General features: G+C 43.9%; 1 protein-coding gene across 1 annotated transcript; it reads right to left on the bottom strand.

The window, feature by feature from the left end:
* Nucleotides 1–19,302: 19,302 nt before the first annotated feature.
* Nucleotides 19,303–69,277, bottom strand: DUSP10 (dual specificity phosphatase 10). The gene is made up of 4 exons (XM_066611694.1): nucleotides 69,183–69,277; nucleotides 65,023–65,864; nucleotides 27,462–27,842; nucleotides 19,303–20,579 (listed from the first exon to the last, which is right to left on the bottom strand). Exons 2-4 carry the CDS (start codon nucleotides 65,819–65,821, stop codon nucleotides 20,314–20,316), a joined length of 1,446 nt encoding a protein of 481 aa, XP_066467791.1. The 5' UTR covers nucleotides 65,822–65,864; nucleotides 69,183–69,277; the 3' UTR covers nucleotides 19,303–20,313.
* Nucleotides 69,278–72,089: the final 2,812 nt, after the last annotated feature.

Below are 72,089 nucleotides of genomic sequence, written 5' to 3'. Positions count from 1 at the left end.
TGTTTAGCATATAGAATATAATGGTAGCCATTTTGCCACCACTGTTCCTCTGGGCACCAGGAAGCATAGGATTGGGCTATAACAGCGTCCAGTGCTTTCTTTTCTTCAGTGAATGAATACTTTGAACTGCAGAAAGACTGGCTCCATATTTTTTCCCAGCATTGGGGACAAGGAATGTGGAATGTGAGATTTTTCCAGCACTTACAGCTAGTAGGGAAGTGGATGGAGTGGGTGCAGCCTGTGACCAGGTAGGTGTGGAAGAGAAGGATGGTTAAGATGGAAGGGGGATATGAGATGATTTTGGATACTAAGCAGCAACATGGGAGGAATAAAAGGACTTCATTGAGGAGCTCAAGTGGGAAGAACTTAAATCAGAATAGTGGTGGGTGCTGATGGAGGGACTTTGGCCTGCAAAAGTGGAAATAGACCATAACTTAGTAGTAAAGTACATCCATTGCAGATAGAAGGTCCCAGAGCCAAACACTGCTGTCAGGGATTCAGTCCTAGCCAGGTAAAGTTGAAAAAAGACCTTCTCTGAAAAAGCATTGGAGAGCTACTGCTAGTCAATACAGACATGATTGACCTAAATGGACCAACAGTCTGACTTGGTACAAGCCCCCCTAGTATGGTCATGTGGAAAGGTAGCACTTTGGGATTAAATGGCAAGTGGATAACTCACTGGTTCCCCCCTCCATTTAAAAAGAAAAGCTGAAAATGCTCAGTTTTTGGCATGATCTCATGCATTGACTGGCAAAGGAGTTTGTCTCTACGATACAAAGCCAGACTACACAAGATAATTAACATTGTGCTTCATTCATTTTTTTAATAGCAGGTGCAAAGGGAAAAGATCTGGACACTTTAAACTTCACATGTAATTTGACTCATAAATGATGAGACAAAATGTATCCATACTGGAGGAATAGCCAAAGTGAATATTTATTTAAATTGGTCTGTTCACCTGTTAAAAGGCAGGGGATAAACCAACAAAGCATTTGCCATGCCTGCTTCCTTTGGCTGTATGCACCCCATTTTCCAGTCACTTCCTTAGTTTCTTCATGTGTATCCTTTTCTCTCAAGTTCCAGGAACTTTCTAGTTGTGCCACTTATCACCATAGCTGCTAATTCTTTGACCGTATCTCTGCTGTGCGCTGAAAGGTCAACAAACAGTCTCCCATTATAAGTGATAAAGACCTCTGGGTCACAAAGTCCCCTAATAGTGACAGTAAAGAGAAACTAATTTGTCCTGAAAAGGCATGATTGCTTTTAAGCACACTGTAAAAGCATAAATGGCATGCGCTGCCTTGATTATGTCCTCTAGTGGGCTCTTGTGCTTCACTTCTGACACCTGTGCGGTCGAGATGCAAATAGTCTTTCACAGCCACGTCAGAAATCATACTGTGCATTTGTGCCACTGCTCTTGTGCCCACCCTCATGTGCGTAGGTCTCTTAAAAAGGCTGAAAGTCTTCTGTTTAATGGCATGCATTCATTAATTACATACAGCAGTATAGTCTTACAGAATGCAAAAGAAGTAAAATATGATCGCAAAACAGGGCTGCAAGCATAACCCTTTCTTGCAGGCTGTTTCTGCCAACCGTTCCACAGCAAACAGAAATGAGACAACACACATCTTCCAGCAGGGAGCTTTCACACCAGTAGAAGACTGCCAAATACCTGCAGAAGACACAGAAAGAAGGAGACAACCCCAGGTTTTCACCAGATCACCCAACTGCTAAAATAATGTTGGGGTTTGGCCTCCCTTTGTCACCAGAAAGCCTCATGAACATGGCCAATGGACATGTTACTCTTGCACACTGCATGAAATATATTTTTATAAAATGACCAATATTAATATGCCATTGTACAAATTGATGGTAAGGCCACATTTGGGGAATTGTGTCCTGTTATGGTCATCATATCTCAAAAAGGATCTAGTGGAACTGGAAAAGGTGCAGAATAGACTAAAATGATTAGGGGCTTGGGATTCCTCCCTTATGAGGAAGGGGTACAGCATCTGGAGCTCATCAGTCTAGAACAGGGGTGTCCAAAGTTTTTGGCAGGAGGGCCACATCATCTCTCTGACAATGTGTCGGGGGCTGGAGAAAAAAAGAATTAATTTACTTTTAAAATTTGAAAAAATTTGCATAGGTTTACATAAATGAATATATTAAAGATGAACTTGTATGAATGAATGAAGGTCTTGCAATAGCTCAAGGCCTATAAAAGGCCTTGCACAAAGCAAGATTGGCCTTTCCTTTGCTGCTGCTACTGCATCACAGACGTGAAACAACAAGCAGTGGAGGGAGCCATCATCCCACAGCTCACACAAGAGGTCAAACAGTCGCCCTCATGCTGAGAGCAGTTGCGTTGGGCCAGTGTGAGCTCCAACAAATCTCCAGAGGCTCATTGGAGACTGGGGGCTCCCTGAGGGCAGCATTGAGAGGCCTCGAGGGCTGCAAGTGGCCCCAAGGCTGGGGTTTGGCCACCCCTGGTCTAGAACAGGGCTGCCCAAACCCTGGCCCCTGGGCCATTTGCAGCCCCCCAGGAAGCTCCCCATCTCCAGTGGGCACTCGGCCCACTGGAGCCCTGGCTGGCCTGATGTGATTGCTGCTCACAGTGGCTGCGAGGGGATTGCTGGCTGCAGAGCTCTCCTGCTCTTGCAGGAGAGTTCTGTAGAAGCCCCAACCATCCAGTACACGTACCGGGTGTTGGGGAGGCCAGGGCTGAGGCCGCACACAGAGTGGGTGAGTAATCAGGCCGCTTGAATGTGCTGCTTTCTCTCCGTTGCTTGTGAGGTCCTTATTCTGGGTTAACTTCTGTGTCCTGCTGTATTTGGGTAAGTGTGTGCCTTCTGCAGTCCACAAATGGTGGAACTCTGTTGGTTCTGAGATACTTAGTTCTGTGCATTTTTGTAAAGTGCTGGGGAGGGCTGGTGAAAAACTTTTTCTCATGTGTTTCTACCTTGCTGGGATGAGTTTCTGCCTAGAGATATTTTTCCTCATGTGTCCCTGTCTTGCTAAGTCGTGTCTCTGCCTAGAAATATTTGTATTATAAATAAGCTAAGTAGAATTCATTCTTTCATACAAGTTCATCTTTAATGTATTCATTTATGTAAATTTATGTAAATATAGTCAAATTTGAAATATAAATGGATTTTTTTTCCCTGGCCCCATACACATACACAGTATCAGAGAGATGACGTGGCCCTCCTGCCAAAAAGTTTGGACACCTCTGGTCTAGAAAAAAGTTGCCTGGGGGGAGGGGAAAACGTTTGAAAAATATAAAATTATGCATGGGATGGATTGAGGGAAGTTCTTTTTCCTTGCTCAGAACACTAGAACCAGGGGGCATCCACTAAAATTGTCAGGAGACTTAGGGCAAAAGAAGTTTCTCTTTACCTGCCAAGTTAGTCTGTGGAACCCCTTGCCAAAGGATGTTGTCATGGCACCTGAAGACCTGGATGCCTTTCAAAGGGGACTGAACAGATTCATGGAGAAAAAGTGCATCACAGCTTACAAACCGTGATGACTCTATGCAATCTCTGGGTTTTAGGAGTATCTTATCTCTGAATCACTCAGATGCAAGGGAGTGGCAACAGCATAAGGCAGCGGTTTCCAAACTCTCCCAGAGAGTTTGGGCAGCTGTTGTAGGGGAGAAGTGAAGGCAGCAATGTGATCGGCATGATTGCGCCACTGCCAGGGACAAAAGGGTTTTATTTACTTACCCCTGGCAGTGCCGGCCCTCCAGAAACCAGAAGTGAGTCACGATAGCGTGTTTTAGCTGTTCTGAGGCTTGGGGAGTGCTGCAGAAGGGTCCACAGGCCCTCCCACACCCTCTGGAAGGGTATTGCTGCCAGGGGTAAGTGAAAAAGAACCCATGCTTTTGTACCCAGCAGCAGCATGATTGTGGCAATCACACTGCTGCCTTCACCATCACCCCACCCGCTAGAGACCAGAGACATGGTTTCCCTACCACGCCCCAGTTTGGGAACCTCTGGCATACAGGCTTTTTGTTGTCTTGTGTATGCCCTGATGCACCTGTAGGCCACTGTGAGATACAGGAAGCTGAACTAGATGGGCCTTTGGCCTGATCCATCAGGGCCCTTCTTAGTTTCTTATCTATTGTTGTTGGCAACCTTCAGTCTCGAAAGACTATGGTATCGCACTCTGAATGGTGGTTCTGGAACAGCGTCTAGTGTGGCTGAAAAGGCCAATTCGGGAGTGACAATCCCTTCCACACCGGGAGCAAGTGCAGTCTGTCCCTGGTCTGTCTTCCTGGCTATGGGCCTTCCTTCTTTGCCTCTTTGCCTCAGACTGTTGGCCAAGTGTCTCTTCAAACTGGGAAAGGCCATGCTGCACAGCCTGCCTCCAAGGGGGACGCTCAGAGGTCAGGGTTTCACACCTGTTGAGGTCCACTCCTAAGGCCTTCAGATCCCTCTTGCAGATGTCCTTGTAGCGCAGCTGTGGTCTACCTGTAGGGTGCTTTCCTTGCACGAGTTCTCCATAGAGGAGATCCTTTGGGATCCGGCCATCATCCATTCTCACGACATGACCGAGCCAACGCAGGCGTCTCTGTTTCAGCAGTGCATACATGCTAGGGATTCCAGCTCGTTCCAGGACTGTGTTGTTTGGAACTTTGTCCTGCCAGGTGATGCCGAGGATGCATCGGAGGCAGCGCATGTGGAAAGCGTTCAGTTTCCTCTCCTGTTGTGAGCTAAGAATCCATGACTCTTATCTATAATCTTATCTATATCTTATCTTATCTATAGTGCTTATCTATAGTGCAGAACATATTACCCTTTCCCCATGGGAGCATGTGTGTGGTTCCTGAATGCTAGACATCTAAACTGTGGAACAGATGTAGTAAACGACATTCAAATTCTACATTCAGAATAAATAAGAGTCAAACCACATGTTACATTGGTAGAATGTTTGGCTTTGGAATCCTTGGTTTTTCATTGGTAATTAGCAGCTATGGCAGGGCCAAAATCAGAATCATGGCATAGGGAAAAGTGCCTTTAAACTTCATACATACCATGACCCAACCTGGTTCATTCCCTGGTTGTCATTTGCTTTGGGAGGAAAATTGACCGTGGTACTGTGATGGCCAAAGGGAGAGGGACCTGCATTTAGCACCCTCCCTTCCTCCACCGCACTCTTATTCCAGAGTAAAACAGTAGTAATTGCTACCACCACAAAAGCTAAAGTTGGGCAGAGGGAGACCACCTTGGAGATCCTCCATCTCAGCTGCATGACCCCAGATTCTCAGGAGGGTCCCCAAAAAAGAAGGCAGTAGCACTGAACTAGTGGTCACAGGGACAAGGTTCTCCATACAGTCAACCAGGTCAGGGAGCTTAAAGATCCAAATCAGAGAGACATTTATTGGAACAGAGGGGGGTAGACAAAAAGAAGTAAAAGCAAGCTACAAGCAGGCAGAAACAAAACAGACTTAGGTGATGGAGGGTCGAGGCGCAATTATGCTAACAAATACTGTCAAAAATGTTTCTCAAGTTATAGGTTGGAACCCACTTGAACTTTCATCAAATGCTCCTCACTTTTCCCCCCAAGCCTTTTCTGCACTCAAAGGTGCCAAACTTAGAGTCTCAGTGATGCCACATGCCAAACCAAGGTCTGCAGTATTTCAGCCCTTCAGTGCCCTCCACTTTGTCTTTTCCATAAAGGTACTCCACAGATTTCCACCCTCTAACTTGGTTCCATCTCATTGGTGATTTCTTTGCCACGTTCCTACCTCATCTTACTCTCTACCTTTTTCCTGATGCCTTCTGCATTAGCTTTCAGTGTCCCTGTGCTCTGCCCTTCAACATTCCCTTTGCTGAATTCTCTTCATAGGGCTGCTGCTTTCACCTCAGTGCTGTCTGGGATGTAGGATATGTGCTTGCCTGATTAGGGCACTGAGCCCAGGAAGTTATTACCCAGTCTTCTGGTAGCCCCAATGAAGCAGCCAACACTCTAGCTTTCTGACAAAATGCTCCCTAATTCCATGCCAGACCCCAGGCTCCCATGTTTTCATGGTCATCCCATTGCGTGCATGGAATGTGCACAGCCTTGAGCTACAGCCACCCTTACGCTTCAGATGAGCGGCATGTGATTTATTTATTAGCAACAATGGATTCCTTTTATAATTCAAGCATGCTCTGAATTATTCATTTCTCCTCCAAATAGGAAATGGCTCTTCAATATTTGATGTCACCGCAGCAGTACCTCCCTATTATTTAACATGACTTCTCTTGCTCCTGGTAAGTTCCATGATCAGGATCTTGTGAACTGCAATTCATATTCCATCAGATGAGCAGGTAAACAAATATGGGCTGCAACCCAGCTCCATTAGGCATCAATAGAAGTGTGGCTATTGACTTAAGAGACAGACCTGCAGCCCATCTCTCCAATTTGCACTTCACGTCATCACTACTCGACATTTCCAGTGAAGGTCACCTACAAAACTAAGTAACCTCCTACTTACTCTTGCTTAGCCTCCCTGTCACCATGCATTTTGTTGTTGTTGGCAACCTTCAGTCTCGAAAGACTATGGTATCGCGCTCTGAATGGTGGTTCTCGCACAGCATCTAGTGTGACTGAAAAGGCCGATTCAGGAGTGACAATCCCACACTGGGAGCAAGTGTAGTGTGTCCCTGGTCTGTCTTCCTGGCTGTGGGCCTTCCTTCTTTGCCTCTTTGCCTCAGTCTGTTGGCAAAGTGTCTCTTCAAACTGGGAAAGGCCATGCTGTACAGCCTGCCTCCAAGCAGAACGCTCAAAGGCCAAGGTTTTCCATCTGTTGAGGTTCATTCCTAAGGCTTTCAGATCCTTCTTGCATAGCATGGAGGATTATTATGCTTAAATTGCACCAGACAGCTATGGTCTGTACTTTCACTGTTCTGTAGCAACAGCATGAGACATTAATGGTGCCAGTCCTGCTTCTCCACTATGCCATTAACGAACTGGAAAGAAATTCAGCTGGTGGTCTCACGAGAAAACTACAGTGTACCAAAGACAGGAAGGAAAATCAGTAGGGAAGCAACAGAAAAATCAACAGCGGTGTCTTAGACTATGAGTCAGATCAGATGAAACTTTGAGGGCATTATTGACATAGGAAAGACTAGCATGTACGTACCTCACCACTATCCTTTTCACAAACATGCTAAAGCTCTGTTCTACAAACTCTGTTAAAGCACCTTCCAATGAAACTCAGAGGTAGGACATATGCATGGAGGAAAGCCCATGTTGTTCTTGATATCTCCTCTGAAAGATCTTAAGTAGTAGGGCTACAGAGACCTTTTTCTAATACATTGGAGAACTGATCCCAGTCAATATAGATAATATTGACCTTGGCAGGCCAATAGAGTCTGTGCAATGCTGCTTAATATATAATATAGTTATCACTGACCTCATACCAATTCTTCAAACAGAAGCAGCAAGCTGTGGTACATTTTAAAATCTAACTTTTATTCACTGTATGATTTTTTTAGAAATCCTTTTTAAAATTTAAATCAGACTTTTTTAGAACGTGCGTTAAAGTATCACATTTTAAAAAAGTAATTTGGTTTCAAATGAAATCTTAATAGTATCTATTAAGTACATAATCTTATATACTATAATCTATATAGTATATAAAAACTAATGTCCTGACAACTCATCAACACCCAGCTCAAACCCCTGAATCTAGAAACATGAAATTTGGGGAGTATATTCCTTCCATGACATAAGGACCCACTAAGAAGGGATTTTTAGAAATTAAACCCCTAAGGGGCAAAACCCTGGGGGCTGGGGGCTAAGAATAGGCCCTCAGTTTGGCTGTACTTGTCGTAAGAGGCGACTAAACAGCCACCGGGTAGATGGGACTCGTCAGCCTAGGAAGGCAGCTCATCTAAGAGAAGGAAACTCTGATCTCAAACCTCCACTGCCTTGTGGCTACATCCAGTTCTGGAAAAGGCTTCAGGAGTCAACCTCGAGGCAAAATCAGGAGCCGGAGTCCCTTAGGCAGTTCATGGCTGAACACAGTCACGTTCTGGCAACTCCTGCGACGCCGCTGGAACCAACCGTATTGGCTTCTGCCTTTCCATTGGACCATTCCAGCGACGTGGAGAGGGGGGATTTGCTGCATGGGTAACAGCCTATCCTCCATACCTTCTTTACCCAGGCTTCGCGCACTGGAGAGGACACTCCAACTTCGCCATACGGCGTCGGCACAACACGGGAAGCAGCAGTTTACCGGTTATAAGTCTTTGCTCGATTGGCGTAGAGCATGACGCCAGGGGCTGCTTCCGACGGTGGGAGAGATCATTGCATCTCATTGGGCAGCTACCGCCCGCCTTAAGCTGGGCAGTCCCCAGTCAGTAAGGTGTTGCCTCACCACGGTCCGTTAACCTCATGGGGTGCGTGGGGTTTAGGGTGAAAACCGACAAGCGGATCGACAACTCTGCACCATGCAACAGAAAACAGAAAACTACTGCCCTAAAGCTGGGCACCTGGAACGTTAGGACAATGACACCTGGCTTCTCTGATGACCTGCAAGAAATAGACGACGCACGCAAAACAGCTGTCATCGACATGGAGCTGAGCAGACTGCAGATGGACATCGTCGCCCTTCAAGAGACTAGGCTGCCAGATTCCGGATCTGTCAAGGAGAGAAATTTCTCATTTTTCTGGCAGGGAAAACCACCAAATGAAACCAGGGAACATGGCGTTGGCTTTGCGGTCAGAAATACCCTGCTGAAATCCATCATCCCACCTACTGTGGGAAGTGAAAGAATTTTGTCCCTGCAGCTCCAGTCATCAGCAGGACCTATCACTCTCATCAGTGCTTATGCACCGACTCTGTCGTCTCCAGCAGAAGCCAAAGACAAATTCTATGATGACCTGGCCACCACTGTCAAGAAAATCCCTGTAAAAGAGCCATTGTTCATCCTCGGCTATTTCAATGCTAGAGTTGGTGCTGATAACAGTTCATGGCCCACTTGCTTAGGTCAGTTTGGCACTGGGAGGATGAACGAAAATGGCCAATGCCTGCTAGAGTTTTGCTGTCATCACGGTCTCTGTGTCAGCAACACATTCTTCAACACAAAGCCCCAACATAGAGTCTCTTGGAGACATCCAAGATCAAAGCACTGGCACCAGCTCGACCTGATCCTCACCAGACGCTCCAGCCTTCCCAGCATCAAGATCACACGCAGTTATCATGGTGCTGCCTGCGACACTGGCCACTCCCTGGTGTGCAGCAGAGTGAAACTGCGAACAAAGCGACTGTATCACACAAAAAAGGAAGGAAGACCTCGCATTGATACCAGCAAGACCCGGGATCAGAGAAAAGTGGAGGAATTTGCACGAGCGCTTGAGGAATCTCTTCCAGGCCCGGCCGACGCAAACGCATCCAACAGATGGGAACATTTCAAGAATACCGTTTACAACACCGCCTTGTCCATATTCGGCAAGAAGACCAACAAGGCGGCAGACTGGTTTGAAGCCCACTCTGAGGAGTTGACACCAGTCATTGAGGAAAAGAGGAGAGCTCAAGCAGCATACAAGGCCTGTCCCAGTGAGCGCAACCTGCAGGTCCTCCGAACTGCTCGCAGCAAAGTCCAACAGACTGCCAGGAGATGTGCTAACGACTACTGGCTCCAGCTCTGTTCCGAGATACAGATAGCAGCTGACACGGGCAACATCAAGGGGATATATGATGGTATCAAGCAGGCCCTAGGTCCAACACAGAAGAAAATTGCCCCTCTGAAGTCTGCCACAGGCGAGGTCATCCAGGATCGGGCGCAGCAGATGGAACGCTGGGTGCAGCACTACTCTGAGCTATATTCCAGAGAAAATGTAGTCACCGAAGAAGCACTGAACAACATTGAGTGCCTGCCTGTGCTGGAAGAGCTTGACAGTGAACCAACCCTAGAAGAACTTCACGTGGCCCTGGACTCCCTTGCCTTTGGCAAGGCACCTGGAAAAGACAGCATCCCTGCTGAAGTCCTAAAATGCTGCAAAGAGATCATCGTCACTGAGCTGCATGAAATCCTCTGTCTCTGCTGGAGAGAAGGTGGAGTACCTGAAGACATGAGGGATGCAAACATCATCACGCTGTACAAGAACAAAGGTGACAGGGGTGACTGCAACAACTACCGCGGCATCTCTCTCCTTAGCGTTGTAGGAAAGCTGTTTGCCCGAGTTGTACTAAAGAGGCTCCAGGTACTTGCAGAGAGCGTCTATCCAGAATCGCAGTGTGGATTCCGAGCCAACAGGTCCACCACTGATATGGTATTCTCCCTTAGACAACTGCAGGAGAAATGCAGGGAACAACGACAGCCACTCTTTATAGCCTTCATAGATCTCACAAAGGCTTTCAACCTGGTCAGCAGAGACGGCCTCTTCAAGATTCTCCCCAAGATTGGATGTCCACCCAGGCTCCTCAGCATCATCAGATCTTTCCACGAGGACATGAAGGGCACTGTTGTCTTCGATGGCTCCACATCAGACCCTTTTGACATCCGAAGCGGAGTGAAGCAGGGCTGTGTTCTTGCACCAACCTTGTTTGGGATTTTCTTTGCTGTCCTGCTGAAGCAGGCCTTTGGAACTGCAACAGAAGGCATCTATCTCCGGACCAGATCAGACGGAAAGCTCTTCAACCTCTCCAGACTGAGAGCAAAATCCAAAGTCCAGCTGAAATGTCTGCGTGACTTCCTCTTTGCCGACGATGCATCTGTCACTACCCACTCTGCCAAAGATCTCCAGCAGCTCATGGATCGTTTTAGCAAGGCCTGCCAAGATTTTGGACTGACAATCAGCCTGAAGAAAACACAGGTCATGGTTCAGGATGTGGACTCACCTCCCTGCATTACAATCTCTGAGCATGAACTGGAGGTTGTCCATGACTTTGTGTACCTTGGCTCAACGATCTCCGACACACATTCTCTCGATACCGAGCTAAACAAGCGCATCGGTAAAGCAGCTACCACGTTTTCCAGACTCACAAAGAGAGTCTGGTCCAACAAGAGCTGACGGAACATACCAAGATCCAGGTCTACAGAGCTTGCGTCCTGAGTACACTTCTGTACTGCAGCGAGTCATGGACTCTTCGCTCACAACAGGAGAGGAAACTGAGCGCTTTCCACATGCGCTGCCTCCGACGCATCCTCGGCATCACCTGGCAGGACAAAGTTCCAAACAACACAGTCCTGGAACGTGCTGGAATCCCTAGCATGTATTCACTGCTGAAACAGAGACGCCTGCGTTGGCTTGGTCATGTCGTGAGAACGGATGATGGCCGGATCCCAAAGGATCTCCTCTATGGAGAACTCGTGCAAGGAAAGCGCCCTACAGGTAGACCACAGCTGCGATACAAGGACATCTGCAAGAGGGATCTGAAGGCCTTAGGGATGGACCTCAACAAGTGGGAAACCCTGGCCTCTGAGCGGCCCGCTTGGAGGCAGGCTGTGCAGCATGGCCTTTCCCAGTTTGAAGAGACACTTTGCCAACAGTCTGAGGCTAAGAGGCAAAGAAGGAAGGCCCATAGCCAGGGAGACAGACCAGGGACAGACTGCACTTGCTCCCGGTGTGGAAGGGATTGTCACTCCCGGATTGGCCTTTTCAGCCACACTAGACGCTGTGCCAGAACCACCTTTCAGAGCGCGATACCATAGTCTTTCGAGACTGAAGGTTGCCAATACAAAGGGGCAAAACGTGTTTTCATGGATCTGTCAATATATCTTAAGCCCAATGAGATATTGACTTGGATTTGCTTATGAAGATTACCACTACAAACTTTCTTAAACTTCAGGATTTTGCCCTAATCAACCCTAAAGGGGCAAATCTAAATTCGGGAATGAATTACTGAACCCTTCCTATTACTTAGGCCTGGCTGGCTTTTTTCCGTGGGTTACTTACTGCCTGAGAGAGGCCTGTGGCCTTCATGGCAACTGAGGCCAGGCTGGCCCTTTTAACTTAACCCTTTTTAAGTTGGTATGGCAAAGGGTAGTAACAGAAAAATAACAGTCATTTTAGTGTTTACTCTGAACACTAAAATGCAGTGTATTTCTGGCTCAGTGCGAAGTTCTGCTACCCCAAGATTTTGACAAGCCTTTCTCCTGAGAACTTGTGCTATCATCAACCCTTGCTCTGCTTACCGCTGTGTTCCAGCGCGAGGAGTGTCAGGGAGGAGCACTGGCTCAAGAGTTGTATGGCGCAATCTAGCTTCCCTCACAGGAGGCATTGCTCTGCTTATCCCTGTTTCACTGAAAGGAGAATTAAGGGGGCTTTGAGGCACTGAGCATAATCCTTAAAGACATCAGGGGCAACGATGGAGTGATGGGGGGAATCACCATGCTGCTGGCTGGAGACTTCTGGCAGATTCTGCCAGAAGTGCCAAGGGGAATTCAAGTTGATGAGATTAAAGTATGCATCAAGGCGTTATATCTATGGCCCCTCATCTAGAAATTCTCTCTCAAGAAGAAGATGAGGGTTCACTTGAGCAGCGATTTCTCTACGCAAAATAAGAGATGAAGAATATCCTGAGTTCGAGAGAAAGGTTACACAGGCCAACACACATTTTGCTTCCTTAAATGTTACACCAATTCCTAGGTATATTTGGGGTGCTGATTCAAAAAACGGCATCCATTTTTCCCTATCACGTCTAGTTTTGGAGACATGTCATAGCCTCTTTAGTGAATGGTTCAAGCAGCTTCCTCATGAGGCTATACTATATCTCCAAAACTAGATGTGATAGGGCAAAACAGAGGCCATTTTTTGAATCGGCACCCCAAATTGATATCAAACCACCATAAAGTCTGGGAAAAACTTTTCTGACCCTCTATTTTGTAGGCCTGTGTTATCATCCTTGCAGGCTTGTGCCCAGTAGTGCCAGCCCTAGCAGACCACCGCAACCTGGGTACATCCTGTTATCGCTGATATCAAAGAGAAGTCCATGGAGTTGCTGTGCAACCATGTCATTCTGACCCCCAAGAACGACAAGGCTGCTGTCATTAATGACACTCTACTTAAGTCATTCAAAGGGGCAGAAATGGTAGGAGGTCTGCTATTGGCAGGAGTGCAAGTAAACCAGCCCAGTGGACAGGTGGTGGAAGGAACAGGGTATGGAGGGGGAGGACCAGGAGAGTGACAGAGTGGGGAGGGGTGAGCAGGAAGTGGAATGGGGGAGAGAGGGGTGGATCCCGGCAGCATCCATTTCCTCTCCTCATTCCCCTCCTCTTACTCTCTTTGGACTTGCACCAGCAAAATGGCTGACATGGATCCAAGGAGATGCTTTGGAGCAGCAGAGGAAGTCTGTGGGACTGCCCCCATCACAGGATTCATCATCTGCTCTGTTGGCACTGCTGTATCACCAAGGGTGGGTGGGTTTAATTCGGGTTGGGCTGTATGTTGACATTTACTTTCCATCTCAGGGGAAAAACACAATTTCACCCATAAATTACCATTGTTGCTTCTGGAAAGTTCTGGTCATTTGGCCAGCAAACCAACACCCCTAACTGCATACTGGAGTGAGGCCTTTTATTCAAATCCATGATCTTGTTTAGTGTCCTTACATCCCAGCAATGAGCCAAAGTGAAATCCATTAATGTTATAGTTAACCATTTTATCTCTAAGCAGATATCATTTTATAAAAGACATGCGAGCTGCAAGCAAGAGTTTTGAGACTATACTCTGTATAGTATAAAGGATTTATTTAATTGCTAAACAGTTGTAAGGAATACATTTTATTGTTATGCAACTTTTATTCAAAAAAATTTGTGGATTTTAAATTGCCAATTTAAAATGAATCTCCCCTTTGAACAACTCACCAATACCTCACGATACAAGTGACTGAAGAGTCTGGCCTGTGATCTAGGCCAGGGCTCTCCAGACACTGGCCCACAGGTGGAATCCGGTGCCCTGCCTAATCCCTCCTGCCGTGAGTGGCACTTTTCTGCCACAACGCTGCATCTTATTGCCCTCCATTGAGGGGCACTCTGGGCAGTCACATCAGCCCAGACATCATGCTGCACAGCCTGCCGGGACACTGGGCAATAGACGTGCCCAGAGCATCCCTATATAGCAAAGGAGGACAAGAAGACATGGCACTGTGGTGGAACAGTAAGCTCTGGCAGGGATGGGGAGGGTTTTTCTTGGGCGCAGCAGTCTTCAGTTTGGGGATCGCTGATCTAGGCTAGCCTGTAGTAGGAGTTCAATCAGAGTAAACCAAGCTTACGCCGAGCCATTGCAAAGTTTAAACTGTTGGGGAGGAGCAGAGACCGCAAGAGTTAAGTGTGTGTATTTGAGAACACCCCTTATACACACATATACTGAGAGTTGAGAGCAGCACTGCCATTTTATGCACTCAGCAGAACTTGCACACTTTTTTTTTTTTAAAGGACAAACCGTTCACAGTCAAAGAAAAATATCAAACTGACAATGTCATTTTCCCGTGTTCTGAGCTTGACCTCGGCATTTCCTACTCCTGGAAAATTCTGCCTGAAAAGGGCATGCAAGTGATTTCCTTTATATTAAAATTACATTAGTCCAGTAACTGCAGGATTCAACTGCAATAACCTCTTCAACAAGAAATACATCTTGGAAAAATTAACACACATAAAATGTGAACTTGTAAATCAACGTATTTTTCAGCAGTGACATCATCAAGATTTTAAAGGGGAAGTTTAGTTTTTTGGCTTTCCCTCTTCCAATCCAGAGCACAAGTTCCTATAGATAGCCAAACAGAATAAATAAGACAGTTGCTCAATAGTGTGATTTAAACAGTCCTCCAAATCAGGCACTTAATAGGCACCACCATATTCTTATGAAATGGCATGAACTGCAGTGGGTTATGTACAGCCTCAGCCATATAAAGGCAGCTCAGTCAAGTAGAAGTCCCTGTGGGCCTGCCGTGGAAGCTGGCCTTTTCCAAATACGTTGAATATACAAGACCAAAGCTGAGCGCAGGATTGCTGAGATCAGGGCTATTCTGGTGCAGACAAATTATGTCCTGCTGATAGGGGAGGATTAATGAGCTGGTCTGCTCATCTGTTGCAATTAGAAACAAATGCTAAAACGAGTCTGATGCTATTTCTATGCTGAGGACTTAGAATTGTGGCTTTTTGGGGCCCAGCCACTTCTAGACCTCTGAGTAAAGTGAGGGCTGCTGTAAATATAGGAGGCAAATATCTGAACACTGTTAGAGGCAAAGGGCTATTTGTCAACAGCAACACAACAGTTTGCAGAAAGAGCAGGATTAGGGAGTGGAATTGCAGGAGCTCTGCATCGTTCTATTTGGTTGCTCTGACATTCTAAGTGCATAGGGGGCAGCAAGACATAACCCAGGGCTTGACGGCTTCCAAAGTTTAAGAACTGGGCACACGCATTTCACAGGCCCACTTGTACCTACCAGATAATGAAAGGTGGGAAGAAAAAACAAGCCATATTTGCTAGCCCTCAATGCGAACAGCATGAACGTGTCCCTTTTAGAGCAGCACTCTTCAATAAGCGGCTCTCCTCCATGCATCTTGAGAGCCGTCAATGCCTCTTTCCTCATTGCTTTAGCAAGAGCACTAGAAGAGTCAGAGGAAAGACTACCAATACTCAGAGAGAGCAAAATCATCACATTCTAGTAGAAAAAAAAATGTTTAATAAAAACATAAAATTTCAAGAAAATATATCAGTAACATGGTAGGCAAGAGTACACAGTATTAAGAACGGGTAAACATACACAGATTCTTTTAGTATCTCTCACTTTTTACTATATAGTCCTGGACCTCACAAGAAACTCAGACTGCAATTATGAGACTTCCTGAAACAGCTTCAAAAAAGCCCTCTTTCTGGGGAATATTCCAATGACTAAAACGTCAAACAGAAGGCCCGCAGGCTGGATGTGGCCCTGGAAGCTCTTTAGCTGGCCCCCTTAATAACTGAGCTCTCCCCATTTTGCCCTTTGAGAAGGGTCACTTCAGCCAAGCCTCTGGCAGGGAGCAATAGAAAAAAATCTCAGAAGGCAAGGAATGCTATGGGGTAAGGAGCAGACCAAGATGGGCGAGAGAAGGAGACATTGCCATGGTGGGCAGCCCTTTGAGTAACGCTACGTCTGCTGTGATGTCACTTCACAGACCACCATTCAGCTGTTGAGCTGCAAAGTGAGGCCTCAGCAGAAGCAATGCTCACATGATAACTGGACTCTCCCATATCATGGAAGGATGATCAACATCTGCTATGAGATATATACAGGGGTGTCAAACTTGTTTAGTTGTCTTGTATTGGTCTTGGACACATGTGTGTGAAGTATGGCATGTTAATTGAATGTTTACCACAAATCTCAAAGAATAATCTTTTATGGTTCCTTTTTATGGGATAATCTTATCATTCTTATCATTCTCAATTCAAAATTTGGACTTTCTCCACTGGAAGTTATCTTGCACCTCTTGTACAAGGTAACTTGTACCCATGCCCAAGACCTCTTGAGGGTTGGGTGTTTCCATTCACTTGGATGGAGCAGATAGAAGAACTTTCCAAGTGAATGGAAACACCCAACCCTCAAGAGGTCTTGGGCATGGGTACAAGTTACCTTGTACAAGAGGTGCAAGATAACTTCCAGTGGAGAAAGTCCAAATTTTGAATTGAGAATGATAAGAATGATAAGATTATCCCATAAAAAGGAACCATAAAAGATTATTCTTTGAGATTTGTGGTAAACATTCAATTAACATGCCATACTTCACACACATGTGTCCAAGACCAAAGTGAGAAGCATACCAAGTGCCACCTAATGGTGGTTTACTCAAAAGTAAGTCCCATTAACTTCAGTTGGACAAAGGTAAGTGCATATAGGATTGCAGCCTAAGTGAAGTGGGAAATATGAATTCACAATTTTTACCATTAAAAAGTTAATGGAGCTAAAGGCCAGAACTAAATGGAGCTAAAGGCATAGCCAAAAGGAGATAACATATTCTGTTATCCGTTTGCATTAAAAATGTTGGTAATAATTGAATAGCAGGAAAGAGGGAAGCAAGTCTGTACCTTTTTCAGGGAGCAAATAGCTATAAAATTGGGATGCACTTTTGTTTTATTGTGATCTTGCTACTACATGCCTACATAGCAGAGATGGGAAAACCTAGCATGGCCTGACTTGAGTCAAGTCACCACCCTCCGTGACTTGACTTGAAAAAGAGTTCTAACAGGGGCACTTTCCGAGTCACTGAGTCAACCCTTAGTGACTTTAAAAGATTCAAGTCGAGTCAACCCCCCCTTTAAAAAGTCCGCTGTGGAAAAAACGGGACTGCTTCCAGGGTGTGTGTGTGTGCGCGTGCGTTTGCGTGTGAGTGAGAGAGTTCTCTTTACTCACTCCCCTGCTGCCCCACCATCTGTAAAAAGGGCATGAAGGGTGTGAGGGAGTGCAACAGACTGAGACAAAAGTGGCAAGAGGGAGGAGGGTCACACACAGCTGGGAGGCTTACCAGCATGACCCAATCCTTTGCAACCATCCTGAGAAGTAGTTCCACTGCAGCAAGTCATTCAATGGCATGCCATGCAAAACACGATCACTATGATCTTCCCTGTCTCTCCCTGGGCTTCTCAACAACTGTAAGGCAAGAACCCCCCTGGCTCCTCCTGCTGCCCTCCCTCAGCCAATGGAAATATGAAAATGTCTGTCCTTTGTCCAGTGATCATCCTTTCCTTTCTTCCTATCAGAAATGGGAAAAGAGCCCATTCCACCTCCCACTCATATTAACCCTTCCTTGCCTCCTGGCTGAAACTCCCTGCTGCTGGTCAGAATTCTCCCTGGTCAGAATTATTGGCCCACAAGGTTTCCTACTCAGCGAAAACAGTACGCAAGCACCCACAGACACACTCGAGTCAGCAGGCATGGGGACAAGAGCCGAGTCAGGGGAGCCCTGACTGGAGTCTCTTTCAGAGTCTTCCATGCATGCAACTCACGAGTCACAGTCACCCAAAATCACACATTTAAGCAACTTAAGTCACTGACTCGAGTTCCCAACACTGCTACATAGCTATTTCTCATACTGCTGGTTCATTGTATGAAAACTTGCCTGGAAATGTGATGTGACATACTCAAAAATGAGATGACATGAAATTTCTGTAATGTTCCTGCATGTGAAACACATGACCCATGTTTCAATCCCCCTTTCAGTTATACAGGTTACTAGGGACCAGCACATGGACTTTGCAGGAGTAAGGTGTTCAATTGAAGTTTGTACAAGAATGCCCTGTGTGAACATGCCGGACATCTGCTATTTTTCACATCATTCTGTTTCTCCATTTATTTGTTTTGCATTTGTACACGACAATAAAGTCCACCCTGAAAAAATGAGTTGATTTGTGAAAATAGCTCTTTGGTGGAAGAGGAGAATAGTTCAATCACAACCCAGAAGATGGAGGAGAAATCTGGATGAGTGACACCTGTCAGAATGAATAACACTGGTCACCAGTTTAGACCTGCTTGGAGTTATGAAGCACTTCCATGCATAAGAGTGGTCACAATGTTGATGTGTTTCTTGTGTGCATATGGCCATATGTATCTACTATTAGCTGGTCAGAGGAAAACCAGCCCAGATGGACATGTCCCTGGTGTGCCACTGCCACATGCATACGAAACTGCCCATCACACATAGTAAGCAGACTGAAAACAAGACCAGAGCCACATAAAGTATTTAGAGTGTAATCCTAATGCACAGATGGACCACACAAGTCCACTGCACCAGCCCAAGAGTGCTGCAAACATAAAGCATGTTTATGCCTCCTTGTGAGCAGGCTACACCAGCGCACTGATGCATACTGGCCTTCCTGCGTTAGACCCTGGTCCAATGGGCGTAAGTTAACACCAGTTGAGGGCTGCTGGCATGGGGGTTGGGGGGTGGAGAGAGTGGTGGAAGGGCATAACAGGGGCATTTTGGGGCGTGGGGGAGGGTGGATTGTGGGTGGACCAGGCCCAGGAGAAGTTCAACTGGGTGACCTAGGCCACATCCTACCTGCCCCTATCCCCAGCCAGCCCAGCATTGCAACAGGCTGCTCAGATTTGTGCCAGCAATTATGCTGGTGCAGATCTAAGCAGCCACTTAGAGGTGGCTGCTGTGCTGCACAATAAGGGGAAATAAATCTGAGTTGCATGGCATCCACCTCCTACCCTGTGCTGGATAAGGCGCAGGCCAGCTAGACTGCCTATTCCAGCACAGGATAGCATTGGGCTGCTAGACATGTAAAGTTTTCATCTACGGATTACAACAAGCAATCTGAATCCTCTGCTACATACTTCAAATAGAAGCACAACTAGTTATGATAGCAAGAAGGACACAAACACAATTTCCAAAAGTTTTCATTTTTATAATCAAACTGTTTTTTACATGAACAGAAACACACCAGGATTTTGTGCGAAAAAATATTTTTAAATAAACTTTGCTTGTTCTCAATCTTTGTACATTCTGATATACATATGTAACAAGGTTTATGGCACTGGTACCGGAATCAGAAAAGGGAAAAAAATTGCTTTTGTTGCATTCCTTCTTCTAAATCAAGTCAGTCACTTTTGCACTACGTTTTTTAAAAAATATTTTTATTACTGGGCAGCCAGCTGTAACTGGTTCAGACACTCAAAATAAAGAACTCTCTCAATTCCCCCAAACTATTATTGCACAAGAAGCCAGGAAAGGCATATGGCATAAAATGGTCAAGTCCCTTGGTGTTAAAACGCCATCCCCACCCCCTAAGTAGAAAAATAGTACCAGAAGATGAAACACGGCAAATAAAAAGATTCTCTCTAGTCAGGAGGCCGAGAAGTGCTTTGCAGATAGTTTAAGCTGCTCTGATCTTCTTTGCACCAGCAAGCATTTTTGCTTAGGTTTTCTTTAGCAAAGCCTTTGCAAACTCAAGGCCCATGGATTTTGTTGTCTTTTGCTTTTATTTTGGCTGGTTGTGTTTCGTTTTTTAAACATAGCTGTCTTCGGTCTATGAACCCGCACAGACTACTTAGTCATAATCTCTACCAGTAGCTGAATCACTAAGGAGGAAAAATATATATATACTGTATAGTGACCAGTTCTCTCTCTCACACGCACGTAGATTTTAAAAACTGGTTTCTTTTTAAGCATCTGTCCTTCATCCATTTTGGGAGAAGGGGCTTGTAACAGCATTCTGCTCAACATTAAGAAGTCTTTGTATTTTTAAAACCTTTCCTTCAAAAAGGTTTTGTTCAGAGTTTGTCTTACAATAACCCTCCCCCCTCCCCATAAAGCTAAAAAGAAAAAAAAAATAAGCTTCCCAAATCCACGTCAAGCGAGGAGTGTGATCGTCCCTTTGTCGCATGCTTCCTCGCTGTCACACGACAGTCTCGACCCCCATCAGCTTTGGCGTAAGAATTCGTGGTGTGACTCCATTGTTTAGATCCTCTTCAAACTCCAATAACTGCCCCATAAAATTAAGATTAGGAGAAATGATTGGTCGCTTGCCTTTGACAAATTTATAGGCATCAGTCATGGTCATCCGTGTGTGCTTCATTAGGTAAGCGATGACTATGGTGGCAGAGCGGGACACACCAGCCTGGCAGTGGATAAGGAGACCTTTCCCACACTGGTGAGCTTCCTCTGAAAAGAACAGGAACATAAACCAATATAAATATTCACTTCAAGAAGGGAAGGCTTGGGGAAAAAAAAACACAAAACCAAATCATGCACTTAGGCAATTTGTTTATACTGATTTTTTTTTTTTTCCTGTGATAAGCAATTGACACATAAGTTATGTCCATTTCGGGTCAAAGAGTCCACTGATTCATTCATTCAGCCTCAAGATTATTCATGTTATGTTTATAACAAATTCCTATCCAGATAAATTATGAAAATGGAGCCTGCAATGAAATTACTCGCAGTGAAAATGCATGTCAGCAACTGGTCTGGAATCCAGGTTTCCTCCACTGCAATGAGAAAGCATATGAGAATCTATGAGGTGCTGGGCTAAGAACTGCTCGCACAGAGGTCTTTGGGGCAGAGATGCATATCAGAAAGTACTTCAGTGCTGTGTTGCTACCCAAGTCAAGAAACCAAGTTGTGTGCTGAAACCACTCAAATAAACAGCATAAATGGAGAATGCCACATAGTCCCTGTTCAATATACACAGTCTCCATGTGATGCTAGTGAGGATTTCATACAGTGAACATACTGTATGAAGTGACCACTGGATGTATACAGTGTACAATCAGAAGATGACATGCCTAAAGTAGCCATAGTACACAATGGACTGTCTTTGAGCACAGTCTCTATTAGAGTCACATAAAGCACCAAAATGTAGTATAGAATCCCCGCAGTGCAGTGAGCAGGCATGCAAATCCAAGAATGCATATCTTATGTATAGCTGCATGTGTGCTCACTACGCAAGCAGATAACTGCAGCAAGAGGAAAAGCCCTATAGTTGCATTAAGGACAGTAAACCAAGGCTGATTAAGCTGTCCCAGATGACAGAGATGTGGGTTGACTGAGGAACCATAGGCACACATGATCGTAACTCCCGTTCTCAACCTGTCCATCAGAGTATGGGACTGAAGCTCAATAAAAGAACATATGCCTTGCATGCAGAAAGTACCACTCCTGGTATTTCCACAGAGAGCTTCAAAATTCCCATTTAATCCCCTTGAGCACCACTGCCAATCAGTGTAGACATCACTGATTCAGAGGGAAGAACAGACCAAGGCAACTTCCTGTATTCATCAATAGCTCTTCCAATATTAGAAAAGTTGATGTAACTTCTTCAATTGTGTGATCTAAAAGGTTTGCAGACTGTAGCAAGCCATATTTGTTTTGTGCCTGGCTAGCTACAAACTGTATGAAATTATGGAAACCACATAGAATCCAGTCTTTTAATTCTGAATGTGTTTGGTATGACCCATTTATGAACTGTGGCCAGCCACTGCTAGACTTAGGGGCTACCGCCCACACTACACAGTTTGCCACAAAACACACACTCACTTTGCAGCAACACTAATGGCTCTGTAACAAGCCAGACCGCAGGATTACATGTATTTGCATTAATACTTTTAGTCTAGAATCTAGATCTAAAGTATGAAATGGCTTTCAGGGCAGTGAGAAAAATTCCTGCTTGCCCCCAAATTTTTTGTATTACCCTCACTTAGAGTGCTCCTATACAGCATCCTGCTCATGCATAAGTCCAGAGTAGGAAGCATTAATGCTCTGTTGTTGACCTCCTTCCCCAACTGACCAGTAGACAGAAGACCTGGTTTTGAGCCAGCTCAGAGCTTCATGGTCCAATCAGATACCCAAGAGCAGGGGTCTCCAAACCCCGGCCCAAAGGCCAGATGCGACCCGCAGAGTGCCTCTATCCGGCCCATGGCAAGCCTCTAATCCCCTGAGAGCCTCTGGCCCAGTTGACCAAACACAACCAGAGTTGTGCTTGTGAGGTCAGGGAATGGGGGTTCATGTAAGTGTGTGTGTGTGCTTTATTTCTTGGGTTGTGTTGGTGTTTGGAGAAATCCTGGGCATTTGAGCCCATTCATTCATTCCAGTCATTCATCTAAGTTCCATCTCTAATGTATTTATTTAAATTGTATATTTAATTTTTTCCCCAGCCCTCGACACCATGCCAGATATTTGATGCGGCCTTTTGACCAAAAAGTTTAGAGACCCCTGCCCAGGAGCACAGATACCACCACTCTCCTCTCCTCCACACCTCCACTTTGCCTCTCTTCCTTTTTCTACCCAGGAAATGAAAAGAGGAGGAGAAGAGTGGACAGGTCATTCCTGGGAATATTCAAAACATATCAACTGCATGGCCAGCCCTGGATTCACCATGATTATTCATACATTTTTAACCTTCACAGGAGAGGTTTCTGAGGAGGTTAGACTTTGCAGAAGGAAAAGCCAATTCTCTAAGACAGGGGTGTCGAACTCATTTCATCCTGGGGGCCACATTGGATTTATGGCACCTGCTGAGGGCCAAACTCCAAATGTGGCACCCAGAAGTGACCTCAAAACAGGAAGTGATATCACTTTGACATCACTTCCTGTTTTTTCAAAAAAAAAAAAAAAAACCACCTGAGGTTCCCCCCTCAACCCTCCTAAATAGAAATGCTGTATTTCAGATATTGCAGATCTGATTTAAAAAAGTATCCCCAGGGTAAAGCTAAGCTCTGATTAGTTATTTAACAAAAAATTTATCCTACTCACAAGGCAAGATAAACAAATATTTCTTCATCTAACATGCAGGCATAGCTTCAGGCCATAGTTACCAAAATGAAGGAGAAATGAAAATACACCCGTCCTCCCAAAAATTGTCTAGGTTTTTCAACAGAGAGTCTAATGGTGTTTGAACTAAAAGATGCAGCATGTAAAGGATTGAGCAAGGAGGAACTAGTCAAGGATTTAAAATTTTGTCCTCCCAAATTGAAACGTCTAGTACAGGGGTGCTCAATAGGTGGATCGCGATCTACCGGTAGATCGCGAGGCAAAATGAGTAGATCGCGGAGTGCCAACGCCCCCTTCAGGTGCCTCTGGGAGGAAACGCCGGGAGTAAGGCCCATTGTCCTCAATGGGGCTTACTCCCAGGTAAGTGTGGATAGGATTGCAGCCTCACAGCCTAATCCTAGGCATGTCTACTCAGGAGTAAGTCCTGTTATACTCAGTGGGGCTCAAGGTACACCAACATACATTGTATACATAAATGTTATATGTTATGATGGCGCGAACATTGTAAAAAAAACTCTGGTAGATCTCCGGGCCTTGCTGGGTTTCAAAGTAGCTCTCGAACCAAAAAAGTGTGAGCACCCCTGGTCTAGTATAAAAGTCCCATCCTTCACTAGGTCAGTGTAAAATCCAACCTCTGTTTTTGAATGTTCACCTGAAAGATTCAAGACAGAAATGCACTTTTTAAAAAATGTTTTTCTGGCCAATCAGATGTCGAGTCGAATATTGGTCAATTCAAGGTACAACAGGTGTAGGATTTTTAAATTATTCAAAAAGGAACAAAAATTACTGCCAGGAACCCATTTTGGTGGCATTCAAAAGCCCAAACCCAATAATCCTTTTGTGTTCTGAGCAAACCCAGAGGGTCAATATGCATCAGTCAACTTGAGCTTGTCTAGACAAAAAGAAAGTTACTCTTATCTTCCAAGAGGCAACCAGCCTTTGGCTAAGGAAGTTCTATTGTTCAAAAACCTGCTGGTTAAATCTGAAACACTAATTCTGTAAACTCCCACTCCTCACCCCCACAGTGGCCACCCAATGAAATTGGCAGCCCTGGAGTCGGCAGGGGAGGTTTTGGGTAGCTGGATGTTGCCACAGGTCTTAGGTTGCAGATCCTGCTACTCAAGGGGTAAAGCTGTGGGAAGCAATCATCATCGGCTGGCAGAACATAATTTGCTGCAAGAACAGGGAAAGGATAGAACCTTTCAAATGTTGCCTCCCCCCACCCACACATACACATGGCAAAAATGGAAGTGCAATGGCAAGCCATGCTCTCTGCTGCTGACACACCTACAAGCCATGCTACTGTCCAGTGCTTGGCCACATGGGGTAGAGCCAAACATGCAGAGAGTCCCCTCCACATAATCTGAAACCCTGATCAAACCCTCTGTATTTATCTCTGCCCTTTACAGGCAAATGGTCACTCGGAGGCAGTGGTGTTGCTACCTCTTCTGCAGCCCAGGGCAGCAACTTGTGGCATCACTCCCCCCCCCCCCAAATGCACAGAGGAAGAAGTAATTGGCAGTGATTCGACGACAACACTAACAATTACTTCGCAAGCTGCTGACAAAGCCATTCAGTTCCTAGTTGGGTCATGTGCCTTTGTCATGTCACAAAGGCAGTGGTGGTGATAGGGGGTGCAGCTTTGCAACTTCACTAGAGGCTCCACAAGAGCCTCCAAAGGAAGAGGAAGATCAGGCAGATCACAAAGCCACCAAAAGGGAGATCATAGCGGCTGCCATCTTGGCTGGTCCTCATGTGGCACCCCCTTTCAGGATAGTACTGGGGTGGCCTGCTGTGGACACACAGCATTGCTGCTCACCACATCACTGCTAGGAGGAACAGCCAGAAGACATGTTGGGTCTAATGCTCCCATATCACTGCTTTCTAATTCCATCTCCCTAATGCCTCATCTGTTTTGGTCCTTAAGCTATGCCTTATGCTTTTAGCAATCCATAAGAATTGCTTCAAATTAGGAGGGTTGAGAGCCACCAAAAACTGGAACTATGAAGAAGCTTTAATCATCTTTTGCAGTTCAGATGAAGAGAGCTTTAAAATTTAACATTCACATTAATTTGTGAACAGATACAATCTTTACAGATATTTAGAATTTTTACCTTCTTTTAAAGAAATCATTCGTCAAGACTATCTTTGTTTTAGTATTTCCGATTTTAAGTTCTGAGTCTTGCTTAGGATGGGACAGCACAGCAACTACCCAGTACAGGACATCAGTACAAGACACCAGACAGGCTACAGAACTCCAGGAGGAACAGTCCATTTGCTCAGCACTGCGTGTCATGTTGGACACACAGCAAAAAGCTTAACAAGCAGCTAATTGGTGAATATCGGTTGCATGCACTTAACATAGCCAAGATATCATTTTCATGAGCGTGACAGATGTACAGCTACAGCTGGAGAATGTATCTATACTATAATATATGTATTTAAACAATGTTTACTCTCAAATGAACAAAGTCTGTCTCTGTTCTTTCAAATACTCTTAGAAATCCTGGGGAGGAGGGGGGAAGAGAGAGAGATAGAGAGAGAGAGAAAGAAACCCAAGTTCTATCTACTCCCCTTCAAGGCTTTTGCACAAAAGCATTTTTTTTCAAAATATGTCTGTATAACCACAAGAGTTAGAAATTTTAAAGCCATACCCAAACAGGAGTGCACACACATACACATGCGTGGGCACACAAATATGTTCTCCCTGAACTTTCAAGATAGAGAGACCAAGACATTTAAAAAATTCAAAACACAGAAGAGCACCTTAAGTGGTGACCCACTTTTCTGTTTGTCATTCAGTGTAAGTCTGAGCATGTTTAATAATATTGTGTTTAGTAGGTTTTATCCCAGGTAAGTCTGCAAAAATGTTTTGCCTACTGCAAAGATCATGCAGCATCATTTATCACTGTGGAACTTTTACCAATCAGTTTAACATGACCATATCTGCTCATACTCTGGGCAGGAGGTCTGGTCTAAAGAATGTCGCCAGTTTGAGGACACTGGCAGCTCCCTGAACGGCTGAGAATGGAGAGACCTTGAAGCAGCTGACAAGCCGAGCTGAGTGATTCCACCTGCTCTGGGTGTGAGCAAGAAGCATCTTGGCTGCCTGTCAGCCTGCATGGGAGAACTGGAGGCCAGAAAAGACCAAACCAGGACGATCCATTCTGAAATGTTGTTGGTTCTTGAAAGAGAGAACCTCTATGATTGTAAAAATCCCCTTGAGGGTTTACATAGGCATACGCCTGCCTATGTAAACCACCTTGAATAAAGTCAGAGGAGTAATCTGATGACCAGAAAGGCGGTATATAAATACGTAATTATTATTATTATTATTATTTGGAGCTAAGCTAAATAAGGTAGGACAGAGTTTCTCAAACTGTGGGTCAGGACCCATGAGGTGGGTCGCGAGCCTATTTCATGTGGGTCTCCATTCATGTCAATATTTTATTTTTAATATATTAGACCTGATGCTACCATAGCATGTGACTGCATTTGCGGAAATGTTACAGACCTGTACTTTTAACAGACTACTATGTATATGATAGTAAATGGAACTTACTCCTGGGTAAGTGTAGGTAGGATTGCAGCCTAGGATTGTTAAAAATTTCCCTGCTTGATCATGTCACTTCTGGTCATGACATCACTTCCAGTGCGTCCCAACATGATTCTTTTTCTAAAAAGTGGGTCCCGATGCTAAATGTGTGAGAATCACTGGGGTAGGAAGATGCCTTAAAGAAGAATGTGATATTACAGACTTTTTTTTGAAACTTTAACCAATGGGTAATATTTAGGGCACATATTACAAAGACTCTGTAGGTTAGGCTAAATATTAAGCCTTCTAATGTAGTTTTCCATCAATTGGGTAAGGGCCCCTCCCCCCACTAACTCTTTTAGGTCCTATACCTACACTGTTCAACTTTAAGAGCAAAGCATGGATTTAAGAAAAAGGGATGTAAAGACATATACATCCTACAAGTGAATATGATGGGAAGACAAGGCTGGCTGCATCTTCCCACTTTGTGCAGACTCTGAGAAAACTGAATTTCCCTCCACACTCTGTATGAAAAGGCCCCAAGTGGAACACTGGAAGTGGCCAGTGGATTCATTTAGTGGTACCACCACAGGCAGATAAAATTCCACAGATGTTACGATTCACAAATCAGAAGATACTTATGATGGTGCAGCCCTTTGGGCAAAGATAATCAGTTCTACACCTATCAACCCAGCACTAAATGTATTTGAGCTGTGAACTCCGCAAGGAAGGATAGTTACCAATGAATTCAAACGCCTCTTCAAAATACTGCCTGAGATTCTGCTTGTTGCTGTCTGTGGCAGGGAGCCGCTTGTAGTTGAACAAGCCTTTCTCGTAGTGGTAGAGGGGGAGGTGGGTGGTGACATTGATGACGTAGCCAATATTCAGCCTCTGCATCTTCTCCAAGTCCTGCGCGTCGTGCTCGTTTCCAAGGAACAGGAAGGGCAAGATGGGAGTGAGCTCGGCATTCTCTATATCTGGTGTGGTCGGAATGGACTGAGGTAGTGTAGATGTCACCGCAGCAGCACCGCCGCTACCGCCTCCTCCTTCAGGGCACTCTTGGAGTTGAAGGGAGTTGTCACAGAGGTTTTCGTGGTTCTGTTTGAAGCTGCTGAGTCCACCTGCAAGACACAGATTCACAAAGGTTTTCAGAAGCCAAGTAGTGCACTGGGAATACTTGGAAACAGCCTAGGACCTCTTGACACCTGGGGGGGCATTCCAAATGCTGCCCCCCTTACTCTTTGATGTGCTCCTCCCACTCTCTGGTGTTCTAGCTCAGCACTCTCCTCCCTCCCCCTCCACATCTCTTCTCTCCAGCCCCTTCTTCGTTATCCAAGGGAATGGAAAAAAAAAAGAAGAGAAGCAGTGATAATAACTAGGCAGACCGAGTTGAGCACCCCCCACCAATCTGCTGAGGCAGCCACTTCAGTTGGCCTCATGGATGGGCTAGCCCTGAGAATACTCAATGTGCATCAACCACATGGCCTGCACTGTTACTGAGGCTGTAATTTTTGTTCCCTCCCCAGCAATGCAGCTACAAGCAACAAGCCTGCTCAGGAATGCAGGGTCTCTACATCCCACCGTCTGAGAACAGATGTTCCTCAGTGCTTACTCTCAGGTCAACTGGAAGCAGCAAACAGAGAGGGTGCGTAATAGCAATATAGGTACCAACCTGCATGAACAGGCTTCATAAAGGGAAGGCAGATACCATTAAGAGAATTGCTTGTTTACCAGAGCCATTCTACAATAAAACCTGCACCAATTAATTTACCTCCACCACATCACTCCCATACGCAGTGATAATCAAATACAGACCCTTCAGTTCAGAGTTAATCACTTCCAAGCTCTTGCCTTGAGAGAGCTGTAGCCTTCAAGCCTGGGTTGCAGTCCTGCCAGGGGTATCTAACTGGGCATGATAAATTGATCTCCTTAAGTCAATAAGCAGGACTGAACATGTTTCAGGGTACATTAATGTGCGAGTAGATTCCCGTTATCTATACAACTTGTGAAGTGTTTCCATCACCTGTTATTACAAGCACTCTACTCTTAAAAAATAGTTGTGCCATGCATGCATTTTAAGATGTTCACTTCTTAATATACTTTTTTCCCCCTCAAGGAGTAGGGAGAACACACATGTAGGTAGTTGGAAAAAGAGACACACAATGAATTTGTATTTCACTCTGAAAATAAGAATTTTGCTTTGCTTATTTAAGGAAACCTTCTCGATTATTTAAGGAAACCTTCTTGATAAGTGTCCCCAAATGAGAAGTCTGCTTCTGAAAGACTAGAGAGGAGATTGCCTCAAAGAGAATAGCTTGAAGGGGAAGGGTGTCAAAACAAAGAACAACCTGAAGTGCTGTTTTCTATTGCCTGAAAACGCTTCAGTATTTTCCAATTTGTTTTCTACTGAACTGTTCCATGAAAAGAGAAAAGCAGAAGCTTACAAACTTTCTACACCTCGTTCCGAGATGACATCAGCTCAGGCTCCCCACCTGCCTGGTTTCCATGGAAATTAGACAAAGACAGACAATGACATCAGCTCGGCATGACATCAGCTTTTTGAGCGCAAACAATGCAAGACGAACTACTTTGTTCGAGGCCTTTTGGTTACAACTGTGTTCTTGGGAGCCAGTGATGCAACGCTAACAGGTGGTTGGGTCCAGTTCTGACTAACCAGGCAGAAGGAAAGAAAAAATACAGCAGTATCCCTTCTATATACATGCAAGATTATAGGTTAGGGTTTTACTCCTGTTGTGTGGAATAACACAATCACTTAAGAGAGATGTCACAATGTGAACTGCAGAAAGAGAAAGTTACAAGAATGAGCTGCCTTCTACAAAAAAGTAGACTTTCACTACAAATATTTTGCAGAAAGACAGAAGTTAAAAATAAAACAACCCAGGGAGTTACATTTAGATAAAATAGAGTATGAAGAATACTGCATCTGTAAACCTCTCTGTCCTGAAACTTGTTTTACCCATTTTGGATTCGGTGTTAAGGTACTAAATCTATCACTTATTTGATACATGTTACACAAGACTCCAAAGAACAAAACACTGGATTGTAGTTTTAAAAGGAGTTTTAAAGGAATTTCCCTCTAAATTTTGAAGGGAGTATCAGGTATTAATGGGAAATTAAAACATTGTTTATAATAATTTAGCATTTTGGGTTACAAACGGGAAAAGCTGGCACATGAAGGTAAAAATCAGGATCTAGAAGTAGCATATTTGCCCTTTTTTCAATTTCAAAAGCTTTTCGACCAAATAGTCCAAGGACAGTATCCAAGTCCTCAAAGCCCCCACCTCTCCATTCAGAAAGAAAAAGTGTCTGGCTAACTATTTTTACCCTAAAAGTGGAGAAAGCCATGAAAGCTTACCCAAGAGTGGTTTGCATTGGTAGGTTGCAAAGCTAGCTCTCACCAAATCAGGATGAAAACTTCCTTCTCTCTTCTAAGACCCAAATCTCATTTGCATCTCTTAGTTCATTAACCATATCCAATTGTTCTTTAAGCGTTAGTATAGTTGCTGCTTTCTCCCCGTTCCTCCCCACAATAGAAGTTTGCTCTCATTTAATTGTTGCATGACGACAGGGAAAAGTTTACTGAGTACAGACTTTCCCCATCTCTCTGTAGGAGAAAGCTATATTGGATGCATTTCTGGCTTGTTATTTATCTTCCACAGACCCTCTTATTGGGAGCGGGGAGTAAACCTAAGTAGCCCTTCAGTTGTACTTAAAAATATAAAGAGGAGTAAGGGAAAACTAGATATCTAAACAATAAATACAAACCTCCTAATGGCTTTGCTTGTCAAACCCTGTATGGTTCTTAACAAAGTACCGGTTACTCATGATTTTCTTCCACTCTGCTTGATCTCTCAGTGGATATCAAATAATCTTTTCTGAAATAATCCTCAGTGAAGCATCTTTCTGACATCTGGCAAGCCTATACTGTACTGACACATGATTATTTTGGGCTGGAGGAGGTGAATGGGACAGGAAAATAATTAAATAATTTTCCATTGTAATGCCAATGGGTTTGCCATTACTTTTTGCTTTTGTCCCCTCCCTTTCCACCACCCTTTCACTCAATTAACAGATTAATCACCTCTTTCAAGATTGTTAATCATGCATTTTTACAGTCATAAGTAAAATAATAATAATATTATTTATTATTATTATTATTATTATTATTATTATTATTATTATTATTATTATTATTATTATTATTATTATTATTATTATTATTATTATTAATAATAATAATAATAATAATAATAATAATAATAATAATAAAACCACTACCAGACCTTTTCCTTTGAAAAACTGCCTCCCTCCATAGGAATAAAATTGTCGGATAAAATTGGAGAAGGATGCTCTTCCATGTTCCTCTGTCCTTTGAGATCAGGCTGACTGCAATGTTCAAGAGACCCTTCCAGATGGTAATCCCTTACCCTTCAAAACTCCCTGCCACTCAATTGCCTGCCTCATCCCTTTGTTGAAGACTGAAGATCTGGTTTTTTCAATAAGCATTTCCCAATTACTGCTCTCTGTTACTCCTTCCAATTTTGTGTGTGTGTCCCAATGCTGTACATTTTTTTTTTTTTTTGCACTGCTGATGAATGTTATATTTTCTTGAATTAGATCAGATTGACAATTTTTGATTGCTGCTCCAATTCCCTCAGTGGGAGAAAGATAGGTATTTTAAAAAAATGCTTCTGCCTATAGTACCAGGTAATTCGTAACACCTATAATGGAAAGTTTTCCATTCTTGGAATAAAATCACATCCCACAACTAATTGAAAAAACTATAAGTCATTTTTCTTTTGAAAATATCCCAAATCAGTCAAAGGTCAGTAGCCAAGTGAAGAGTTCTCAACTAAGAGGCAGCTAATGATAACATAAAATAAATAAAATTCCTTGTCTTAGGAAGAGTGGCGTGTTTAGAAACAGGAAAATCTGGCCAGACAGGAAAGTCGAAAGCAATCATTATATGGGAGAACAGATGGCCATGATGTAATAAAATTGAGGACCATATTCTTGCATTAAGATTTTAGACATTCTGTCAAACAGAAGGATTTTTGCTGATCTTGAGGAAGTACAAATATCATTTTACTTTGTTTCACATTCAGAGAGAAGAGGAAATCTGCTCCAAAAGTCAGATCTATGTGCATTTAAATGTACACATTCAATTATATAAACGCAAGTTAAAAACCAACTGCACTTCATGTGTTTTTTTTAAAGTGTTTCTCCCAAAATTACCCCAAGTAATGAAAACAACACGTAAACAAAACTACCCTGCAATAAAACTCTGAGTTTCAACAAATTAAGAACATGCGAAAAACGTCAATTATAACAAGAACTCCAGGAGAGACTGCTGCATCTTTCTCATCAGAGTCTTTGAGGCATGTCTGTTCTGTGCCAGACTACGTGAAGTTCTCAGTTTGAATTTCCACTGGCTTTGGATTTTCATCCATTCGAAGAGACTCACTGGTATTCTAACCATGTCTGTTGAACATTTTTCTAAATACTTGTGTCATACTTTCAGAGAGTATTTGAGATTTCAGAAACACCCCCCCCCCATTTCTGAAATATTTAAAATCTCCCAGATTTTTATTTGGTTACTTTATAAGGGAAAGTGGCCAGTGAAGGCAATTTTAAATAATGAAAAATTTTCCCTTAGATTTTTTTAAGGGAAGAGACACACCATAAATGCAGGAGAGGATTCCAAAAATTAGGACCATATTCACTGACTACACCACCCACTTGTATAATTTGCTGGAAGTCAACAAAATCAACAGGGGTGTTAACTTTTCCCCACTATACATTGAATTCTAGCTTATACCTATGCCAAATTTGACCAGTCTAGCTTGCTTGGAAGACTTCCACATCCTTTTTAATCACAATTCAATTGCTTGCTTGATATAAGACTCTGTTTTGTGCATCTACTTGTGTACCATAATGCACAAAAACCCATTCAGACCTAAATGAATATTCATAAATGTTTGCAATCATCATCCCCCAGCCATGAACTTTAGAAATTTCAGAGTTGTACTTATCACAACATTTTGCCTTTTGCAGCAATCATTGTGGAGAAACAGATAGGATCTCTCTGGGAAGGAGATCCTATCAGATAATGAAAAACATTTTAATCTAGCTATGGATGTAATTAAATGAGGCAGGAATTTAGGCTAGCAGGGTGGTACAGACACTGAAATAGATTTGATAAAGTTCCACTATGCAAAATCATGTCCTGATTTTCTAACTTGTTGCACCATCTTGTTCTAAGCTATTGGGTGAATGGTGACCATAATTATGATCCACTGAACCGAAATAAAACATATCCGCTAATTACACCAATTTAAGATCTTTCTTTAAGGACTACCTCAATGGCCACTATGATAAAGTAACCTTCAGGACATCTCTCCTGCAGCCATTTCGACCAACCATGGAGCATATGCCACAAGAACCTCCTAAACCTAGTTCTCATCCATGCTTCTGGCATTGGACAAAAGGCTTTCAGCCTGTAAGACAAGCAGTGGTCAACATATATATACCAGGAAGCATTTCTATCTTTACCTGTAACAACTTATGAACATAATATTTTGAGTTCTCCCCCGAAGACCTTGGGACCTGTACTACATAATGCTTTAGATTTGTGTTGATTTCGCAGGCCAACACACATTTTGCTGACTTAAAACTTAAACCTATTTGTAGGTATATTTGGGGTGCCAATTCCAGAAGTGGCATCAGTTTTGCCCCATCACATCTAGTTTTGGAGATACAGCAAAGCCTCAGGGAATGGTTCAAGAAGCTTCCTCATGAAGAAGCCTATGCCGTGGTTTCCTCACAAGGAAGCTGTTTGAATCATTCACTAATGAGGCTATAATGTATCTCAAAAACTAGATGTGATAGGGCAAGACTAATGCAATTTTGGGAATCAACACCCCAAATTCATATAAAACTACCATAAATTTTGAAAAAAAAGTTTCTGACCCTCAATTTCACAGGCCTGTGTTATTTAAACTTGCTCCACCAGCCATGGAAAACCCTTCATCCAAAGGCACTCAGGTTTTTCCAGTTCAGTGACTTATCCATAGAACTCATGCAGAGAGGATTAAAGAAGCTCATTGGTATTGATAAGTGATCACCAGTTCTAGAAAATGGACAAGATACCATGGTTGTGGGGTACAAACCTCATGAATTCATTCATGCTGCCCAGACTTTTTTGGGCACTCCATGTAAAGCAAGACTGACAATACTGTTTGGACATTACAGTTTTTTCCATTCTCAGCAAGTCTCTCCCCATCCTCTTCATTCATCCAGCCTGGCTCCAAAGAATCATTTTCAAAAGGAACTTGTTAAACAAAATTCTAATGTATTCTGAGTACCTAAAAAAAACCCCTCTCTTTAGTCTAGAATAATTTTATTTTGTTCACTGTAAGTAGGCCATCCTCTCTCTACCCAAAGGAGCCACACATTTCAAGAGCGAAAAAGTTTTTCCTGCCTTTTGGAAGCAATTCTTTTTACACTATACTTGATGCGTCAAATATACTATCCAAACATTGGATGACATATTCCACTTCTTTCCCTTCTGCCAAGAGAGTTCTTCAGATTCCAATCTCAGACTGTATTCTTCGTGCGATTCACACACACACACACACACACACACACACACACACACACACACACCCTTATGTAATCCATGTTACATAAAGTCAGTTCTATTCCCTCCAGCTATGAAGCCACTGAACATGACAGTTTATTCACAAATGCTTTACTCAGAACACAGAAGAGCCTTTGAAGCCATTTCTACCTATCTGCGGTCCCTGTACTGCAGTGGAATTTCAGCTGGAGGGAGGGAGGGAGGTTCAGAGAACCACCAAGCTCACCCAGCAACTGGTTCAAGGTTCCTATCACCTAAGTCATAGGGTTATTAGGAACAACTGAGGGAGTGACCTAGTGTTAGTCACCTAGGCCAGGAGTGTCAAACTCATTTCATTTAGTGGGCTCAGAGTTCAATCCTGAGCTCTGCGCACCAGCTTATTGCTGGCACGCACTGTTGCAAATGTGCTGTAAGGCAGGTTTGCGGGGCTTTGTACTGGCCCAGCATCAGAGCTAGCCCAGCATGAGTTTGTGCTGGGCTAGCGCTGGTGGAAAGCCAGTGCTCCGTCACTCGGCAGTCACCCAAACTGCCGGGTGGCAGTGATGTGGGTGGGAGTGTGAAGGGAGGTGGGGAGAAGGAGTTCTGGGGCAGGGGAGGAGGCATGCTGGGGGAGAGAGTGGGGCGAGAGGCGGGTTGGACCAGTGGAGCTCAGTTCCACCAGATCCTGAACTCCATGTAGGGCCCGACATAGAACTCTTCAATTCTGTGGTAGCTCCAGAGCTGCTGCAGAATTGAGTAGTCCCATTGCGGAGCTGCTTTCCTTACCCTAGGGAAGGGGATGAACGTCCTCTTCCCCTGAGGAGCCACTGACGGCTGCCCGGTTGCGCTCAGGATTGATGCCATGGCAGCCCTGTGCTCTAGGCAGCTCAGGAGTGGGCTGTCAACAGCATTCATGCTGCATACTGAGGGCCAGAAGTGATGTCATTAAGCAGGAACCAATGCCATTAAACAGGTGATAACCAGAAATAAGACTTTTTCCTCACTTAGCAACTCATTAGCTGCAAATGACAAGGGGAAATTGTCAAATCTTTATCATACTTCAAGATATAGGACAGCACAATTATAACATGGATCACCCTTTCAGCAGTGCTGCTTCTGCTGAAACATCACTTAGCAGCTCAGAGGTGCTCTGCAAATGACATTTCAGCAGGAGTGTGATAATTGGGACTATCCCAGCACCTCAGCATCTTCTCCTTCTCTCACCTCACTTGTTCTTCCTCTTCCCTGGTAGTGTTTCATGTCTTCCGAGGTCTCCTTCCATCTCTCCCTCTCACTACTTCAGCAGATGCAGTGCCAAGAAGAAAGAATGATGTTGGGAGAATTCAATCATCACACGGGCTGCCTTTTCAGCAGTGATACCTCAGCAGAAGTGGTGCTGCTGAAAGGATGGCCTGCATGATAATTGGGCTCTCCCAGTGCCACCCTTTCAGCAGTGCCACTTCTACCAAAACATTTTACAGCTCTACAGATGAGCAGCCGATGGTAGTGGTGGGGCCTGGGTAAAGAGCCAATTATCACGGGGGCTGAATAAAGAGCGTCTGCAAGATGTATTGGGCCAGAGGGCCTTATATTTGACATTCTTGACCTAGGCTGTGACCCACTCCTAGGAGAAACTATGGGATAACAATGTAACAACAAAAAAAAAGGAGCTGCTACTGCATGTGTGGCACTCTGTGCACAACATACATGCAAACCAGAATTCTCATAGCCAATAGCCCAGTGACCTCAAGATGCCCACAGTCCCTCCTCCACCCCAGATCAAGAGATGTGAACACACCCTTCCCCAGTATATGGGCCTACCGATTTTGATCTGCCCAACAAGAGACTTGATGTATTTGTAGGTTACAAAACTATTTTGGTTTTTTAAAATGTGTAACTGTCCCGACTTTCCACAAAGAGTTCCGGAAGCTGTAGTTTGGTGCAGGTACCAAAAATGCCCTCCTGGAAACCTCCTAGACCAGCAATTGCCAAGCGGTGAGCCATGGCTCCATGGTGAATTGCAGAAACCAGCCAGGGGAGCCACAGAATCCTCACAAAAAGCCACAGCTCTATTCAATGAACAGAACTGTAGCCCTAATGGGGAGCTGTGGCCAATGGCCTAGTACGTCAAGGAGGCACCAGTCAAAAAAGTTTGGGAACCACTGACCAAATCACTGTTCAATATTCTTTAAAGGAGAGGGAATGCCTGTTCAACCAATGTTGGTACACCTATAGTTTCAAAACAAAAATAAGAAAGTCAAGATATGACAAAGTTATACCAGTGGGAAGAAAAGACATCTTATCTTAATATGGTTTTTCCCTTAAAGTTTATTTTTGAATTCTATCCACTGTGAACTTAAGCTTTGAGATAGAACTTTGGTTGCTGAGCAATACAGATAAAATAGATTACATTTGTGCAGATATTTTAGGGATTAAAAAGTCCCTGAATGGCAAAAATTCAGTGCACCAAATTTAAGATGCAAAAATATCAAGTTTTAAGATGTCATCAATGTAACATTTTGGACAAGTTTTAAATCTTGGTTGAAACCTATTGTTTGATACAGCCCTTTGCGATTCTGCAAGCACAGCCTGTTTGCTTAAAAACTGTGACCTCATTTATTTATATTGCTGCAGAAAGTTCTGCCAGAGCAACAGCCTTATGTATTTTTCCACTAAGACAACAATTAAATGGCTTCTGTGTTTTTAATGAGCAGAGGACATTATGTCAAACTGATTCAAGGTATGAGATGGTTGAAGGATAAGGCAATGTCATTTGAAATACATAAAATAAACACAGCAGGAATGAGATTAGACTGTTTAAGTTTTGGCCCTTTCCATGATAAAGAACTTTAAATAAATACACAGCAGGACTGAGATTAGATTGTTTTAAGTTTTGGCCCTTTCCATGATAAAGAACTCTGTTAACAGTATTCTTAAAAAACTGCTTGGGCCATTTTAGGTCTGTCAAAACATTCTTTTTACCTAGCAGCATATCACTGTGCTAGAATTAAACAGTGACATTATTGGACAAAAATATTGGGGGGGGGAGCATGCTAAAGCTCATCCATTAATTCAGTAGCTGTAAATTCAGTGAGAATGATCAAATATACCAGGAAGGAAACTGTCCATCTTTGGTCATCTCACGCACCAGCTAAGATTGAACATGTTTATCCCAGAGACCACAATCCAGTTTCCCTAAAGATGCAAATCAAATGAGAGCAAATACCCACTGCAAGGTAGTGCAGCACTGACTTAGTGGCAGCTTGTTATTTAAAGGAAGATGTATGCTTTAAATACATACATCTTTGAGAATTAGCAGACTAGGGCTGCAATCCTACACGCTTACCTGGGACTAAGTCCTATTGAGTTTAATGGGGCCGAGGCATTCATAGGACTGGGCTGTAGGCAGATTATTTGTCTGATGTTTGGTGCAAATGCAGTGTGCCCCTGTTGTCCTACTAATGGTTGGAAGGTCAAAAGTGCATGGTTGGCTCACCTGCTCCTTTTTCCCTGCTTACACAGAAAGTTTCCCTCCCCCTTTTAGAGAGCACAATGGTGTAGTGTTACATCTACACCAATGTGAACACTAGTGTTATACAGCTGATAGAGGGAGCTATGACATCATTAAGTCCTTCATGGGAATCCAGCCTCTGCCATAAACTGATTAAGTGGCCTTAGGCAAGCCACAACCTCTCAGCCTTAGCAACTCATCTCTGATATAGGGCTAATCCTACTCACCTTGCATCAATACATGGGAAGCATAGCAATAGTAATATTCCATATTTGCTTTAGGTTGTCAAATCAGAGGGAACCCAAAAGACTTTGTGTGTCTGATTCCAGGGTCTTTAAACTGAATGTCCAATGCAGAAACCCACCAACCTGGAGGGCACAGGTTGGATGAGAAAATGGATGAACCATGTACAATTATAATCAAGTGCAAGAAAAGGCAATATACTAAATTATGTCCAAAAGACATTTACTGGTGCTACTAAAGGCAAAACTAGTACAGATGAGCCTAATTTCCACTGCCAAATATTTAAAGATATCCCATAAGAATATTACCCAAGAATACCAAGAAAACGTTTGCCCCAAAGTGATTAATGTTTTAGCCCTTGGATTTTAACCAAGGCAAACATCAAATCTGTTTATTTAGGTTACCGTCTCATTGTCTCAGACAGCCACATCAGAATGCAGAAAAACTGTCCCTTTCTTTAGAGTTGCAACTAAATTCTCCTTCGGTCTTCTAACCCAGATAGTGGACATTCTGCCTCCTCATTCTGGAAGGTAAAACTAGTCCATAAGAGAAGGGAATTCAGAGGCAGTACTTCTTTTGAACTACAGGTATCGTTTTAAGTTGGTATCTGTAACATCTTCTCAATCTATGTTTTGCCCTAAAGACTGAAATCAAGGAGCACACAGGTTAAGGAATATGGAAGCAACAAGGTTTTACAAGAGTCTTGTCTAGTTCTGGGCTGAACCAGAAAAAAGGGGTCATTTAAAGTTCTAGCCAGACCAAGATTCTGACATAATGTTCCTAGGATTTCCACAGCCAACTGGTTAACAAGCTTGTGGCTGTGGTGCCAAACACAACTCGGTAAACTTTTCCAAATTCAACATTTACTCAGCAGCCCAAAAGGAAAGGGGACAGGTGTTCAGGTGCATTGGTTAACTCTTCACTCTGAAAGATAGGCAGGCATTCAAACAGAAGCCACAAGGGAACTGGGTAGTGATGGTGGGAATTGAGTATTCTACAAATGATGGTATATTTTTCCTCTCTAAAAAGAGTTGGGGGCAACATACATGCCCCTCCCCTATTTATCCTCACCATAATTTTGTCAGGTAGGTTATGCTGTGAGAACATGCATCTGGATCAAGGTCATTCTGCAAATTTGTGGCTGAAAGAGGTTTGAACCCAGGGTCTAAATTCACAACACTAACCACTAGGCCAGTGTTTCTCAAACTGTGGGACAGGACCCACTAGATGGGCCAAGAGCCAATTTCAGGTGGGTTCCCATTTATTTCAATATTTTATTTTTAATATATTAGACTTGGTGCTACCATGGTATGTGACTGCATTTGTGGAAATGTTCCAGACCTGTACTTTCAACAAGCTGCTATGTATATTCTTTTACCCCTGGGTAAGTGTGGGTAGGACTGCAGCCTAGGATTGTTAAAAATTGTCCTGCTTAATGATGTCACTTCCAGTCATGACATCACTTTCTGTGGACCTTGACAGATTCTCTTTCTAAAACGTGGGTCCCAGTGCTAAGTGTGTGAGAACCACTGCACTAGACCAGACCAACTATAATCCCAGATACAGTATTATTATTTTAAACAGTCTGATCCTGTTCATGTTTGCTTGGAAGCAGTCCCATTGATTCCAGCAGATTCCACTCCTGAGGAAGGGCCAAAGTAAACAATGCACCTATTGTGCAAATGGGAGGTGAGAGCTTGATTTTTCAAGTCTAAATTTGTGATCATGGGGTTAAGGGAGGAACTTCAACTGCCTACCCCTCCCTGTCCAAATCTAGAAAGAGAGGCCTCATTGGCACCAGTTTGACTCAAAACTGCAGTCTTAAAAGCAGAATTCTTTTTCCAAGTGATCACTGAGAACACTTATCGCATTTTCCCCTAGACTTGATTTTTTTTTTTAGAAGAGGGAAGCTCTGTGCTCTAAAACTGGAGAGGCACAGCACGCCATCTGCAAAACTCAAAAGTGGTAGGAAATGGCAGCCTTTTGCTCAGAAGAAGTGGATAACCTTGCACGTTTTTTAAAAGTGCACATGACACACACATACCATTTTCAGATCTACAATGAAGGAACGCTTGGTGCTACATAAGAAAAAAAAACATTGTTTAAACTACAAAACGGAATGGGAGAAATTGCCTCACTCCTCTGAAATTGCCCTTGACATCACAGTCACTCACCAATGTTCCCACAACCTTAAATGATGCAAACTGGTTGAAAAAATTGCATTTTTCCTAGGATAAATCCTTTACAATGTACAATATCCCAACCTGAACAGATACCTGGCTCCCTCCCATACCAAAATGAACTGTCATTTATTGAAGCTTCTGGAGGCAAGACAAACAGTGACTAGACACCCCAAGTTGTGGCACCCCAACTTTAGGAAGTTTCCTCAGGGAGGGCAATGCTATACATTGAGAAAATGCTTTTTTGAGAAAAGGCCACACACACATGCCCCCAAAGTGATTTGTACTTCTAAGGCACATGAGCAGAAATATTTGCGCATTGCTTGCATGGAAAATTGTATAGTACAAGCTGCAGTTGCATCTGGAATAGGTATTTCTTGCCACAAGCAAGTTCTCCTTATGCACATTACCTAGAAATGTGAAGAGGGACCATGCACCTACTTCTCATGATGAACAAAAACAGTTTTAAATTGGGGCGGGGGGTTCAAGTATAGAATGCCCAATTCCTCTCAGGACCACCACATCAAGATAGCTTTAATTCAACAAGCAGAAATCACGTTCTTGGCTGTCATTGGAATTCCCCTCTCCTCCCACTCCCCATATCAGGGGAGTGTTGATGCACATGACGGCAAAAATCCCACAGCCCAACATTCCATCTCTGCCTCGGCTTGCTACATACTGGAATGCCAATTGCTGTTAGGAGGCAGATGTCCTGAGGTTTGGGGAGGGGGAAGAGAGACAGCACAAGTGAGTGATTTTCTGACATTTTAGTGTGTTGGACAGTGAGAAAGTGCTCAGCATAGGAGGGGGGTTTATCCCTCCCTCCCATGTTTTCGCTAACTGGAGTTTCTGATGCATACGTCACTCATCTTCTCCATACCCATTGCTTTATCCTAGTCAAGTTGCTGCCCAGTCTCAATACAAGCCCTCCTTGTACCAAGTACAGAAGCCACTCTCCCTGAACAGGCCTGGTCTAAGCCCTTTTCACCCCTGGGCATTGGCTCCCCCACTTTCAATTTCTCTTTGGCACAAAAGCACATCATGCTCATTCACTCTCTCAATGTCTATACTTCCTCCTCATTGCAACCATCTGCCACTGCTATCTGCATGCTTCAAGCACCTTCTCACCACAGATAGCCACCTCCTGCTCCTGCACTTTGGCAAGAGCTGCAGGGAGGACCACCAAAATAAAATTGGGGGGAGGGGGGAGGAAACGTGGTAGGCACCACTATATGTAGATAGAAAAATTCTATCAACAAAGGCTGATCAACACAATCACTACATTAACTGAAAAGAACACATTGGCTTTGTATGAATGGTTAGATTTGTGAAGAGAGCTCTCTCATCACATGAACATAGTGCAGGCCAACAGAGGCAATCCTATTAAGCAAAGAACTTGAAGACATCATGCCCTTGGCCACCCAAGATGGGCTTTGTCAGATGTAGCACTGGTGGCAACCTTCTGGTCTTCCAAAGCATTATGTTGGCGCAAGCCAAGCACTGGAGTCACAAGGCCAGCATGTTCTGATACAGACAATAGTCAATAACTGGAAGGTGGTTGGAATTTCAGCATTTTTATTTAATTTGGGCACAATCCATCAGGCAATTCCCACTCATGTCAATAGGGCTTATCTAGGAAAATTTTCCACAAAATTGCACCCCTACTTTTCACAAGTAGAAAAGTGGAATTGACACACTGCAGCAGCAGAAAGAGCTACTAAAGTTACTGTTTAACTCCTTTGCAAGCTTGTTTCCCAACACAGCGATGTCTCATTTTATCGACTATTGAAAATCTTTCCCAAGAGGGAGAATACCAGAATCCAGTGGTTCTTTTGCTCATAAGAACATAAGAATAGCCCCATTGGATCAAGCCATAGGCCCATCTAGTCCAGCTTCCTGTCTCTCACAGCAGCCCACCAAATGCCCCAGGGAGCACACCAGATAACAAGAGACCTGCATCCTGGTGCCCTCCCTTGATTGCAATTACATCACCAATATGGCACTTAGTAATCAGTTCTGCAAAGTCTTCTGGCCTGCCATGTTCTAGGTGGCAAATATTCTGGCAAATGCCAAAACTAGCCTCAGAAAGTGAAGTTCAGTCAGGGCCGGCCTTAAGCTGATTTGACAAAATTGGGCCTTGCACTGGTGCAGTGAGGATTTCTGTGACTTGGAGGCCAGCCTCTGTGTTTTTAGCCTGCCCCTCCTGTGTTGCACTCGCACAAAGTGGACCTTCCAGAAGCAGTTGGCGGTGGCATCATTAACTCTGCAACATATTTGTTTCAATTGCAATCTAGAGATAATAATTCCATGAGCAGTGTTGTTCCCCTGGGGGCTGGAGATAAGAATAGGCCCTCAGTTTGACTGTACCTATTGTAAGAGGCGACTAAACAGCCACCGGGTAGATGGGACTTGTCAGCCTGGGAAGGCAGCTCATCTAAGAGAAGGAAAACTCTGATCCCAAACCTCCACTGCCTTGTGGCTACATCCAGTTATGGAAAAGGCTTCAGGAGTCAACCTCGAGGCAAAATCCGGAGCCGGAGTCCCTGAAGCAGTTAATGGCTGAACACAGTCAAGTTCTGGCAACTGCTGCGAAGATGCTGGAACCAACCGTATTGGCTTCTGCCTTTCCATTGGACCATTTCAGCGTCGTGGAGAGGGGGGATTTGCTGCATGGGAAACAGTCTATCCTCCATATCTACTTTACCCAGGCTTCGCACTCTGGAGAGGACATTCTGTTCCAGAACACTATTCAGAGCGTGATACCATAGTCTTCCGAGACTGAAGGATGCCAACAAGAGCAGTGTTGGCATGCCATAACACTGGAAATTGTCATTTCAGAAAGGTACATTTTCCTACTCTATAGAATACCTACATATTTTCAGCATGTATTCCAGTCTAGCTTTCTAGTACTACAATTGTGAGAACACAATATATTAGAGTGCAGGGACCAGAAGACCTGCACTAAGCTGCTTTGCACATGCTCCAATGCCCCCTTACTGCCAATCTGGAGCATGTATTATCTTCCCCTTAGTGCACTGAAATCTTCAAACCTTCCTGAGTTTGACTAGGGTTGAGGGATCCATTCTGGATGCTGCAGTCTACTCCAGAGTTTGAACAGAGTGGAATGGTATCCACCTGTCCATCAGATCAACTAGGTTCCATTAATTCCTAGATCTTGTATCCAAAGCAAAACTACATGCCAGATGAGACCATAAGCCAAAGATATACACACTTGACCATAAATTCCAATATTAGGTGCACACAGAAGTAACTAAAACAAAGTGAGAGAAGTCAAAAGTACCACCTGTACTGTGGGAAAGTCCTCGGTGCACAGGAGAATCCAGTTTCTCCCCATACTGAAAATGTGTGGAAGAAGCAAGAGTCTAGGCTCACTTGAGAAAATAAGTTTGGAACAGGAGTAACCTTAAAAACACATATACACAGACAACACCCCTTCCCTCGTCTTTCCACCACCTCGTCTTTCCTCCACCATTTCCTCGTCTTTCCACCACCATTCAAGCAAACCCAAGTGCCCTGCCTGAGCTGTTAGGGTGAATAACTTTTAGCACTTGCAAGAAAAATAAGGTGCATTCTGCGAAACTTGCAAATTTAAGGTTCTCCCCCATAAGGAAATTACATAAAAAGGTTGGATTATAAACAAATTTTATCTTAAAAAATAATTCATGAGCAACCAGGTTGCGTTACAGTCATTGATCTATGAGCCATACTTGACTATTTAGCTTTGACAACAACCTTTCATTTCCTTTTACTTTAAGGTATTCTAGACATGCACACATGTATAGGCACATTTGGTGCTGGATGCCTGCAAGGAGAAAACAAACTTTTGAAGATGCTTATTGCTTCCTTCCCACCAGTTACTGTTCTGTTAAAAAAAAAAAATCACCTCACCCCAAGATGCTTCTTCCCCTTCATTCCCCCAGTTCCAGGTGCTCTCACACAAACTCATCTTTCCCTAATCAACAGAAAAGTTCTAGCTTCTGTCCCTTATGCTTCCAGCCAGGATGGAAGAACTGTCACCAATCCAGACATGACTGATTTATGTGGACCAATGGTCTGATTCAGCATAGGACAGCTTCATACAATCAAGGAACACAGAAATATCAAAGTCAGGGTAAAGAATTGTACACATTTTCAACAAGCATACAAAGATGTGTTCAAACAATAAAATGACACCCATGTGTTTTGTTTTGTTTTAATCTGGCTGCTCTTTTATCAGTGTACAAATATATATTCCTAAACTTCCGACATAACATGTACATGTACCTCTCTCTCTCTCTCTCTCTCTCTCTCTCTCACACACACACACACACACACACACACACACACACACAGGTAGGAGCTGATATTGTGTAGTGGAAGCCGCAGAACAGCCCAGCAGACTTCAGTGCTGAGAGAGTTCAACTGCATCTTTCATTAAACATGCAAGGGCCAACAACATGTCCTCCACCCCCACCCCAGTGATTGTCATGGATAAGTACCATGGCGGGAAGAGAAAAATTGACTCATCTCACACACACACACACACACACACACACACACCATGGTTTACTGCACCAGTGGCATAGCTAAGGGGTGCAGGGAGTAGCAACTGCACCAGGCAACACGTTTTAGGGGGGCAGCAACCTGAGCTTGACACTAGTGGCCAAAAGTGTGAAACTCTTGCTATTTTCGAATAATACCATCATGTTATATATCATTCAATGCCAAATTTAATGCAGAATGCAATGAAATAAACCATTTTGAAATTTTAGTATACCCCTAAAAGCATGACGTCAGATGCTCATGTTCAGGCACTTCTTTTATTATAGAAGTATACTCATTAGGGAGTCAGGGTTGGTTGCAACTACCTGTTGAGCTTACTTATTCTGCAAAAGAAAAACCCAGGTTTGCTGCTGCATTTGGGTGTAAATGAACCCTGAACAACAGCAAGGTTGCCATCATTCTCCCCTAAGCAGAGCATCTATGCCTTTAAATGGAACATGACAGGTGGCTCCAACTTGCCAAGCAATAGGAAAAGTTGCACCAGTTTAGTTTCCATGTTTTATGATAGAAATGAAGGTAGAGACCTTCCAAAGGATGAAAATATGGCAGTTCCAATTAGGAGCCAGAAGCATTACAATCTTGCATGCAAAGGCCCTGGGTTTAATCCCTAGCATCTTCTGGTAGGATAGAGACAAACTACCCGAAGCCCTGGAAAGCCATTGTCAACAATGTGGGGTAAGATGGATCTAGCCATCTAACTCCAGATTGCATAACAATACAAGTATGTATTGTTATTATAAGTATCAACAAATGGAGTTAGATTATCTATAGTCCATCTAAGGATAAGGAAGTAGGACTTCTGGACAGGAAGCAGTACTTCTGGACAGGATTAAAATGGTGCGTCTCTCATTTCATAATTTAAGTATGGCTCATTCTCTATAGTATCTCACAGATCCTTCTTTGATCTTTTCCAACATCTAACCACTATCATAAAGTTCTAATAACTAAAGGTATGAAGGCCTGGAATGAGGGAAGATTGGGGTAGAGGGGAATCAGGTGTCACCTACCTGCCTCCATTCCCTGCCTTCAAGGTCTGAAAACGAAAACTCCGTTGATTTTCCCCTCAAATTCTTATAAAGCACTTTTCTTCAGAATGATGCAAGTCTGTTTTTAAAAGGACTGTTCTAACTAAACTATTACAGCCAAGTTATCCTGTTGCAGATCTCCCCAATCCAAGATCCAAAAGGCAGTAGCATTAGCGACGTGGCTATTGTGTATGACTGGAACAAACAACATTATGATTTAGACATCGGAAAAGCACTTTCAAATACTGGACAATACAGAATGTTCTCAGGTATTTACCCAGGAGTGTATTCTGCAAATTTGAAGAACTCTATACTTGCAACTTGGTGGCAAGCAACCTTTACATATAACAGAGCCTCTTCACTTGCCTCAAATTCCTCCATTAAAACTGCAAACACACTTACTGGGACATAAAACCCATTGACTTCTTACCCTGTACAGGTATTATGCCCAAATGCATACCATTTGGCAACCTTCAGTCTCGAAAGACTATGGTATCGCGCTCTGAAAGGTGGTTCTGGAACAGCGTCTAGTGTGGCTGAAAAGGCCGATTCGGGAGTGAACCCAAATGCATAGAGGGGGGACAAATGAGAGCACACCAGGTACCTGGGTGTCTCACACAAATGTGTTCATTGTTCATGCCTCCAGGTTTCCAAGACTCTGCAATTTTCAACCAGTGTGCTACTGCACAAATTGTCTGCAGGTTTGTGCCACAAATGGTCTGCAGGTGCACTGCGGGAGTTTGGGACAGGGGAGGGCTTTTGGGAGATGTGAAGCCCCTATCAGCAGAGCATTGTCAATTGATTAAAATGAGAAGGTGTGCCTTGACCATTTTGTTGCCTTGTCAGTGAAGAAGGTTGAAAATCAATGCTCTAAGTGTTCCATGCTCATCTACAGAACACAATGCCAAGTACACAGGAGATCAGAACCCACCCACATTTGGCAGTATCCTATACAAAACATTGAGGCCCAGAGCACGATCCTTGAGCATGTGGGTACTAAGGGCATGGTTAGCCAAATTTCACACTCCCTCTCGACACATTCAATTAACATGGTTCAATTACATCCGACTACAGCTTAACTGGGACTTACTTCTGAGTAAACATGCTTAGAATTGCTCTGCACATGAACTGAGCATTTGAATACACAATTCAGGAACAAAATTAACATGACAGAACTGAGACTTTTCAGTCCATGCACACATTCCATTATTGTGTGTTCTGTCCATAATGTTTAAAGTGAAAGTTAAGATCCAAAATTATGGATCTTTCAGACAATGATTCTGACTGGAGAAATATGTTTCTTATATTTTCAAGACTTTGCCTGGAGTGGAGTGGGATATAAATGAAATCAAATCAATATGCTTCCAGCCTAGTCAGTGTTGCCTACAATTATGAGGACATGTGCAGTACAACCCTATAGCTTTTTAGAAGCAAGGCCTCTCTCTCTCTCTCTCTCTCTCTCTCTCTCGTTAATAAGACTTTAGGTTGATGAAAACAAGATGCTATTGAAGAGTTTCATAGCACCAAAAAATTTCATCAAATATCCATATGTATTCCTGCTGCTTATTTTTTGAGCCCTTTCCTCAAAGAAATTCATTTCTCTAGCATGATAATATCAAGATCAACTTACTGTTCAGTTTCAGATAATGAAATTCTTTTCTCATTTTACCAATTTCCAAGAAGGAAGATGATCTGCTTAAGCACCTTGCAGCCCCATTATAATATTTAAATTGCCTGAATAATGTCAAAACACTTATACCTTCAAAACTCATGAATAAAAAGGGTATAAATCTTTGTCCTTGGTTATGCAAAATACATTTCTCATCATTTTGTTTACAAAACACCTCAGTTACTTCTATTGTTTATGCCAAGGAACTCCAACCCAAAACAAACAAACCAGTGTTGAGAAGTTCTTCTCCATTATCACAAGTTCCCCTCCTGATGTAATTTCACCTTCTAAAACACTGGCACTCTGCCTTTTACCAAGGATCCTCCATAAAGGGATTTTGTGCCTGAGATTCATGTGTTGACTCCAACATTCCATTCTGGTTGATACAAGCACCTTGAATAGAAAACCACTAATAGTTTTCCCTTGTGGCTCCTGGAGGGCCAACACATGAGGTTGGGCCAAGTGGACCACTGCCAGGAATCCAAGGCCATCAGAAGACCCCTAGCAGAGCCCCAAGACCCTGCCCAAGTTTTTGTGATTAAAAAAAAGATAGTGCTTGCTAAAAAGCTACTTAAACCACTGATGCAAAACTTCACCTAAACCTAAACCCTTGTGAGGGCTTACTCTGGTGGCAGTTGTCTGGAGTGACATACAGCAGCTGTTATTTCTTTACCTTGTTATTTGTGGGGGAGAGGCTCCTCAGATGCAGTCCAGGGTGGGGGACCCCTCCCTTGTCATTCTCACAGTACCATCATGCTGAGCCTCAGCCATCCATCTGGGAAGGATCCTGCTGCATGGGCTGGAGAGCCTTCCCTCACACCCACCCAGAACAGAACAGGCTACTTCATTGGCTGTGGAGTCAGAGCCCTCATACCTGCATCATGCTACTGCCTCATTTCTGGCACTGACTGCACACTATATATTGGGGCCTGCCTTATCTAGGCGACCCTCGCACAGAGCTCAATGGCAATGGCAGCCTGTCCCAGGGGGAAGGGGCTTGTTGGGTGCAAGAATGGGGGCAGCAGCAGTGCTCCCAGACAATTATAAAAAGGAATGCCTTCAACACTGGCATGGGGGCATTGCATTATTGGCAAGCCACTGCTGTCCCTACCACCAAAGTAAGCCTCCACTGAAACCTGGGGCCCACTAAGGCATGACCACAGACTCCCACAAACCCTTGTTTGTGGACTCCGCTTTGGAACCACTACCCTGAGAGAAGCTCTGAGTAAGCAGAGATCCATCTGCTAGGACAGGGGTCTCCAAACCCCGACCCGGGGGCCAGATGCAGCCCACAGCAAACCTCTTTCCAGCACGCGGCCGACCTCTTGTCCCCAGAAAGCCTCCGGGCACTCAACTGAACATGACCAGAACTGTGCTCTGATTGCGCCTGGAGGGTGTTCTGAGGACCAGAGAGGTTGAATGAATGAGCCCATTCATTCACTCATCTAAGTTCCATCTCCAATTTATTTAAATTTATATTTAAATTTTTTTTCCAGCCCTCAGCACCATGCTAGATATCTGATGCGGCCCTCTGGCCAAAAAGTTTGGAGACCCCTGTGCGAGGAGAAGACAGAAGAAAAGGGGCCCAGCTTTAAGAAATTCTTTCCTTGACCTGAAACAAAATGAGATACAATTCTGGAAGAGTGACAGTTCAAAATAACTCTTCCCAGTAAAGCCCAGGAATACCTGGTCTTACTATGTTTTAGCAGGCAAATTAAGACACACTTATTCTGGAAGATGCTTCAATAGCCTTCACTCTACACTGTGAACTGATTATTATTAGGATTTTGTATGAGTCACAGTGTTGCAGATTAATGGCAAACTTATTTATATTTTAATGTGTGACAATTACATATTAAAATGCTTTGAAAGAAAGAAAAGTAGCATATGCAGTTGCCCCTTTCCCTATACCACTCTTATTTTTTACTATGATTTTTTACTACTTCTTTACTTCTGAAGACATAGCAAAGAGAAGCATCTTTTACTCAGCTTATAGTATTGTAGAGATATTTTTGTCTTTTTGTGTTGACTGAGCTAGAAGAATGCACAGTTGATTAAAACAAAACTTTACATTTCAAGGACAGAATGGTAAAACTGGATCTCCCCCTAGAATTTCTCCTCTGAGAAGCCCAATTGGACGGCAAGTAGCCCTAATGAGTTCTTGAGACACAGAGGAGGTAGACAGCATCAACAAGCATGCTTGAAGAGGCCAATGGGTAGAACTATAAACTCCCTCAAACACACCTGTGAACGGAAAGGGCTTAATTGCGTGTGCCACCACTGGCAGAGAATTACACCCGGGGGCAGGGTCCTTGAAGTACCCAGGAACCAAGCAATTTAAGGCTTTGTTGTCTCATACCCTCTCATCCCCAAATGAGTCATCTCTGCAATGTCCACATCCTCTGCAATGTCCACATCCACTCCAAAGGACTACATGCTCCTATTATGCAAAATATTTATATTGGAAAATTGGGTTTTAAAAAATGAAAAAAGGTTTAAAAAACCAACTGGAATGAGAAGGGAGTAAGAATTCAGAGGATAAGCCATTAACATGCATGCACACATTTTACATAAAATTAGGTGGCGCTTTATCACTTTGCCCAGACTTCATCAGCGCACATGTCTGCACAGAGGACTCAGAAAAAAAGACTTGTATGAAATATTAATCTGTCCGTTTGGGGATTTTATTGCCAAGACTCTCCTTCAGCCAGGCAGCAGGGTATTGGTATCTAATGCAACAGTGACTGTTTGCCCTTCATTGCAGCCCTCATTCTGAAACAACAACAAAAAAAAAATCAGCAGCTGGTGCTGTCATGTGGTAGATTATGTGAGTCTTAAGACAACACAAAGGGCAACATTCAGCATTTGGAAAAAGGGCAAAATAAGAATTCCCTCAGATGGATTTGTAGCAATGTGAAGCTCTTGAAGGGTAAAGAAAGCTCATTTTGGCTTCCAGTACCTGATTTAGCAAAAGTAACAATTTCTACAGCTGCCCCCAACCCGACTCACACAGGCCTCCCAAACAAGGAACATGAAGTAGCAAGGGTAGAGATGTAGCAAGGGTGAGATACAGGAAGCTGGACTAGATGGGCCTATGGCCTGATCCAGTGGGGCTGTTCTTATGTCATTTTCCCAACTAGAGTTGTGTTGTAGGGGAACTGCATTGTTCCACTACTCAGACTGTATTACAAAGTTGCTGGGAAGTTATCTGTCTGTCTCCTGCCCCTATCTCACAGATTGCAATTATGAGTGCCTAAGTTATCGCTTGTCCATAGCCGGCAAATGCATGCAAGGCCAAACATCTCTTGCTTTACCAGACATCACCTTATACATTACTTTGAAACAAAAACATGCTGCTGAGCGCTCACCATAGTAGCATTGTGGTGATGAGCACCAATCCAACCTTTTAAAACGCCAGACAACAGCAAGAATTACTTAGGGTTGCCAAGTGATCAGCAAGAAAAAAAATATAAATACAATAAAATGAATAGCCTGAACTGCTCTGGTGGCTTTAATAGCAAAGTATTTGAAGGGGGGAAAAAACAGATGAAGATTTTCATGATGTGGAATAAATATAATCAGCTACTCATGGTTACAGATTAGGCTGTGTAAAGGGCGTAAGAGCAGGGTCCAATAAGAAATTGATAGCTACAAGGGGCCTCCCCTCTGCTAGTTCTGACAATTTTTAGAAGACATGGCATGTAATCCCCTCTCCAGCCATTCCTATCCCCACCCCCAGATGAATGGGGGATAGTATGAACACACAGTCTTGTGTGAATATATGATGCTGTGTTATCCCAAGTCAGGATTTTTGTCCTTCAGGTTGTACTGATAGGTGACAGCATTACAGTGTTTCAGACAAGGATCTTGCCCAGTCCTAACTGGTGCCAAAGGTCCTGGGCACCTCAAGTTCTACCACCAAGCCACAGTCCATTTCCAACAGTTCATTGATCATGCAGCACGAGATCAGTGATTGTGCTAATAGCAGAACATGGGAACCTTGCTCAAATGGAAACTGGGCTGTCATCAGGAGCACCCTGGCCCATTCCAGACTCCCTTCACAGCTGGTAAGCCTCTAGTCCTTTTACTTCTGGAGGTACAAGGAAAAAGGATGCAGGTTGTATTCTAGCCTATTACCCTCCAGGAAGTAATGTGATTAAAAATCAGAGTTTCAGTTTTAACTCCCTAAATGTAAAGCCCTTTCTTCTCCCGAAGTTGTGTTTCCCCAAGATAAGGATAGGAGGAAAGGAAGAATCCTTGCTGGATGGTGACCCAAGTAAGGAGAAGTAAATGCCAGAATAATAGTATCAGGCCCGACAGATATCCTTGTCCAAGTCAGGGAAATTTTCTGGATTTCATATAAAGCACTGACTTGAATGCACAGAGATACAGTGAGGAATTAATGAAATTCCTACCACTTTAATTCTGAATAGCCATTTTGAGCACAATTTCAAAAGTACAATCTGTTTAAAATTGAAAGAAGCAAATTAAGTATTCAGTGGAGGAAATGAATATTCCTGGCTTTACTATAATATGACAAACCTAATTGAGGTCTAAAAGCTGGAAAAGCAGCCAGCATTGAGAGAAAATGCTGGCAGAACAGCAGGATCAAGGGTGCCATGAGTAGGAGGGAGTATAAAGATGCTCAGTTGGAAGTACAGCTGACCACACTCAAACAACGTAACCTTAACATAAAGCTTAACTAAAGCTTCTCCAAAACCTGCTTATCTGTTCTGCGAAGACAGCAACTTTCGACCAGTGTGCTGTGGTATGTTGGTATGCCGTGAATGGTCTGCAGGTGGAAGAGAAAGTCATTTATTAGTAGTTCCAATGGGGGTGTGAGCTCCCCACCAGGAGCATGGAGTGCCTTGTCAATTGTCAAAAAACCGATGGCATGCATTGACAATTTTAGCACCTTGTCAGTATGCAATGAGCTGAAAAAGGTTGAAAATAGCTGTGCTAAGAGGTGAAAGTTGCCTTACTCCATTGTCAGTCTTGAGCAGAAATCTCAGGTTATGGTGGTACTGTCAGTGCCACTTTGTGGGGTGATAGAGTTGGCATCCTTCAGTCTCGGAAGACTATGGTGTCACACCAAAGGCTACTGAAAAAACTCCACAGTCAGGGAATTAGAGGACAGGTCCTCTCCTGGATTGAGAACTGGTTGGAGGCCAGGAAGCAGAGAGTGGGTGTCAATGGGCAATTTTCACAATGGAGAGAGGTGAAAAGCGGTGTGCCCCAAGGATCTGTCCTGGGACCGGTGCTTTTCAACCTCTTCATAAATGACCTGGAGACAGGATTGAGCAGTGAAGTGGCTAAGTTTGCAGATGACACCAAACTTTTCCGAGTGGTAAAGACCAGAAGTGCTTGTGAGGAGCTCCAGAAGGATCTCTCCAGACTGGCAGAATGGGCAGCAAAATGGCAGATGCGCTTCAATGTCAGTAAATGTAAAGTCATGCACATTGGGGCAAAAAATCAAAACTTTAGATATAGGCTGATGGGTTCTGAGCTGTCTGTGACAGATCAGGAGAGAGATCTTGGGGTGGTGGTGGACAGGTCGATGAAAGTGTCGACCCAATGTGCGGCGGCAGTGAAGAAGGCCAATTCTATGCTTGGGATCATTAGGAAGGGTATTGAGAACAAAACGGTTAGTATTATAATGCCGTTGTACAAATCTATGGTAAGGCCACACCTGGAGTATTGTGTCCAGTTCTGGTCGCCGCATCTCAAAAAAGACATAGTGGAAATGGAAAAGGTGCAAAAGAGAGCAACTAAGATGATTACGGGGCTGGGGCACCTTCCTTATGAGGAAAGGCTACGGCGTTTGGGCCTCTTCAGCCTAGAAAAGAGACGCTTGAGGGGGGACATGATTGAGACATACAAAATTATGCAGGGGATGGACAGAGTGGATAGGGAGATGCTCTTTACACTCTCACATAATACCAGAACCTGGGGACATCCACTAAAATTGAGTGTTGGGCGGGTTAGGACAGACAAAAGAAAATATTTCTTTACTCAGCGCGTGGTCGGTCTGTGGAACTCCTTGCCACAGGATGTGGTGCTGGCGTCTAGCCTAGACGCCTTTAAAAGGGGATTGGATGAGTTTCTGGAGGAAAAATCCATTATGGGGTACAAGCCATGATGTGTATGCGCAACCTCCTGATTTTAGGAATGGGTTAAGTCAGAATGCCAGATGTAGGGGAGAGCACCAGGATGAGGTCTCTTGTTATCTGGTGTGCTCCCTGGGGCATTTGGTGGGCCGCTGTGAGATACAGGAAGCTGGACTAGATGGGCCTATGGCCTGATCCAGTGGGGCTGTTCTTATGTTCTTATGTTCTTATGCTCTGAATGGAGGTTCTGGAACAGAGTGTCCTCTCCAGTTTGCGAAGCCTGGGTAAAGTAGGTATGGAGGATAGGCTGTTACCCATGCAGCAAATCCCCCCTCTCCACGTCACTGAAATGGTCCAATGGAAAGGCAGAGGCCAATACGGTTGGTTCCAGCGACGTTGCAGGAGTTGCCAGAACGTGACTGTGTTCAGCCATGAACTGCCTCAGGGACTCCAGCTCCGGATTTTGCCTGGAGGTTGACTCCTGAAGCCTTTTCCATAACTGGATGTAGCCACAAGGCAGTGGAGGTTTGGGATCAGAGTTTTCCTTCTCTCAGATGAGCTGCCTTCCCAGGCTGACGAGCCCCAACTACCCGGTGGCTGTTTAGTCGCCTCTTACGCCAAGTACAGCCAAACTGAGGGCCTATTCTTATCCCCAGCCCCCAGGGGATAGAGAGCCAACACAAACAACCAGGCTGTCCTGTGGGAAGTTCTCTCACAGTGTAATCTGGTCATCTTTTATCCCAGCCAGCAGTATGGAGGGCTTCACTGGATGATCCCTGCTAACTGGATAAAGAAGAACCCTTGAACAGTAATTTTCTTTGCATATGGTGAGGGAATGGAACAGCAACTATCCTTGTTCATCCAAGCACAGCTGCCCTCCCAGTGGCTATAAGTTTTTGTTCCCCTTGTGCCCCCTTTTTTGATTGAGAACAGTTTCAGGATAGGGAATTACCTCTTCATTCCTACAGTAAAACAATTTTATGAACTTTTTTGTTGCTGAGAAGTACCATATAAATACAGTGGGTCCTACTTATCTACTGGTTCAGAACCAGCATCTATAGGGCCCACAGAAGACCTCCAGATGTGACTAGAAGGCACTTCTAGTCACATTTGGAGGTCCTCTGCTCCCTCCCCCCATGGATCTCAGTATCCACAGGTTTGAAATCTGTGGGAAGTCCAGGATCAGACCCCCTGAGGTCCAACTGTACCGGGTATCAGGTGTCAATGTACAGTAAAATGGACATCTGAATGAGTTCAATCAATTTCTTTGCGATGTGGCCCTGTGATAGATATTTATGCTGCATGGCATAGGGGTGGCCAAACCATGGCTCACATGCCAGGTGCAGCTCTTTGCCATATTTCCATGAGCCACACACTTTATGTTGGTTGGCTCCTTTGTGCACCACAAATAGAAGAGGTAAATACAAGTTTTTCAAGCTGTATAATTATTTACCAGTTATGAACTGAGAATCATCTGGATTAAAATGCAAGTTTAATGTTTATGTAAGTAAATACTGAAGAATATTAATGCCAATTTTAGTGCTAGATTTGAATCAAGGATGCGTGCAATATTTGCCTTGTGACTCTCAAACATCTGAAGTTTATCATGTGTGGCTCTTACATTAAGCAAGTTTGGCCACCCCGGCGTACACTATGCGGCACCAGTACTCCCTCTCCTCTTGCTATTGGATCCAAGCTCCATAACAGTGTTGGTAAACAGTTTATTAACAGGGTTATATACAGCTCCCTAGTAGGGCTCTAGCACAGGCCAACACCCAGGTCAGAGGAATAGCATCAGGAATTCAAGAGGCTGGGTGGCTTTGCATAAGGGAAACCACGTACATCTGATCATTTTGCAGAATCCTGAAAAAACAACAAGGTCTGCCAGTTCCTGTACCTGCCAACTTAAAATGCATAAGTAGGATCTATTTGTAGCTCTTTGTTGACATGTTTCAGTCTAAGGATGCTTCCCATGCTTGGGACTTCATGCGTGGTCTTGGCATTCTCACAGATTCTCTCCCCCCCCCCCCCAAGATCCTGAGCAGAAGGAAGAGAGATAACAGAAGCAGACAAACACACTGTTTGGGTTAAATTTATAGTGAGAGATTTTACTGCTCTGCTTTTTATAGAATTTAAGCAGAGGAGAAAGCAACCCCTCTTCCATATGGAAGCTTTCCTTCCAGCAAGTTCCAGGCCTAATGACTATTGCAGATTTATAGCCATCAGATGTGCTAGAAACATCAGGACTCTCAATAACTTTCCAAATGCAAGACAGTATATCCTTAAAAATGTACTCGAGGATCACATCTAGGATCTCCCTTTTCTTTTAGATAAGGTCAGCAGGATTTGCAAACAAGATTGAGGGCTATTTTCCTATGTAATGTTTGCCTAAGAAAAGAAAAATGCATTCAAAACACAAGACACAATCTCAATCAGAATGAGATGTTTCATGGAGAGGATTAAAATGAGAAGGACTCAGGAGTACTGTATATTCCCTGCTGAATTCCCTTCATGGAAGTTTACTGGAAAATCTAAATAGATGACAATTTAGTTATGGATCTCAAAATAATTCAGGTCATGCCTCATTATGCACTGGGGTTCCATTCCACAACTCCCAGTGGATTAAAAAAAATCAGTGGATATCAAATCAGTGGAAAATAGCTTTAAAGACCCACTTCCAGGTTTCCTGTTCCTCCGTTGTCACCCCAGAATGCATTGGTATGGATGCTATATTGCAATCAGCCACTAGATAGGGAGAATAATGGAATCTAATGGAAAGAAATAATGATTTATCAGGGTGGGAACTTGGATTTTAACGCTTTTTACCTTGTTACAAGGCATTTCAAGGTGGACTTCAGTCAAGTTAGTGGATACCAAGGTTCCACCTGTAGTGATGTTTCCACTTCCCACAGTGATCCAATACTGTTAGACTAGCAAAGTCAACTAGGAAGGTTCTGCCTCCCCTGACTGCACACCCCTGTGATACTCTTCATACAGGGTTTTGTGAGAATCCTTTTTAACATCTATTCATGGACAAAGGGTGTCTCCAGAATAGAAGCAATGGCAAATACTTAGTGACTCCAAGGATGAAAACATAGAAAGGCCTCAGGTTGATTGTCAACATTGGGAAATCCAAATCTACAACCCAGGGTTGGTAAAGATGAGATGTTAAGCTTGGTTAAAACAGACTATGGTCTTGTGCACTGCTCCCCCATCCTCTGGCACAAGAATTAGCTTTCCTGTTCAACCGTAGCTGATTAGGACACCTGAATTGGTGCTAACCATGGTTAACAAACTAACCAGATTCTTTCTTGACCACAGGGCTTGCAAACCTTGATTAGCATTGACTAAGTTAATTAGCACCAGTACAAATCCAACATGAAGGATAAAAATGCAGTAAATAAAACAAAACATGAAGCATGGCACCATGGTTGACCAGCGAGAAAGGAAGGCATATCCGTACCCAGACTAGGATAGCATGCCCAGCAATTCCCAATCATTGTTCTCTCTAATCTCCCCCAATTGCATGGACCCCTACTGTGGCTGCATGGGAGTGGCTCCAAAGCACTTGGTGATGATATCACCAAGGTCTAGAGCACTGAAACAGAACAGAGCAGAACAGAACTGAAACAATATGGAGCACTGAAACAGAACAGAACACTGGAACAGAACAGAAGCCCTACTGAATTCAATGGGATCTACTCCCAGATGAGCATACTGTATATAGGATTACAGCCTTGGGTCAAGTAAGCCCAAAGTTACAGGCAGAAAATGGTCAGTGGCTGAGAGTTATTCTTCTGTAAGAAAGTGAACATTCTTTTTAGTTGATATACCCAATCAAATATCAAGCACTGGGTTTTGCACTGAAAATCAAACATTGCACAGCAAACTTCTTTAGGAACTGAAGGATAAGCACAGAACATGACAATGAAGAATTTCAGAGCCACTGGCATCAAGGCAAATTGGAGGAAGGAGAATACTAGGTAGAGACCTGAATTCCTGAAATAAGAGGACCTGCAAATTTCAGTGGTAATGATCCACTTAATATTAAGATTGAGTGCATATATGCCAAAGGTTTGTGTTGTCTGCCCCACAGTCACTGTCTCATAGGATACTAGAGGTAGGCTACATCAAATGCCAATGCAGATTATTTCTGCGTTTTAAGAAGGGGCTATGAGCATGGGATTTAAAGATTCGTTATCTCCCAGTACTGCAGCTGGCTGCAGTCCAGAAATGGAGCCATATATATATTTCTATGGAGTGTGTTAGGTTGAAAGACTGTGATTGACCCCACAAGCTTCATGGCTGAGTGAGGATTTGAACCAGAGCATCTCCGGTCCAAGTCAGATACCATGTCCAGCTTCAAAGGTGGGGCCTGACCTGTCTGGCATATGCTTTGGCCCAATACCTTTAAATGGACCCATAGCTATACCATGTGGACCCCCCCCCCACTGTGACCGCCCATCCCACCTCCCTCACCATTACCTGGTAAGCCATAGAGAGGCTTACCAGGGGGTGTTGAAAAGGAACAGTAGTAGTAAGCTATTCTCTTCCTTCCTTGATGCCCCATCAAAATTCCTGAATGTCCTGCCCCCTCAACACAACATTAAGGGCCAAGGAAGCTTAAAGTGGAACCAGCTGGGAAAGGAAGTTCCCAACATTGCTATAAGGTGTACTGGGAAATAAGACATTGGTGCGTGCAAGTGTGAACACATGCAGCCACTGAAACAGAGAGGAAGTGGACTGTTGGGAGGTCCCTGAATGGTGTTTGCCTGAGAATCCTAAATAATGCTCCTGTCAGATACTCTAACCACTGCTGATCCCGATGATTCCATCCTGATGCTTCTCCAAGGAGCTCTGGTAAAGTATACATGAAGATGGAAATTTATTTTCACTGCTGCAGCTGAGCTCATCCAGCAGATGAGGTAAGCCAGCGTCGAGTTCTAAAAGCAGCTTGCCTCATCTGCTGCTACAGCATGCAGCACTGAAAATAAATCTCCACCAGCAAACTGTGCACAGAGGAACAACAGGATTAAAGCATGGCACAGCAGTTAGACTAGAGTATCAAACTAGAAACAAGGAGACTCTGGTTCAACTACTTATTTGGCTATGAAGCTCACTGAGTTAGTCATTATCTTTCAACTTAAGATACCTCACAGAGCTGTTGCACGGATAAAATGGGGGGGGGGAAGTGAGAGAGAAGAAAAGCACACGAGCACCACCCTAAGCACATCAGAGGAACCAGATAAAAGTGAACACAATTCCAGGGCTGGCCCATTCATGAGGCCAACTGAAGAAGTGGCCTCAGGCAGCAGATTGGTGGGGGAGTGCTAATCTCTGTCCACCTATTTGCCTCCACTGTTCCTCCTCTTTTCATTGCCCAAAACAATGGCCCCTTCACAACAACCTGCAAGCAGGTCCATTTTATAAATTGGGGGGGGGGGGGCCTTCAGACTTGGAGTGGCAACTTGGGGCCAGGTGTGATCTAGATGCCCAAGTTACCTCATAGGACTGATGCACAGAGCAGGGGAGGAGAGAAAAAATGCTGCCTTGGACTTGTGGGAGAAAGGGCAGGATTTTAAAGTAAACTTTTATTTTCCAATCTATACAGCGGTTTAAAATGTATTTGATCCAGCTTGGCCTTCTATAGATACTGCCATATTTCTGTACTTTTTAAAAAAGCAAACAAACCCAGACGTCTGGAACAGGAATATATATATTTGATTGAGGTCACCAGCCAGAGCTGTAAATTAAGCCTGTAATTTAATCCCCGAGGGCAAGGGCTCTCTGATCAATTTCTCCTCTGTGTGACACTGTACCACTGAAATGGCAACAGCACTGCCTATTTGACAGACAGCACCAAACATGGAGAACATGGCACTGGCGGGGGGCGGGGGGAGACCAACTTGGATGGGGCAGTTAGCAACCAATGTTTACAAACATAAACCAAGAGGATCAGATGGGCCAGCAATAAATTATGACTAGATCGCAGGCAAGCAAGAGCCTCACTCAACAGAAAAAGCAAAGAGGCTTTAGAGCCCCAGCCTCGGTTTTAGTTCAGCCCCTAAAAAAAAAAATTGCATCACATGCAGGACATTAAAAGCCACTGAAGCATGATGGAAAAAATTCCATCTGACAAGTGAAATCAAATAACAAACACCTCTCCAACCATGCTGCAAGCACAGATGCTGAAGCAGAGCCTTATTATTATAATATGGAACCCCTGCCCAGATCACACTTCCAAACAAGGTGGGGAAAGAGACAACTGAGGAGGAGGGGAGTATTTTGCCTATGGTTCTTGCAAGTCCTGGTGCTTTAAAAAGAACATATGAAGAGACATGGCCTGCTTCTTCTCTCTTTTTGCTATCATTAAGCAAAAACTGCAGTTATTAATCCCTTGATCTCTCCTCACAATTTTTTGCGTTGGCAGAAGAGGAGGGGGAAAAATTAATCTTTTCTTCTAAAGCTTCTTTAAATCAAGCAGCTACACGCTTTCGGCTAATTTTAAAACTCCCAAGTTCAGAGCAGGAACAGAGGCACAGCTTACTGGGTGATGTGAAGGATTCTTTCACTCCCAGATGATGCAATCAGGGACTTCTCAGGCAGCCAGAGGCCATCCAAATCCACAGGGAAAGAGGGGCATCATTCCAAAGGGTTGCAACAACCTGCCATCTTGCAGCCATTCTATACACATTTCCTCTAGATCACCATTCTATTGGCACACCAAACTGAATTCCACCGCATGGAGTTTTATGGGGTCAAGATGTATTAAGCATCTTTTACCACTTCCAGGCTGTCAACATTGCTCATGAAGACGTAATCATTATCCTAAAATCTGGACCTCACCCTCCGGACCAAGCATGGCAAAAATGTCTGCTAGAGTACGCACATGCAGACCTTTAGGTTTCAGCCCTTTTTCCAGGCTTTGAGAAGTTAAGCCCCTAACTGGGAACAAATACAAACATGTGCATGAATGCAGATGCAAGTGTGTGCACAGTCACAATACTGATGCCTTACCCACAACGACCAATCCAGATAACACAGCTTTACCAGTCAGGTTTAAATTGCAGCTATGCTACCACTTTTTATGAAGATTCTGTAAGCCACCTTGGACATTTGCTTCACCAGGAAAAGGCAGGGTGGACATTTAAAAAAGAGAATACAGCCATATTCATGCTGCGGTTAACCATCCTATTAAACCAGAGAGTGAGTGCCATGTTGTCAACACACTGCAAGGCCTGCAAGTGGACATGAAGAACCTTCAGCAGTGCACAGATACAAAGTGCAAATTGAAAGAGGTTCTGCTCTCTGATCTATTTTTGACAGACCCATTTACCACCATTTGTAGAAAGCTGCTGGAGGACAAGCTTTGGATAAAATTAGAAGGGGCGGGGCTTGTGGATTTCATTAAGGCCCCCCAACTGCCCCTTGATTCAGTACTGGAGCAATGCTCAGGGATCTCTGTAACTGAAGAGAGTCTTCCAACTATACAAGAGTGTCCTCATTTCACCTGAAACACTGAAGGATATGAAGTCCTACTAAAAATCAACAGAACTAAGAAATCAGTGTAAACCAAGAACATCCAGTTGTATGTAGGATAAAAGCTGCATGATAAAGTTGCATGAACTTGGTCCTATTGATGATTTTTTAAAAAAAAAAACCATCTTCATCCAAAGCAAAACATTCCTTCACAAGCATAGTGCTGGGGCATTGATGAAACTCTGACAGTTTTAAGCAATTTTTTTTTCAACTGTTAGGCAAACCTGCTCTCCTGTGTGCCTGTCGTAAGTTGTGCTGTTGCCTGTCCTAGTCAAGTGAGGGGACAGACACCCCCAAGGCATGCATTAAAGTGACATTCTTATACTTTAGACCCAATTTGTGGCACTGTTAAAAAAACTTGGCCACTGTTAGATTAAGGGCAAGGCTGAATAAGCATCCAAGAAGGAAGATACTGACAAAACCAACTCTCTGAAGGTTCACAGAACAGAAGGCAAGGGAAACTATGCCAGTGTCAAATCTATACAGGTGGAGGCAGGACCAGACCTCCTCTGCATTGACACCCTATTGTCCTCTCCAAGTCTGCCTGTCAAACACACACACACACACACACACACACACACACACTGTTGAGTTTCTTGCACCTGGCAAATGCATTTTCACACAAGCATTTTAGAAGATTTTACATTCAGTGTGTAGTATATATTATTTTATTGCTGTGACTTGCAAATCCCAGAATGTTTAATATGTCACTTTTACTCTGGTTTGATTCTATTATTGTATGGCCAACAAAATGTCTAACCTGCAGACAGTGTATCCAAATTAAGAAGATCTGAGCATAGCATAAAATCCACACCTTTTTAAAGTTGTGAAAGAGGGTTTGTGTACATCTTTACACCCTCATTCAGCAATGAGCTTTGAAAACTAGCACAACCTGCCCAGTTCAGAGACTTGCACAGTCACAGACTTTTTTCCTTCTAAGCACCTTGGAGCTTTTGCCTCTTCAGGGCAAGGGAATTGTAGAGATTCCTAACCGCTTGCAGCTATGCCAGATTATCTTGTAGAAGAGAAGTCACATCCCTTCTAGATACTGCAATGCTCAGTTCTAGACTAATTGCATACCCCTCTGTGAGAGGGAACTACCATAGTTACTTGCCTTCTGCCAATAAACCAACTGCAAATCATCTCCTTGCCTTATCTGTGGATTACTCAGGGGTCAGGGCTGTTCAGGCAGCTGGGACAGCAAGAGGACAAGGTAGATAGAGAGTCTCCACAACAACCCCTCCAGGGCAAAGCTGTTGCCAAAGTTAACCTTTTCAGTGCTCCTGAGACAAACGTAAGCCAGGGCTCAAGGCTTCTATTTAAACCAGCAAGCCTCATTCTCTTTGGCAGAATCACATCAACCCTTCTGCACCATTTTGCAAATGTTTGGCAGAGGTCTAGTTTTTAAAACACCAGGATGTATTCCTTATTTCCATTTGAAACAAGGTCAAAGGTTACAATTTAGTGTGCAATTACTTAAGAATGACAGCCATGGAAAGCAATGGATCTACTTCTGAGAAAATCAGGTTGCAACTATATGCAGCTGTGCTTGCTCACACTCCGCTCTTGTTGCTAGTCTCTCTGCTGTGAATTGAATTGCACACTCCCAGTTATGTGTTATAAGTTGTATGTTATATGTTGAGTCTCTGGATTAATAAAGAAGGCACTTTAAAAAAAGGATGTGATTAATGGTTCTGTTGGTATGTTTTCAGTGCACTTACTCAGAAGTTGTGAAGAAGAGAATTAAAAAAGTTAATGAATAAAAATGTATCTTATGCTCTTTTACTATTTTTTAATAAATTAGACAGTACAGTTCTTAGATCATTATTGGTAGGTCATTTTTCAGGATCTGAACTCAGGTGAAAATCAGACAAAATTATAGTTAGGCATCCCCCTAAGTTTAACCCCTGACATATCTGAGGGTCATAGAAAATTCCATGATTTTGGCTCAAAACCTGCCCATGACTTATCTGTGAGATCGACTTATACCCGAGTGCTTGCAGTACTTCCCCATTCCTTTGCTACAAAAATCATTTACTGATTGTTTTCTTTTTTTAAAGAGGTATATATAAAATATTTTCAATATTACTAATCAATAAGATCTGATTTCTCACAACAAGCATTTGTACAAAATATGATGCATTGGAAGTGAGAATGCTGTATCCAGACATGTCTTTTGATGAGAGGTTTGTTTTAAGAACCAGGCAGTTCTCCTTCAAGCCACTTTGACTCAGGCTATTTTAATAGTCTCTCTTCTATTTAAAACCAATAGAATTTCTGCTCATGGCTTTGCATCAAACTTTAGGAAAGAAGACAATATTGATATACTGAAACAATTTAAAAAGGAATGATAACACATGGTCTTTTGAAGCTGGTCGTACCACTGGTCTACTGCTCTACTCATACTTGCAGGTGCTGACCTCTCAGTCAGAGTTCTCCTTCAACCCTGCTACCCAACATACTTTAACTGGAGATACAAAGAGTTTAACTGGGAACTTTCTGCAAATGGGTGCCCTGTCACTGATCTCTCCCCTGAAGCATGTCAAGACCCCAGCAAGGATCAAATCTAAAACTCTTGATTTATCAGTACTCCCAGTTATGAAGGACTCCTATCCTTGCTACAAGTTTCCACTGGTATGAGAATGTCCTTGGATACACTGTATAACATTCACCAACCGTCTTTCAATGGGTTTTATACAGGTTAACATGGTACTTCAATTTTACCCACCTTGGCTGCCTAAGGTCATTGTGTTCCTTCAAAATCAGACATGCATATTAGTAATCCACCCTTACCTAGAACTAGTAACAGATCCATTTAGCAAATGGAAGAGATGGTGATATGCCAATTACTGGTACTAGCTACCAATATTCTGCAGCAAAAACATTTACAAATCTCACAGCAAGCATGCCTAAGTAGCAGCACCAAAACAAGCTGCATTGAAAATTATGGGTGCACAACAAAGCAAATGTGTTCAGATGCTAGTCTAGCATGGTAAATAGGAACTTCAAGAAGAACACTACTTGCACTATAATACCTCATAAGAGCAAATTACTTCATTCTTTCACCCTACTCTCACTGGTCTACTTTATGACATCAAAAGCAGTGAAACAAAAACCCCACGAGTGGCTGGCACCACCACAGAAACATACCTCACACCTCCTTTCAGCTTTGAGCTCCACACACCTTGTGGGGGTCACAGATCTGACATGCTCAAAAAGGAGAAAACAGGAAATGAGCACCACGCATACTCTGTCCCACCCTCATCAGTGAAACAGTACTTTGATACCAATGTCATCACCACACATATCTACCATATCTAACACTACTAATTTGACTTCTGTTCATTCTGTACCTAGTACAATTTTCCAAAATTAATGTTGAATATATGAATTAGAGGGGGGAAAACAAAAGTCCCTTTTTCTGTTTCCAAGAGAAAATTCTCCATTTGCCTTCCTGTTCCAGCATACCACTGTGTAACCAAAGACCTTTTGAACATGGCACAGCTATAACAGACTGCAAAGTCTTCCCCCATCATCACCACTGGAAGGCTAAACTATGTTCTCAGAAATTTCTTTCTACTACACACACATACCCACCCACCCACCCTCAAGGAGAAGTTTGCTTACCGCACTGTGGTCCTAATAAATGGTATTTTATTGATCTCATGGATTACCATCTCCCCCTTGCAATCAAAGTCTCCCACATCAGACAGAAAAACCCTTGAATTATTGTCACAGGCTCTGATGTTTTAACTTTACCTGGCCTGAGAACTGCCACTTCCAAATAGCACAGAAGAAGAGCAGCTGAATATTAGTTATAAATACCTTTGAGAACCAGGGGCTCCTTGCCTTCTCGCTTGAGAGACTCCAGCACTATGTGCAATGGCTGGGAAGGTATCACTCTGCTTGGCTCATTGGTGTTCTCATCATAAACAATGATTTCTTTGGAAAAGATCCTCTTGAAGGAGTCCTTGCCTTCTCGGCAAGAGATCAAGTCCAAGACAGTGATCTTGCCCTGTTGAAGCCTCCTCCTGCTGATCTTATCAGAGCAATTAATGTGAACCGCTCCTTGGATGTGGCTTTTGTTGTACTCCATGAAAGGCCTACAGTCAATGATGACAGGCCCTTGGTGGCTCTTGGTGCATTTGGTCATCTTTTTAGCCAAGTCATTGGGATAGATGATTTTTATGCTAGCCAACTGTTTTGCAGTGCCCGAGACTGGGCTCCCCACTCCACTCGAGGGACTCAAAGGGCCAGAGTTCTCATTGTTGTTGACCATTGGGTTAGCAGGGCAAGTGGTCGAGGTTCCTACGTTGGCAGAGGCGCTGCTGGTACTTGCTTGAGTTTGGGCCTGATTGTCCTTGTCGTAAGTTGCCACAGTGCAGCAACTGGCACTGCTGCATCCACAACTCAAGGAGCGGGCAGAGCCGTTGGATGAGGGCATATACGTGAGATTAGCAGCCTTGAGCGACACAACCGCTGTGCTAAGGAGACTTGTGTGGCTTTCGCTGGCAGAAGAGGCAGATTCAAGGTAGCTGGAGTCTAAGCAAAGGTTGAGATCCTGAGGTCTGACGGGCCTTGAGAGTGCCACTACTACCCTGTCGTCTAGTGGAGATGGAGGCATGAGGAGGCTGAGAATGGCAAGTCAAAAGGAACTCAAGCTCTCTCTGTTAAGAGAAACAAAAAGATCAGATATCCCATGATGCACAGGGTTTCATCCCTCTTAATAACATTCAAAGCAGGGGCACTTGAGACTTCAAGGCACCTTTCTGCATATAAGCAAACAAAATGGAGAATTTATTACTAGCTGCTATCATTTGCAACCAAGCGCAGAAGAGCTGTGCTGGGATCTGTAAATGTATTGTTTTAGGACCGTATGACTATAAAGGAACTGTGTAAATATGCACACCTTAGGGCCCTGCAGACTAGAACTGTGTATATTATGCAGTTTCTCAGGACATGGACTGCAGGCACAAGATCTTAAGTCTGGTCAGTGCCTGGGTGGGTGATCATCAAGGAACTGCATGTATGCCACCATGCAGGGCCTAGGAGGAGGCTAAATGGGGTAATTTTTACCTGGGTCCAGGGCCAGAGAGGAGGCCCAGGAGTCAAAGGAGGGGCCCAGAAAGTTCCTCGCATCTTACATTTTCCTATCTCACCCAAACTCACTGCCTGTGCATGATGCTAGGGCACAACTGTGGACATGCAGTGGCAACTGCTGCCGCAAGCCATACACATTGGACCCAGAAATGCATCCATGACCCTCCTGAACACTGTCAAAGCTGGATACTGGCCTGTTACAGTAGCTCTTTGGCTTGTGGATCTAATAACCGTGAAGGAGTATATAATAGCTCAGGGACACAGCTGCAGGGCTACAACAGCTGCAGAAGCAAGTTTTGGTACACACAGGATACTGTCCATTCTAGTGTGAGCCTAAATACAATTATGCTAATTTTCTGCAATGTATTTTCTATATTTCAAAGATTTTAGAAAGACTTAGTAGTGTGTTTGGTTTTCCATATTACTTTAATGAGCTGCCAATGCCACATGGTTGGGCTGACATGGGCTCCACATCAAGAAGCCTGGTAGACCTGGACTCCAAAGAATATTCTGGCTGTCAGCACCCTCCCCCTGCCCTATTTTGCCCTCTCTTCTGCCTGCTGCCATTGCCCCTTCCCCCTTTGGAAAAGGGCCCAAATGAAACTTTGTACCCCCTGATAAAATTCCTCTCAAAGGCCCTGCCACCATGAGTTCCATAATGCAATAAATAAATTACAAAAAATAAAAATTCTGTCAGTGCATAGGAAAGTGTGGCATTAGCAACCAAATTGAGCTTCTTAAGAAGCTCAGTTTTCATGACACAACACACACACTTTCTAGCACTTATTGCAAAGCTATTCTTGGGAGTAAGTAGGCAACGCCTGGCAAGATATCAGAAGCCAGCGAGGTGACTAAATACAATTTCCAGAGGATGAAGGGCAGGGTTTCAACATGCTGTGTAGTTGTTTGGCATGACCCACAGGAGCAGAATACATTTTGCAAAACAGTGAACAAATTCTGCAAAATATAACATGGGGTTGATTTGCTTTGAACAGCATAGTTTACAGCAGTTGAAGAATTCAACTTTTGGAGTAGGGACAGCCTTACTACAAAGTAGCCTATATAACCCAGATTATAGTGTTGCTGCGAAACAGATAATGTCAGCCCCCTCAAGCAAATCAAATGTTTAAGGCAAGACAATTGAAAAAGATCTTCTCCCATTCCCATATCTTCTTCTTCTGCCTAGAAATTAAGTGGTCAAAAGCTTCCAGTGAGATGCTAACTACTAACAAAAATTCAGCCCAGCCCAAGTCTGCTCCAGGGAAAGTGGAAGGTCTTCCCAGAAAGCCAGTTTCAAAAATTATTATTTTTTAAAACCCTCTAGAATTCTCAAAACCTACTGAAAGTGGGGAGTGGGGGAGAAGAACAGGACAGAGGACACCATGCATCTCATATGAGCAGACCTGCACTTATCCAGATATACTAGAAGGACCCTCATGGGTTGTTGGGATACCCAAACCTATCTCAATACTCCCATTCTTACACCAGTCTCATGAAAAGGCAGCTGAAGATGAGCCCCACTCCTAAATCCAGAGTCCCCTTTGGTCCTCAATCATCATGCAAGACATAAACTATATTCATTTTATAGCATGATTTAGTGACCAGTTACACTACATAGGCATTTGGTATAGCCCTATTGAGGTCAGTATTTTTCCTTCTGCTTCTTCTAATACGATTGCTTACATCACCCTCTTGGCATGTAAAGACTGCAATGATAAGCTCTCTCATCAAAAATGAACTCCTATTAAACTGAAGAGGGCTTACTTTTGAAGAAGCCCGATTAGGATTGGACTAGAAATATTACAACATGACATCAACATTGAGGACAGCTGCTGCCACTGAATGGAGGCACCACTCTTGCCAAAGGCAAACACAGGAGAGCCAAAACTATTTCAAGGAGCTGAAGAAATTGGGGGGGGGGGTGCCTAAATTCCTCTTGCAACATTCTCCCATCTGTTTGCATAATCTTGCGATTATGGCCTTGCCCCCCCTCCCCAACCACTATTAGGTTGGACCATTATCCCAGGATAAGCAAAGAGCATACAAGCCATTAGCCATCCCATCTCCTACCGAAAGGGGGGAAAGTCTTTGCAGGATGAATTTACATTATCTTTATAACGTGGAAGCAAATAACATATATCACTGGTGGGTGGGTGGGACATGAATGAAGAAATCTGAAAGATGAGCCTGTATCGAAGGAATTATACACATTTATGAAGCAAAGTATTATATGGGGGGGGGGGAAGAAAAATACTACAAATAAAACAAACAGAAACGAGCTGCAGTAGTTTGATAACCACATTCCGGGTGAAATCAGAAAGATCCTATTAAGGTATTTTCTCCCCCTATAAAATAATATCCGACGGCCAGAGAGGGTTGATCAACACCGATTCCTTCGGATCGTGAGGCTATTCGGGAAGACCTGCATCTCTGCAGTAGAGGTAATATATTTCCAGACGAGGCATGAAGTGGGTCTGGAGTTAAGAAGATCCCGGGCAAAGAGAAGCCTCTTTGCACCCTCAGCGATCAGGACCACCCAGAAGGAAGGCAACAGTATCAAAGGATGCTGATGCCCACTGCCTCTCTCGCATACACTCCGATCCCCCCGTGCCCCCCTAGATACTGCAGCAAGCCCGAACGAGAAAAACCTTCGTGCCTTCAGATCCAGTGGCGATCGTGCACGAGAAGCACACACGGGCCAGCAGAGGCTAAACTCAGCTGGGAGCAGAAGAGGAAAGCGCAGGGGGATTCCCCTCTTTGACCCCCCACTTCTTCTCCCCCCCCCATTTATCCCCTGCCCCTCTTTTTTCCAAGGTAGAGCATATTTATTAGGAACAGTGTCCACAGGCGCACCCCCTGCCTTCCCCCCCCCGCCCTCCACTTACTCTTCCTCCAGCCTCTGGCGCTCGCCGGGGACTATCGATTTACGCAGCCAGCCCCCATTCACTGGGCTTCATTGATCTCCAGCAGCAACATACTTACTTTCTCTTTTGCTACACAGTAAATGTAAGGTTCGAAAGGGGCGGGGCCGAAGGAGGGCCCGCTCCAGCTCCCACCCAATGGCAGCCTTCCCCCGCCAGCCTCTGGAGCCCCCTCCTGGGGATGCCACTGATTGGCGGCGGGTGGGAGCGGTGGGAGGAGTCGGAGGCCGGCCCCTCTGCTCGGGAGGGCTGGTTTGTTCGGGTCCGACTATGTCCTAGCAGGAGGAGGGAGGGGGGAAGGAGTGATGTCATTGGAAGCCAATCACAAGCTCCAGAGGGCCAGCCCGAGCAGGAGAGGAGCAGCTGCTCTCTATTTACACGCAAACTTATCTAGAAGGCTCTGGTTTAACCCTTCCCTGCACAGAGTTGTCAGTGGCACACTGACTGCCCCTCTCCCAAAGGTCTCTCCTCTCTGGGGGTCTTCTCCCCCCCCCTCATTTTGCACTCTCTTTCATGTCCTGGTTCCTTCCAACTTCATCTCCTTCTTGATTCCTCTCCCTTTAAGAGGCACTCTTGTTTTTTTTCCTTCAATGAATGAACCAATGAATGAATGAATGAATGAATGAATGAAGAGTCCCTCATCGACTAGATCCTGCTTGCACTGCAGGCACCACACGAAAGCCAGAAGCTGAATGATGCTGATGAGCTTGGGACTTGGCCACCTGTGCCAGCCAGGAGACCACATGGGCCACACAGCCAACACTGTACCATCTGCACAACTTTCAGCTTGGTCTGCCATCCCTCAGGACTTGGAAAGTGGAAGATGCAAGCAGGATTTTCCTGCCTTTGCCTGATCAGAGTTTTTTGCTCTCTTCTATGGATGTGGAAGAGAGCACACACTCTGCAAGAAAAAAAATAAATCAGAAACTAAGGCCCAAATCCTAACCAACTTTCCCACACTGGCACAGTGTATTGGAGTCGCAGAAGATCTGGCGTGGAGGTAGATGTGGTATCAGCAGTGGCCCCTTTAAGGGTAAGGCCTGGGCATCCAGCAGCATGTGCTGCACAGCTGCAGCCACTTGAAGGCAATAGGGCCCTCAGGCATAAAAGCACCTGATGAAGGGAGAGTTTGGTGTGGGTAGCAGAAGGAGGAGAGACATGGACTGAGGAATTGATGGCCAATGGACTGGGAATCTGGCAGAACACACAGCTGTGTCAATGGAACATGTGCTGCATTGTGCAGTTGGGTGGCAGTCACAGAGGCCTCCTCAAGGTAAGGGGATGTTTGTTCCCTTATCATGGAGTTGCACTGCCCTTACCTTGTGCTGGAAAGTTGGATAGGATTGTGGGATAGGATAGGATACATGCTTTCCCAATGGTTAGTGATTTCATTGTATTAAGCATGATCAATGTGCTTAATCAATGTGCAATTGCACTATCAATGTGCAATAACAGGGTGACCAGATGTCATAACTGCCAAAGAGGACCAAGCACCCCAAAATGTTGGACATCCAAGGAAAATGTAGGACATGACAAAATAAAAGCTAAAAACACTTGTATATTGATTTCATGTGGTTAATTTAAACACTATATTACTTATATGTAATAGTTTTCAATTTAATAATAATTTATTACACATAATTACAAGAAGGCTGTGCAGGGGCCTGCTTACAGGGAAAGGGAGGACATTTAAGTTCCTTTCAAGGACACAAGGCTAAAAAAGAGGACATGACCTGGAAAAAGAGGACATCTGATCACCTTGTGCAGTATTTACCCAAGGGACTTCCAATCTAAAATTCAATAAGGATGATAACAGAAGAAAGGGAGAGCAATGGAGGTAGGGGCACAGGAATGAAGAATAGGTGTTACTCTCATGTGCGTGTCTCCAACCTGCAACCCTATGCATACTTTCCCAGGAGTAAGGCCACAATCCCATACACATCTACCTGAGAGTACCCATTGAAATAAATGAGACTAACTTCTGAGTAGACATATATAGGCTTGCAGTGCCATTGCAGTACCATTGAACACCATGAGATGTCTATACATGTCAACTTGCATAGGATTACACAGTAAGACTCCTTTGTAGGAAGGTGTGGGGACTCAAGTGTGTGCCACAGTCTTCCCAGAGAAGGCGGACTTTGAGGAAGGACAGGTGGCATCATTCAGGACTTATGGGAGGCTGCAGTTTTTTATTCATTTACAGGTCCAGCCTATTTATACACTGATTTTTTATACACAGATTTGACTCAACAGGAATGGCCCCTGCAAATGAGAGAGAATGTGCTGATCCCTGGAGAAGGGGAAAAATGCATCCCTTTAAAATCAGTTTTAAAAACTGAACAGTCCATTAACAACAGCCTCCTTAATGAGAGAGAGAGAGAGGACTAACAAGCCATCAATCCTTCTCTCTCCTTAGGACCCCTCCCTGTCACCCCCCTGAAAGAAAGGTGATCAGTTTGTATTGATGAAGGGAGGGGCTGAGTGAAGTGCTGATGGATTGTCTTCTTAATGACTCTTATCTTAGAGTCAAAAGGTCAGCAAAACTATTTTTCAATCACTGGAGCAAAGAAACTTTGTTTTTAAAATTGATTTGCTATAGTGCTTTTATTTTTTTAATCCACGTGAGTGCTTGGAACGGAACCCACCCAAATAATTAGTCTCAACCTGTATTACTATAGTGCCATCAGTGTGATTGGTGCTTTACAAAAATAGAGAATGTGGGTCTGTGCTCTGAGTGGAGCACAATCAAAAACAGATTCATGATTAACAGTAGAGGAAAGGGACGGGAATGGTGCCAGGATAGATGTGGGAGACTATGCAATTAATAGCCCAATACCAAGTAACAGCCCAATCCTGAGCTGCCCGGGG

The sequence above is a fragment of the Tiliqua scincoides genome, chromosome 1 (assembly GCF_035046505.1).
Source record: "Tiliqua scincoides isolate rTilSci1 chromosome 1, rTilSci1.hap2, whole genome shotgun sequence".
In the NCBI taxonomy this organism is placed as follows: domain Eukaryota; kingdom Metazoa; phylum Chordata; class Lepidosauria; order Squamata; family Scincidae; genus Tiliqua; species Tiliqua scincoides.
Note: the sequence above shows the minus strand (reverse complement) of the source record. Positions and strands in the feature narration are given on the sequence as shown.

Coding starts and splice junctions, on each gene's coding strand:
- DUSP10 (XM_066611694.1), bottom strand. CDS start 65,821: ATGCCTCCATCTCCACTAGACGACAGGGTAGTAGTGGCACTCTCAAGG. Junction 27,843..65,022: donor GGAGCCCCTGGTTCTCAAAG/GTATTTATAACT, acceptor TGTGTCTTGCAG/GTGGACTCAGCAGCTTCAAA. Junction 20,580..27,461: donor AGAGGCGTTTGAATTCATTG/GTAACTATCCTT, acceptor TGTTCTTTTCAG/AGGAAGCTCACCAGTGTGGG.